General features: G+C 38.3%; 1 protein-coding gene and 1 long non-coding RNA gene across 6 annotated transcripts; one reads left to right on the top strand and one right to left on the bottom strand.

The window, feature by feature from the left end:
* Window positions 1-1,010: 1,010 nt before the first annotated feature.
* REL (REL proto-oncogene, NF-kB subunit) lies at window positions 1,011-41,716 on the bottom strand. Of its 5 annotated transcripts, none has more exons than XM_077915523.1 (10): window positions 41,439-41,716; window positions 31,590-31,732; window positions 30,947-31,095; window positions 26,055-26,146; window positions 13,620-13,760; window positions 12,209-12,313; window positions 11,427-11,639; window positions 10,798-10,866; window positions 10,609-10,680; window positions 1,011-9,252 (listed from the first exon to the last, which is right to left on the bottom strand). In XM_077915523.1, the coding sequence occupies exons 1-10, from the start codon at window positions 41,446-41,448 to the stop codon at window positions 8,462-8,464; spliced, it is 1,785 nt and encodes a 594-aa protein (XP_077771649.1). In that variant the 5' UTR covers window positions 41,449-41,716; the 3' UTR covers window positions 1,011-8,461. The 5 variants fall into 5 exon arrangements, with proteins under 5 accessions (XP_077771649.1, XP_077771651.1, XP_077771648.1 ...); XM_077915525.1 differs by lacking the exon at window positions 41,439-41,716 and adding an exon at window positions 41,193-41,322; XM_077915522.1 differs by lacking the exon at window positions 41,439-41,716 and adding an exon at window positions 40,753-41,062 and having other exon boundaries at window positions 10,609-10,677.
* Window positions 41,717-42,764: 1,048 nt separating this feature from the next.
* LOC144324217 (uncharacterized) lies at window positions 42,765-48,941 on the top strand. Its single transcript, XR_013389739.1, has 2 exons — window positions 42,765-48,100; window positions 48,699-48,941. It is a non-coding gene; the product is annotated as an uncharacterized LOC144324217 (long non-coding RNA).
* Window positions 48,942-60,948: the final 12,007 nt, after the last annotated feature.

Below are 60,948 nucleotides of genomic sequence, written 5' to 3'. Positions count from 1 at the left end.
ATGATCCTCTGCAATGTTTCTTATATTCTGGACTTTTTTTTTTTTTTTTAATGATTACTAGATTTTATCAATTAATGAAGGCAGTGTCTGCCAAGCTCCTCTATATTTATAGTTACTCTTTTTCCCCTTGAGAAGTATCTTATAAGGAGATCATCAGCCTTTCATCCAGTGGTTTTAGCATTTACTGAAGACTTGTCAAAAACTGATTTTCCAATTCCACCATTCCTTTTACATGCATTGGTTAGCATTCCACTGAAAGGTAGAACTTGCCCTTTTTGTGGATTCCTGGCTTCCTATTTTATTCAATAGGTTATAATTTGTTACTAACAAATGCAAATGCATACATGCAGGCGCACACACACACACACACACAATATGTTTCTTATTCTACAATTCTACATATATTGAAGATTGGGAGTTGTATACCAGTACTTCCAATCCCAAACTTATTCTAGTCTTCTCCCTTTTCTTACTTGTAATACTCTTCTCTGACAGATGTCTGGCTCCCATTAGCCTTAATATATTTACTTGATCGATCAGTCCCCCTCATAAATAACCCGTCTCCTACTGCTGCATCCTTAGTTCAGATCCTGAGAGTCCCCTCCCTACTACCCTCAAATGTCCTCCTCAGGCTTCACCCTGTAGTCCCACCCTGGGCCACCCCCTTATGCCCCTGTGGCAGTACCTACCTGTACCTTGCTCAGAATAAGTGAATGACTTTTGTCCTGAATTATACAGGAAGGGAGAGAGAGGCAGGAAATAAGTCAGGAAGGCAGGAAATGAAAATCTTTTAAAAATGCATTTTAGTACTCTACAAAAGTTATCACTTCAAAAGACAGTTACATATGCAGGTATATTCATTCAGCTATAGCTTTCCATAAAAATACCTAATGTTTCTAAGAAACCAAACTGTCTTTCCAAAGGAGGATGCTATAAATAACAAAATCTCACTGATACTTTAAAAGTCAAAAAAATAAAAAATAAAAAATAAAAGTCAAATCACAACAAAATTTTAAGAATTTTAGAGGTTTTTTCCATTTATTATATTATCACAAAAAAAATCACTGTATACAAAGATATTACAAAGGTAATAAAATATTATGTACAACAAACAGGATTTTAACACTTTACAAATGATTGCATCTTTTAAACTCATTTGGCATTAAATAACTGAGAACTTTAAAAAAAACTTTTTTCAATGCCTCTAAATTTATTATAGTCACTAAGAAGCATATAAAAATACACAGCACAGTAAAAAATAGGATAGTGCCATTCTGTAAGGTTCTGAATTCAGGTAACAGTCATTTTTCAGTACATTCTTTAAGAACATAAGTCATCTCTAAAGAGTTCATCTGGTCTGAACCATGACCCCAATGAAATCTCTTGAGAGACTTTCATACATAGAGCCACAAAATCTCCATCTTACCTATTTCTTACTATATTTTAGACAAAGCTATACTGTTTTGATTAGATAACAAAGAAGAAAAATAGGCAAGATGTTTACTTTTATCAAAAACTTATATTTACTAGGCTGATATCACTGAAAACTCAATTTATTGAAGCACCAACATTATTTACTAATTATTGTGTATTACTATTCACACATAGGTGTTTAATTAAAATTTTAAAATTATTTAAATTTTTGAAAGTCCAATAGTAAACTGAAGTTGTGGGAACAAGTGATAGGTGACAAATGATAAATTTTACCCTCTTTAAATAGATAATTATTAGCAGGTGGTATTTTTTCCTAAAGCCATAGACATTTGGAAAATAGAAGAAATAATTGTTTAAAAGTTTTATCTGTATTTTGTTTAATAGTGATGGTAGTAGGGACATGATGAGGATTTTCTAATCTATACTTTTGTATGCATGGAAAAAATGACAATTATTTTTGAGATTCAGTCTTACCTATCAATTTTAAGTTTGTGCTTTAAACTCTAAGATATATTGGTTAAAATATTAATTTGAGTCTTAGCCAAAGGCATAAAATTGGATATAAACAAACCATACATATATCTCTGATTAGTTGCCCAATCCTGGGCTTATAATGTTAAATAGCATGATGTTTTTTTATTTTATGTGATACAAAAAGCATCCTAATTTTGCCCCTTTCATAGTCAATCCCTGAAAACAAAACAGATCAGAAATCTTTCAGTGGCAACTTCATTAGCTATGATGAGGTTCCCTTTTAGGAAGACAGTCCTATAACTCCCAATTCATAATCAACTTTGGCAAAGAAATTAAGGGGCCTAGGAACTTCAGAGCTAGAAGTCATTAAATGACCTTATTTTTGCTATATAATGGAAACTGGTTCTGAAAGGAGTAAAGGCCAAAAGATAGGCCTCCAGATCTGGGCAAAACAGATAGCTACTCTGAAGAGAAACCTATCCCAGAGTTCTTACTAAAGAATCTAATCCACAGTGATTTCTCTCTGCCATGTATTAGGAGTGTTTGGTTTAAGAGATTAATCAGGGCCACAGAATACACATAGATGTTTATTAATATTTGACTAGCACTATACTATTTACAGTTTCTTATGCCTTATTTAATACAACATATCTTGTGAGGTAGGTAAGCAGGGTATTATCTGCATTATGTATCAGAAGAGAGGCCCACAGAAGGCACGATTTCTTAGACACTATGTAATGAGTATGTGGCCGAGCAAACCCAGATGTTTTGACAAAAAAAAAAACAACTTCTTTCCATTTCTCCATGCTATTTAACATCACATGACAATTTCTTTAATCCTCCTACATATTAATGTATGATATAACAAATTATTTGGTGCTACTGGGCAGCCGGGATCACAATTCCAAGTCTCTCTTAACATGGACAGTCTAACTTTTTTTTCTGAAACATTAGGTTAAAAACTGACAATCTAGCTATTAGAGAAATCCAGTTACCTATTTAAAAGATCATTATGATAGTAGGTTCTAATGACAGAAATCAGAATAGTGGTTTTTGACGTGTAGGTAGATTGGTAAGGGCATGAAGGAAACTTCTGGGGTACTGGAAATGACTGTTTGCATTTGTAAAAATTCATCAAGCTGTACACTTAAAACTGGTTCACTTTCTGTACTTTACTGTATATATTATCCCTTAAAAGAAAAAGACCAACATCAGTGAGAGCAAGGGTTTTGTTTCATTCACCTCTGTCATTCTCAGTGCCTAATATGGTCCTTTGCACACCGGACATTCAAAAAATGTGCTGTGTGACTGATTACATTAATACGGGAGTGTCTGTGCAAGGATCAGGTGATGAGGAAATGCACACAGGGAGAAGATTAAACCTGCCACATACAGCAGAGAAAAAGGAGCAAGGTCAGAGATGTGAAACAATCCTAATAACCGTAAAATTTCTACCTAATACAGTTAATATTACAGGAGGCAGCTAAATGTTCACATTTAGCTACTTACAACTATGTGGCTTGAAATGATAGAAGAGTCAAGACTGGTTTGAAAACGGAGGAAAATTTAGTAGAACTCTCCTTTAAAGGAACATTCCAGAATGCAGGAAATGCTCTAAATACAGAGATGTTCACGAAAGCAGCATTTTAACAGTGTAACAACTGGGAGCAACTTGAACACCCAACAAAAAAGTAAAATGCACACTGATGTATTTCATGCAATATGAATGGATTAAAACACTTCAGAGCAAAGGCCAAAGGGGATGTGAAGCAGAAGAGAGGGCAGGACAGCACAGTCACTACGAGTAGGGGCTCCAGGATGCTGACTGAGGTTACACTGGACTCTTGCATGGCTGGAGGACCTCAGCGAGTTCCTCTGTTTGCCTTTGGTTCCTCATCCATGAGGAGAGGATAAACTGTACCTATTCCAAAGGGCTGTGTGAGGTTTAGAAGAAACGATGCTTTTATAAAGCCTTGACCTGCTATGGGCCTTGAGCCTGGCACATGCTATGGGCCTGACAGATGTTCACCGCTATTAAATATATGGTCTCAACTGAAAAAAAAAAAACAAACACATTACATAGTTGGCATTCTTTGAAAAATCTCTCAGGTTACCAGGCATCCATGACTTCACCATGGTATCTACTCTGCCTCTGTTCCTCCGCGACTATAACACGTCTTCTTTAAGACTGGGCTTCTCCTCTGTGAAGTGCAGTTCTGCTTCCCTAGCTGAGGTACACTTTGAATGCGTCCTCAATGCAGAACTCCTCTTACTGAATTATAGTCATTTAAGGTTTGTCTTATTCATCTTTTGGACTTCATCACTTAGCACAGTCCATGGCATCATTGGTGCTAAATGGTAGCTATTGGTAGCTAAATGGTAGCTATTCACGGACATAGGAGTGATTATAAAAATGTGGACAAAGATATGACTTTTTAAAGGGAAAGGTACTTAAACTGGCAGGAAAAGCAGCGATGCCAAGATTACCAAGCTTGTTAAATATATAATGTGGTTCAAGGAGAATGTGGTATTTTTAACCAGAAGAGAAGATTCTGTTTGAGAAAAGGAATGAAGGCCTATAGTAAGGAAGCATTAGGAATAAAGGAGGGACAAATGCAAGACATTTTTATGAGGCAGAATTTAAAAGACTTATAACTAAGTATGACTATGAGGGAGAAAAGGAATAAAACAGGATTTTGAGGTTCCTATTAAATATCTTGGGTGGCAGGGTAAATGGTAATGCCATTACTGAAAGTAGAAAATGCAAAAGGGGTGGGCGAGGCAGTTTATAAAGGCATTTGGGTAGCGTGAGAGAAAGCTGAAACTGTGGGCACTGATGAGGTCACCCAGGGGAAAAATAGCACCAAATGAGGGCTGAGGTTGAGATTCTGGAAAAAAGTCAACCTCAGAGAGGAATCTTACCTACCACAGAAACCTCGGAGGAGTATCCAAGAAGGGAGTAGCCAATAGGAAAGAAGGTTATGGATGGGTCACGCAGAATGAGGACTGATAAAAGGACACCAGATTTGACAAGGAGAGCATCTCTGGTCATTTTTCCCAGAATATCATAAGAAAGCAGTACGAGGGCGTGCCTGGGTGGCTCCGTCAGTTAACTGTCTGTTGACTCTTGATTTTGGCTCAGGTCATTATTTTGGATTTGTGAGATGAACCCTGGGTTGGGCTCTGCGCTGGGCATGCAGCCTGCTTAACATTCTCTCCCCCCTCTCTGCCCTTCCCCTCCTGAGTACACGCATGCTCGCTCTCTCACTCTCAAAAAAAAGAAAGAAAAAAGAAAAAAAACAGTAGGAGGTGAAAGATTAATAAGCCAAAGAATGACTGGGACCTGAGGAAATCGAAGCTGAAAGCATTTCCCAAGTCTAGATGTGAAGGAAGGTGGACGAAGGTAGTAGTTAAGATTTTTGTTTCCTTTAAGGCTAGAGAAGATATTTACCACAGTTATACAAAGAAAACCACCACTAAATAGTGATGTGAAGATACAAAAACAAGACGGAAAGAACAGGGTCCAGGATGCAAGTAGAGTTTAGAAAGGCAGAGGGCACTTTTTCCTTGGAAACTAAGTATGAAAACATAAATACACTTAGAGATAGAAGAGAAACAGATTGCCAGGTTATTTTTATATTATAAAATAAATTCTATGATCAGTAAATAGCACCTGAAAAAAAGAAAAATCCATTGGAAATACTCTCAACACAGATGTAGTAGTACCTTCACTCAGCTTACAAGGGGGGGGGGGGGGGGCGTTGCACAAATCTATAACCTTGCAAGACAAGTGTTTAATAGTCTGTGTTAAGCTGGTCAGTGATAATGAATACAAAACTATAGAATTCTGTATTTTTTAAAAAAGCTCACTACCTATCAACTGCTATCTGGAGCTATCCTGGGTTCATATTTTGAACAGAAAAGAAATGAGGCTTCCTAAGTTTTACTTCCTCCCTGGTAAGTTCTTCTTATGCTTATGGCTTTTAAAATTATATAGTAAAGGTTTCATTTTGAAATCATAATTTCTAAGAAATATTAATGGTACTTAGGTGTCTTTAATCTTTTTCTCCTGCTTCCTAAACTATCCTAACCCCAAGTCTTATCTTATTCTCCTTCCCATTTCCTTCCCTTCCTCCTTCATTCCACTCAGAACTTTTATTTACATGACAGTCATATAATATATCTCCCATTTTAATTGTTCCAGTAAACTTACTAGTTTGTTTGGTTGGACACTGTGTAAGTGAAATGACATGTTGTTTCTAGCTCAGAACATGCCCAACATTCATGGTACGTTCTAATTGTAAAAGAGACTAAGTCTTTAATAAGTTTGTTACTTAACATCATGACAATTCCATCACAACTAAGATTACTGCCATCATTTTGCCCCTGGGATTACTTTGCTTTCTAACAGTTTGGATTACCATTATTAACCCCTGACCTGAAGATGCATGATTCTGACATAAACCCAATGTCACATTAAACAGAATTGTAAAAATAATGGACATCTAATAATTAAAGCTGTTCTTTCTTTTTCTTTCTTTCTTTCTTTCTTTCTTTCTTTCTTTCTTTCTTTCTTTCTTCTTTCTTTCTTTCTTTCTTTCTTTCTTTCTTTCTTTCTTTCTTTTCTTTCTTTCTTTCTCTCTTTCTTTCTTTCTTTCTTTCTTTCTTTCTTTCTTTCTTTCTTTCTTTCTTTCTTTCAAAAAACAAAGTTCTATTAGTAGTACTTTGAACATTCAATAAATATTTACTGAGTGCTTAATATGAGGCAGACCCCGTTCTACAAACTGGAGATTCAACAAACAAAACACAAAAACTTTTTTATCCCTGTGGAGCTTATATTACAGTATAGGGGGAAAAAAACCCAAAACAAATAAATGCTTAGTAAAAGTCAGATCCTGGTAAGTGCTATGGACCAATATATAGAAGGGGACATGGAGTGCTGTGTATAGGCTCGAGGAAGGCCTTGATCAGTAAAAGTTGAGTGAATCTGAAAGATCCTAAGAAGTGAGCTCTGCACGTATCTATCTGAGAGAAGAATAATCAAGGCAAAGAGGACAAGTACAAAGACAGTCTGAGGCATGAGCGTACTTGGTGTTTCTGAAGAGAGACTATGAGGGCAGAGTACCTGGAGATGAATGAGGAGAAGAAAATGGTAAGAGATGAAATAGGAGGAGTAAGAGCCTGCCAATTTTCAGGATTTTGTTGAGCAGGTTAATGATACAATTTGACTTGTTTTACAAATAATCATTCTGGCTACTTTGGCGAGAAGAGACGGTAGGGCACAAGAAGTGACAGCATCTCTGGAGGCTAGAGCTTCAATCCAGGCAAGAGGTGATAGGACACTGGCTTAGAACAGGAAGTTAGCAGTAGAGGTCAAAAGAGGTGGGGAGCTTTGGATATATTTTGAAGGCATGGCCTACCAGATTTGCTGATGGATTGGATTTGGGAGAGAAAGAAAAGATCAAGGATGACTCCATGGTTTTGAACCTGAGCAACTATATAAGCATAGCACTGCTATTTACTAAGTTGGGGCAGCCTGAAGGGGAACCAAATTGGGAGGGAAGATGATGAACTCAGTTTTGGATGTGTTGAGTCAGAGCTCACTAATTAGGTTCCTAAGTAGAGATGTCAAATAAGCAATTTTGCATACATGGGTAAGCTCCAAGCCTGGAGGTCAGAGGATAGGTCTAAGGTAAGGATAAAATTTAGGAACAGAGAGCATGAAATTAGATGTGATCACAGTGAGTGAGGGAACACAAGAAAGATGAGAGGTCTAAGGAAACCTCTTCACCTTAAAGACATGGGTGTAAAGCTAAAAATCACAAGCAATTTTAAAGGTAAGGATTTAATTGGTCTGAAATGTAGAGAACTTTCCCTACCTTGAGTTGAGTGAGTTGAGCTCACTTCAACTCTCTTCTGTTCAAGTTAGATTTTTTGTTTAAAAGATTTTACTTATTTGAGAAACAGTGCACATTTGGGAGAGAGGGAGGGAGAAGCAGACTCTCTGCAGAGCAGGTAGCCCTACTTGGAACTCCATCCCAGGGTCCCAGGATCATGACCTGAGCCCAAGGCAGTCACTTAACCCACTAGGCACCCAGGCCTCAACCCGAGTTAGATTTTTAATTTTAAAGATTGTTGACTTACATGCAAATTTAAGAAACTCCAAGAAACCTCAGAAAACCCCTTAGGGGTCACCTTGGCCTATGAGTCTCAAAAATAATAAGAAAATCATTTTTCTAATGGCATAGCCATTATAGGTTTTACCTTAAATTTGCTTAAAAGCAAATATCAGTTAATTCATTTAACTAAGAATACATTAATACAATACAAAAGAAGTATAAAAAAAGTGTATTTGGAAGAACTGAGGTGTCTTGATATTCTCTTCATTCTGTACTGAGAAGATGGGGTAGGACTGTAAAGCAGAAGTCCCACCACACACAGTATCGGGTCACATGTTTCAAAAAGAAGAAACAGTAAAGTCCTTTTAAATTTCTATTTCAGTATTTTCCTTTCATGATACTTTCCAGCTTGGTCCCAAACTACCATTTAAGTTTTACAAGTTACCTTGAAAAAATTCAAATGCAAAGGAGTCGCTCAATTGCTCATTCTGCATAGTGCCAATACCAGAATACTGACTATGAACAAAACTGTGACTGTTGGGATTAGTACCGTTTGATGGTCCTGACTCATTTATCATACTGTTATCTGTACAGTTGAAATCAGATCCCTCAAATGCCTCTGGCTGAGGAACAAAAGCAGTAGTACTGGAACTGGCACCTGCTGGCATACTGGGAGAGGACATCTGATGGAGCTGTCTCAAGTCTCTTGGGTCTAACACTGAATTACATGAGGGGTTTTCGAGATTCATGCTCACAAGTCTCGGATTATCAGTCTCCCTCATGCTGTCATTACTAGGTGTTATCATAGTCATAGGGCAATTCGGCAGCATGTTACCATCAGAAATACCATATAAATCAGCTGATGACATGGACGGCGCTTCCATTCTGCCTATGTCATTCGCATTGTTATAAATACAAGCATTAGAGGCATTCAAATCACTCTCAAGAGGTATTTCCAGATATGGTGAGATACCTTGTGGATTAGAGGAGAGTGTCCCTGTTGAAAAACCACTCAATGGATTCGTATTGACTGCACGTGAGGTGGGGTGGGCCCCTGATGACCAGCTTGAAGAAGCCTGAGACACCATTGAAGGTATGGGTGAAGAATGATGTGACAGTGCATTTGACATGGACACAGACGAGGAATAGTAGGAATCTGCTTGACTTGAAATGCCTGAAGTCCTGGGCATTTCTGTCAAAACTGCACCATGAGAAAAGTTTGATTCTGTGGGGAGGAAAATGTTTTTTACAAAGTGAAACAAAAGTATAAAAAACACTATCTCTAAATTAAAATTGCATAACCACACTAAGAAAATTTTCAAGCAAACTGATGTAACATTTTAGAGAAAAATGTTAAATAGCACTAAAATTATTACATGAGTCCAAAGCTGAATTCTGTAACACTTAGTGTTTTACAAATACCTATAAAATAATTTTGGTAAGTTATTTTGAAATAGATAGCTTCATTCCAGTTAAGCATGAAAATTTAGCTTCTGAGGCCTTATAAAGGTATTTTTGGAAAGTGAAAAATAAATCAGAATTTCAGGGGTGCCTGGCTGGCTCAGTTGGTGGAGCACACAACTCTTGATCACAACGTTGTGAGTTTGAGCCCGCATTGGGCACAGAGATTACTTAAAAAAAAAAAAAAATCAGAATTTCAGTTAATGGAAATCTAAATAGCCAAAATCATTTCATATTCACTACTCTTAGGAGAAAATGGAGAGACGGAGGAAAGGTTCATTAGGGATGATTGAAAAATACACATAACTTGTTAAGATAAGCATCTGACTCTTCAGCTCAGGTCATGATCTCAGAGTTGAGATGGAGCCTAGTGTCGAGTTCTCCACTGGGCACGGAGCCTGTTTAAGAACCCTCTCTCCCTCTGCCTTTCCCTCTTTCCCTCTCCCACCTCTCTAAAAAGAAAAAAAAAAAGATGTAATTCTAAGGTACTACAAAATTTCCAGACAGAAAAAAAATTAAGGATTCTGTATGTATAGTATAGGACTGCTATACATACTAAACCAGGAAAAAAGCACAGATTTAAGAATGTAAGGGGAAGAAAAGACTTCCAGTTAAATAACCCTGGTTCAATTATCTAAACCAGAGGTCTGCAACTTTTTTTTTCCCTGTACAGGGCCAAATATTTTATGCTCCGTGGGCCATACAGCCTCTATTGGAACTACACAATTCTGCCATTATAATGTGAAAAAAAGCAACCAGAGACAAAACATGTAATCAAATGAGCATGGTTGTTGTGTTCCAGCAAAACTTTATTTTTAAAGATGGGCGACTGGCTAGATCCAAACCATTTATTCCATGACACATGGTAATTAGGTAAAATTACCACCATATGAACAAATGTAATTTCTCAAACAATAAATCCCCAAAACATAATCATAGTTCCCAAAAGGAACTTAAGAAGCTGAGATCAATTCATTTAATATTCAAAGCACAAAAAAATTTGTGAGCCTAGAAAATAGCAAAGAAGCAGTTTTCCTTTCCTAAGAATAGAATCCAATATACTGTGCAAAGCACTGGTCTTTTGACCGTTAAGGAATACTCTCTATGGGGGATAAAATACCTTTTTTGATGAATCTTCCTTCTCCAGTTGATACTAGGGTACCAGGTCTAGGTCTTTCAGGAAAATTAACTGCTGTGATAAAGTTTTTCCATTATTAAATGCAATTTAAAAAAACATCAGCTAAAATTTGGAAAATTGAATAAAGCAAAAAACCCAAAATCTATTTAAATACAAATCAAATACTCTTACCACAATCTTGCCACAGTTTCTGGAAAAGTAGAGTTGTTTTTTGTTTCTTTGCTTTATTGCCATAAGTATCTGGTTAAAAAGAAACGAGGAAAACATGTAGATCATCATAGGTTTATGTGGCTTCTCCTTTAAAAAACAGGTGTTTTATTCCCATAAAGTGCTTTAAACAAATGTATATGCTTTGGATTTATTAAGTGTTGCAGAATGTGTCCCAAGTAGGTAGTAAAGGGTCTAATACTCATCTTGTTTTCTCATAACACCTATAAGTTAACAATGTCAACTAACGCAATAAGGGCAGGTAAGGACGAAACCAAAATGGAGACCATTCTGAATGGCAAGCTTTCCATCTATAAAAAGGGCACAATAAGGACAAAAATAGAACCTCAAATATAAAATAAATTTTGGTAAACAGTTCAGATACTCTGAAATTATTCTAGATTCCTTTCCAAAGACAGGAATACAAAGAGCATAAATATCAATAGGTTAAAAAAAAAAAATCACCGAAAAATTTTCTGGAAATAAAACGTGAACTATAAATAAACCTAACAGTATGCAAACGTATCTTACAAGAAAATGGTATTAGGAGAACTTTAAGAAATACATAAAACCTTACCACCAAGAACTCATACCTTTTTCATCTGGCAGATATCTAAAATCCATTGATTCACTAACTTCCTGGTCAGAAGGTCTCCGCAACTGCATTTTTACTGTCACTGGTTCTGTTATAGCTCTGCAATATGGTGGAGTCTTAAAAACAATGGCTACTTGACGGTGTACATCAGCTTGCGAAAATATACCTTTTGCTTCCCAATCATTCAACACGAACCGAACTTCTATGTCATCTAATGAATATAAAAGCAAAGGAACAGCAATGGAAAACAAAATCCATCTATTAATCTAAAATACAGATGGCTCCCAGCTGATGATGGTTCAACTTGACAATTTTTTGACTTTATGATGGTGTGAAAGTGATATGCAGTCAGTAGAAACCGTACTTCAGATTTTGATCTTTTCCTGGATTAGTGATAGGCAGCATGACATTCGGAAGATGCTGGGCAGTGGCAGCAAGCCACGTCAGCTACATGATCAGGACGGTAAACCACTGATATACTCACAACTGTTCTGATTTTCACTTTCAGTACAGTTTTCAATAAATTACATGAGATAGTCAATACTTTATTATAAGTAGGCTTTGTGTTAGGTCATTTTGCCCAACTATAGGCTAATGTGTTTTCTGGGCATGTTTGAGGTACACTAAGCTGAACTACGACGTTTGGTAGGTTACGTGTATTAACTGCATTTTCAATTTAAGATTATTTTCAATTTACAGTGAATTTATCATGGTATAGCCCCACTGTAAGCCAAAGAAGATCTGCATATTCTAAATTCAATGAAACAAATAAATAAATACCTTTCTGAACTTTATCACATAGTAGAAATATTTCATCACCACCTCGGACACTTCCACAGTTCTTGTTTACACGACAAATCCTTAATTCTGCAGTATTAGGAGCACCTAAATAAAAAGGATTTTTTAATGAGTTTCTGTCTTAGTAATATTTTTTATTCTTTTTTTAAAAAAAAGATTCTATTTATTTATTCATGAGACACAGAGAGAGAGAGAGAGAGGCAGAGACATAGGCAGAGGGAGGAGCAGGCTCCATGCAGGGAGCCCGATGTGGAATTTGATCCTGGGACTCCAGGATCATGCCCTTGGCCGAAGGCAGGCGCTAAACTGCTGAGCCACCCAGGGGTCCCATTTTTATTCTTTTTTGATGGTGAGAATTCTAGGGAAACAATTTATAGGACAGATAAAAGCTTTAGTGTATAAAGAAATTAAGGACATTAAGTACATTAATCATTCACACCTGTCCTTTTCCTTTCTGACGACAAGCCCACCCTGGTCTATAGCCTTGTGACTTCATTTCTCAGCAATAATAGGTCCACTAGTTAAATTTCCTTGTTCCTAAATTCTCATCCTTTCAATCCATCCATACACTGTCACCAGATTAATCTCTTAAATCATGACTATAACCCTATAACAAGGTGATTTCACGCTCCCTTTTATTAGGAATATAATTTCAGTAACTCTCCCTGGCAATTCAAAATTCTCCGTGAGAAGGATACCCTGATCTACCATTATAGGCCTATGTGCTTCTAGATGCAAAATAGGCCATCATATACCAGGAATGGATGCATATATAAGAGCAAATATGTACACGTGTGCACAAAAACTTTCAGGGCAATTTCATAATCTTTTAAAACTATAAATATCCCTATCTTTTGATCCAGGATTTGCCAACATTCATACTACTGTAAAATTATGCTAGAGACACATATGCACAAAATATGCATATACAGGATATTTACTGAAATACAATTTATTAGAGAAAAAATCAAGAAGGAAACAAACCAAATACCTTGTTTGGTTTAATAAGATGATGATACAGGCATATAAGGAAATATGCAGCTACTGAAGGGAACAAGGTACCTCAAAGGGAAAAGGCTCAAGATCCATTGCTAAGAGAAAAAATTTTTTTCCAAAGGATCTGTGATGATTTAAGTTGCTAAAAGTATATTGTATCAATGATAGTGATAATGTGTTTTTATATATGAAGAAACTGGTGAAATATGTACCTGAGGATATAGATTATCTTTGGAGGAGGAGATCAGAGAAGATCTAGTCTTCTTGTTATTTCAGTAATGCTTGAATTGTTCTTATAATGAACAAACTTTCTCTAATTGCCAAAATACTTTAAAAAATTAAACTAAAAAACATATAAATACAATACAATACAAATACAATAAAATAAAGTACTTACGGTTGTCATAAATCGGGTTAGAGACAACAGGAGGTAGAGCCGTTGTCAAATTACCATGTTCATCAGGGAGGAAAACTTGAAAACATAATCTCACCACGTTGAGGTCGCAATCTTCAATATCCAGCAGCTGTTGTTCAGGGACTAAATAGTACATTTTTTTTTTTTTAAAGAATGTAAAATAGTCACATAGAACTAAAACCCTGCTAGGTCCTCCTCCCTGCCCAACATTTCCAATAACCCTAAGTAGCATCCAATCTGTACTAACAAAATAGAAGAGTATAAAATCGCAAGAATGCCTTTTATCAGGATCATCATGTAGTCACAGGATTCATTAAGTTATGTGCATGGTCAGGAAGTAACTATCCTAAGTCATCTGAAATTTAGAGCAGAATGCCAAAATGATATTAATAACCAACCAAATTTTTACAAAAAGGGTTGCAGGTTATACACAACAGAGAATAGGGAGAGTATAAATCTGTATGAGAATTACTATCATCCATATTTTATAGATGAGGAACTGATTTTTTTTTTAATTTTATTTATTTCACAGAAAGAGATAATACAAGCGGGGGAAGGGAGGGCAGAGAGAGAGAGGGAGAAGCCTGAGTGGAAGGCAGATGCTCAAAGCCTAAGCCCCAGCTGATAGCCAGAGGGGAACAGGGTCTGCACTTCTGCCACTATATAAAGAACTAAATTTGGCCAGCAACCAGAATGAGCTTGGAAGTTCTCTTGGAAGGTTACAGAATGTCAAAGACAAAGTGTGACTCATCCTGAAGAGGAATGAGCATCAACCAAAGACAAATATAGGACTCCGCCAATTTGGGAAGAAGGTTAGTGTGTTGCATCATGTTAGGAGGAAGTATGATTTTAGAATTCAATTGTGGTTAATAAAAATGCATATAGATTCTAAAGAACTTATCCGTACAACTAGAAGGTCAAAATAATACACCTGTGATGCAGGTATTCGTCTAATAACACAATATGACATAACAGGTGTGACTGCAAAGGGGTTATTACAAATAACAAATGACACTCCTTTGAATTTTTTTGCTGTTATCACTTAGCAAGGATTTTAGGAGCTCTTTGCCAGGAATGAGGGTGAAGACAATTATATATTTATTATAAATCACAGTGTCACAGAAACCCAGAAAGGCAAGTTCAGAATAAGAAGCCTGTTTTTTTTTTTTTTTTTTTTCCAGATAGAGCCTGCCAATTTTGTAAGAGGTAGCTAGGAAAATGAGAAGTTGAGATAAACTCTCAATAGCCTATAGTGGAAAACAAGAGTTCAGATTCTACCCAGGATGGAAGATCTGATAAATGCCCAATACTTTGGTTGGGGCCCTGAAGGAGCTATACCTTAGGAGTTAAGAATGAACTGGGAAGATACCAGGTCTCACAGAGATGAAGTCCAGTTTCAAATAATCTAAATCACTCACTGATTGGAGGCAATCTGAGACTGCTAACTAACTACCTACCACAAGAAAACCTTTAAGGTAGATAACAATATCCTGGCCTAAAATCTGTATAATTTTTCATATACGATGACTGGTATTCTATTTTAAATAACCAGGCAAATGAGGAGACAAAATAGAGGGATTTTTCTTTCTCTTTTTTTAAAGAAAAGAAAAACAACAGCCTACAGAAATAGACCAGGGGTGCCTGGGTGGGTCAGTCGTTAAGCATCTGATTCTTGATTTTCAGCCCAGGTCATGATCTCAGGGTTGTGAGATTGAGTTCTGCGTCATGTTCTGTGCTGGGCATAAAGCCTGCTTAAAATTCTCTCCCTCCCTCTCCCTTTGACCCACTTCCACCAAAAAGAGTAATAGACCACGAAGGGTTCAAATAATGAAGTCTGCAGACACATGATTAAAATACACTTAATACATTCAAGGAGTTAAAAGACAAGACTGAGTTTAGTAGAGAACTTGAAACTATTAGGAAAGGAACCAAATTCTACAACTGAAAAATACAATAAACTCAAATTAAGAATATCAAATTTATCAACGGTTTATAAAACGTTGTTTTGTGTCTTTCTATATGCCAAGGACTAAAATCTGTTTACTAATACTTTTTGCTAAGAGTCTTAACAAATGTTGATTTACACTAAAATCTTTAATCCATCTTCAGTTGATTTTTGTGTATAACAGAGGTAGAAAAATCCGACTTAAGTCTCATATTTTCTTGTCTCTTTATGGGCTCACAATTCTACTCCACTGGCCAATCTGTCTATTGTCATTCCAATACTACACTGCCTTAATAATTCTTCATAATAAACCTTAATATTGATAAGGTCAATTTCTCACTTCTGTTTCTCTTCTAATAAAGTATCCTCCTCCTCCTGCTCAAAATAATTTTATCATATTTAATAAAAAAATATCTCAAGAGTTTGGACTTGCATTGAGTCTGTGTATCAATTTAGGGGAAAAAATGCCATCTTTATAATATTGATATTAGTGAACATGACATATAGCTCCTCAGTTTAGGTGTTCTCTATCATCTCATAATAAAGTCTTACAATTTTCCCTAAAGAAATCTTGATCATCGTTTCTTAAATTTTTGCCATGTACTTCATATTTTCTGACAATATTTCCTTTAATTATTTGTTGATATACAGAAATGCAACTGACATTTGTATATTAATTTTACATCCATTCACCCTTTTAAAGTTATTATTTTAATAATCTATTTGTATGTCCTTTTGAGTCTTCACCATAAATAATAGCTTCCAATAATTACAGTTTTATTTCTGCATTTTCAATCAGGTCGCACTACATTGGCTATAATCTGCATTGAACAAAAGTAGTAATTTCCTCTTTCCTCATTCCTAATTTCAAAGTGACTGCTTCTGATGTTTCCTTCATTTAGGATAATGCCTGCTGTAGGCTTTTTAAATAAATACATATCATTCTATAATACAAAATGCAGTATTTTATTCTGCAATGTGAAAAGTGCTATTCAGCTTTTAAAATATGCAAAATCTGTGACGCCGGGGTGGTGGCTCAGCTGTTGAGCACCTGCCTTCGGCCCAAGGCCTGATCCTGGAGTCTCAGGATCGAGTCCCGCATCGGGCTCCCTGCATGGAGCCTGCTTCTCCTTCTGCCTATGTCTCTGCCTCTCTCTCTCTCTGTCTCTCCTGAATAAATAAGTATAGTTTAAAAAAAAAAAAAGAAGCAAAATCTAAAGTATGAGAATAATCAAATTCTCTTAAATTCCTCTTAAACTAGTTTAAAATTTCTTTATACTTGATCAAAAGGAAACAAGGTAATGATTGCTCTTTATCTTTAGAAATAAATATTGTTCCCTAGTTCTAAGAGCAATATGTACAAAAATTTCATTTTTATCAAAAATATATTACCACGATGTATCTCTCTTGGTAGCAGGGATTCAAATTTTTAACGTCAATTATAACATCTATTAGGTCGAGAGGTGTGACATTTCCAAAATTCTAATACAGTTAAATATTACTGAAACACAAGTAAACAACAGGACAAAAATATACAATATAAGGACTAATAATTTTATTTTTTTGAAAGATTTTATTTATTTATTCATGAGACACACAGGGAGAAGGGCAGAGACACAATGAGAAATAGGTAAACTAAAATTATGTAATATAAAATCTGTTATAATGGGAGTATGTTCAGGAGTATAGAAGGTGTAAGAGAAGTGCCTCAAGTTCTGCCTAGGATAATTGAATACGGCTTGAACAACCAAAGTGAGTGAAGTGAAGAAAGGATAATAAAGTACTTAAGAGCCTTTTTTTCCTTCTTACTAATAAAAAAAAATATATTGTAGTAATCTCTACACTCAATGTGGGGCTCAAACTCACAACCCCAAGTTGAAGAATCACATGCTCCACCAACTGAGCCAGCCAGGCACCCTTCTTCTTGCTTTTTAAGATTTAAGTTGTGAGGAAAGATTCTTATTTTCTTGTATATATTTTTTAAAGATTTTATCCATTTATTCATGAGAGACACGGAGAGGAAGAGGCAGAGGCATAGGCTGAGGAAGAAGCAGGCTCTATGCAGGGAGCCTGATGTGGGTATCGATTCCAGGATCCTGGGATCACACCCTCAGCCAAAGGCAGATGCTCAACCGCTGAGCCACCCAGGTGTCCCCTTATTTTCTTGTATTAAACCAGATTTTTTATTTTTTGAAGGACAGGGGCCTAGGGTGAGGGAAAGAGAGAATCTTAAGCAGGCTTCACACCGAGCGAGAAGCACGACACAGAGCTTGATCTCGCAATCATGAAATCATGAGCTGAGCCAAAATCAAGAGTCCAATGCTTAACCCACTGGAGAGTCACCCAGGCATTCCAAGATCACTTGTCTTTTTAAAATGTATTCTTGGGATCCCTGGGTGGCGCAGCAGTTTGGTGCCTGCCTTTGGCCCAGGGCACGATCCTGAAGACCCGGGATCAAATCCCACGTCGGGCTCCCGGTGCATGGAGCCTGCTTCTCCCTCTGCCTATGTCTCTGCCTCTCTCTCTCTCTCTAGGACTATCATAAATAAATTTAAAAATTTATTAAAAAAATATAAATAAAACGTATTCTTTAAAAAGCTTAAAAAAAATAAAACAGTGTTCATTTTCAGACTACCAATATAAAATAATTCCCCAAACTCAACTGTAAAATAGTGTATGTAACAACTCAATGTCCTCTGTATATTGAAAAATAATAAAATACCTAATAAAACTGAAGTACAAATTCTTTGTCAAAATCCGATAGATCTTAATCAGTGAATATTAGAATTCCTGAAATGTTATTAAATACATAGCTAGAAAATGATAAATAACTGAAAATTTTTTCAGCTTTTGTAGTAAAAGTCCTCTAATAAAGTCTGTTATTCTTTTATTCCAGGTAAGTAGACACTATTAAAACTTGATACTGAAGCCCTTCTTTAAATTCCTTACTCCTTTAGATTTTACCACATCTTAAGATAATTTGAAAAATATTTTTACATGAAGCCTCAAGTTTAATACTACTTGATTGCTATATATCCCTATTTGCAAGAGGTAGTTCCTGTTTTAAAGCACTAATAGCAAGAAAGATAAGAAATGGCCTTATAATAACATACTGGTTGACATACTACACAAATAATCCCACACAAAGTAAAAATAGTTTTGTTTTTTTTTAAGATTTTATTTATTTATTTATGAGAGACACAGAGAGAGAGGCAGAGACACAGGCAGAGGGAGAAGCAGGCTCCATGCAGAAAGCCTAATGTGGGACTTGATCCCGGGACTCCAAGATCATGCCCTGGGCCAGAGGCAGGCGCTAAACCGCTGAGCCACCCAGGGATCCCCGTAAAAATAGTTTTTAGTAGTCTTTGTATTTTACATGATACACCTGATTTCTAGAAAAGACTCACAATGAAATAGCATCAGTCCATGGACCAGAATTTGTAGATACTATTCTGCTAAACCTTTCCTTTTTTTTTTATTTTTATTTTTATTTTTTTATGATAGTCACACACAGAGAGAGAGAGAGAGAGAGAGAGAGAGAGAGGGAGGCAGAGACATAGGCAGAGGGAGAAGCAGGCTCCATGCACCGGGAGCCCGACATGGGATTCGATCCCAGGTCTCCAGGATCGCGCCCTGGGCCAAAGGCAGGCGCTAAACTGCTGCGCCACCCAGGGATCCCTCTGCTAAACCTTTCCAATTCTGTTGTTGTTGTTATTGTTGTTTTTAGACCCAGGAGAACTTAGAAACTCTGTTTCTATATACTATAAATATATATCACAAAAACAAAGTCAGCTGGCCTCTTACAGACAGAATTTTCCAATGTGAAGGGATACAGCTATGAAAAAAGATCAATGCAGCTCTGACAAATTTCTAAGTGGTAGAATTTTAACTTGTAGATCTCAAAAATAAAATAAACAACCAAAGAATGAATAATTCTACCTCTGAATTCAGGTTATTTAAATTAGTTTTTAGTGTTTTGAGTTTTTTCAGGGGGGTTAGATTTTGCTTTGCTTAGTATTAGAAATATACTTTTTAAGTTTCATTTCAATATTCGAGGAAAATAAAAGTATATAATCATCATTATTTCTACTATGAAAACTACATCAGAATACAGAATGAGGCCTACTCTAACTATCTATTTACATTTATAACCTGTTCTCCCTAACAACTAACTACAAATTCCTGACTCTTTACACTGTGGATTTTTCCTCCTCTGCACTTTTCATTGTCTAATAAATTACATAATACACTTATCTAATAATTTTGTTAACTGTTGGTCTTTCTTCACAGAAATATAAGTTTCTTGAAGGCAGACGTTTCTGTTTTGTTCACTAACCTATCCCAAGCACCTAGAACAACATAGGACTATAAAGATTGAATGAGGTAAAAACCTGTTGAAGAAATGAATGTATAAGTAGCTAAGATGTGTAACCTACGACACAGAAGGTATGCAGGTTTTACCTTAAGGTACTTGGTTGTGAAGATATTTATTTTAACAGTAATATAAATATACTGTTTAGGTACCAAAGTTAAATATAACCCAGTTCCATCATAGATCCTGTCCACAATGAGCATGAAATTCATCTCAGGAGACAACCACTAAGAATTAAATGATCCAACAGATGTCATAAAGCTTTTCATGACTAATTGCTGAGTGAATGGATAATTAGGAGGATATCACCTTGGGCTCAAGAGAGCTGAAAAGGCTTTCAGGGTACTTCAGGTAAGGAAAACAACTTGAACATTTTTGATAGACAAGTATAAACAAAGCATGTTCACTTATTCCTTTGTTCATTTACCCTTTCTAGATTTTAATTAAGCCTCTACCATGTGCTAGACACTAGGCAGGCTATGTGTTAGAGATACAACGAAGCCAGTTCTTCAGAGCCTCAGGACTCAGTGCAGGAGTAACATGCAAACAAACTATAGCAAATCGTATTAGAAATATGTACAACACGGACGCCTGGGTGGCTCAGCAGGTGAGCCTCTGTCTTTGGCTCAGGGTGGGATTCTGGAGTTCAAGGATCAGGTCCCCCATCAGGCTCCCTGCGGGGAGCCTGCTTCTCCCTCTATGTCTCTGCCTCTCTCTCTCTCTCTCTCTCTCTCTCTCTATCATGAATAAATAAAATCTTTAAAAAAATGTACAACATTTTGGGAAAACAGGATACTTTACTCTATCTGGAAAGGTCACAGAAAGCTTCAAAGATGTGACCCTTGGGATCCCTGGGTGGCGCAGCGGTTTGGCGCCTGCCTTTGGCCCAGGGCGCGATCCTGGAGCCCCGGGATCGAATCCCACGTCGGGCTCCCGGTGCATGGAGCCTGCTTCTCCCTCTGCCTGTGTCTCTGCCTCTCTCTCTGTGTGTGACTATCGTAGATTAAAATAAATAAAGATTAAAGAAAAAAAAAACATTAAAAAAAAAAGATGTGACCCTTAAATTTGAAGGCTGAGCAGGAAAAATTCACCAGGTAGATCATACTACTCCATGATAGAGAGTTGCGTATATAAAGGCAAAGTAGCAAGAAAGAAAAGAATGTGGCTCTTCTAACACGGCAAAACAGTTCAGATGGCAAAAACAAAGCACGTATGTGTGCACTCAGTATTAGGGGAAGGAGGGACAGGAAGTTGAGGCAGAGCATACAAGCTAGAGGTGAAGCTGGGATGGAAAGCAAGGACTGGATCATGAAGGGCTTTGAGTACCATGATTGAGAAGTTGAATCTACCAAGTAGATCAGAGTTGCTCAAAGCTGCATCAGAATCATCTGGGGTAGAGATTTTCAAGTTGTAGTTTGGGACCCACACTGGTCATAAAATTAATTTGGTGGTTGGATAAGCATTTTTAAAAAAAATTTTATTCTAGTTAGTTACTATACAGTGCTATATTAGTTCCAGGTGTACAATATAGTGATTCAACACTTTTATATACCACCCCAGTGCTCATCACAAGTGCACACCTTATTCCCTATCATCTATTTCACCCATCCCCCTACCCACATCCCTTCTGGTAACCATCTTGGTTCTCTAGAGTTAGGAGTCTGTTTCTTAGTTTGTCTTTCTTTCCCTTTGCTCATTTGTTTTCTACATTCCACATCTGAGTAAAATCGTGTTGTGTTTCTCTGACTGACTTATTTCACTTACTAATACTCTCTGGCTACATCCATGTCATTGCAAATGGCAAGATTTCATTCATTTTATGGCTGAATAATATTTTATTATATATATATATACCACATCTTTCTTATCTACTCATCAGCTGATGGACACTTGGGCTGCCTCCATATCTTGGCTATTGTAAATAATGCTGCTATAAACAGAGGTGCATGTGGATAAACATTTTCCTTAAAAAGAGAAAGAAACAAATGGAATGGAAAGGAATGGAATAGCATAGAGAACATATTTCATGTGGTAAGAGTCTGGGACTTACTGGTCAGCCATAAAACTAATTTCATGGGTTCAATAAGCAAGTTCTTAAAAAAAAAAAAAAAAGAAGACAGAGAAAGGAAGGAAGAAATGGAGTGCAAGGTATGGAATATAATATATTATTGCATGTAGTAAGATTAATGTTTATACGTATGTATGTATGCTTATGTATGTATTGAGTAGAAGAATAAGATCTGTTTCTTCTGTGAGTCACAGTGAAATAAGTCAAGAAACACAGAGCTAGAGGTTTCTTAAATCACAATCCCAGGGGCGCCTAGGTGGCTCAGTCGATTAAGAGTCTGTTGGTATTAGGTCATGGCCCCGGGGTGCTGAGATGGGAGTCCAGTGTTGAGCTCCCTGCTCAGTGGGGAGCCTGCTTCTCCCTCTCCCTCTGCTGTTCCCCCTCTGGCTCATGAGTGCATGCATGCATGTGCTCTCTCTCCCTCAAATAAATAAATCTTTAGGGCAGCCCCGGTGGCACAGCGGTTTAGCACCGCCTACAGCCTGGGGTGTGATTCTGGAGACCTGGGATTGAGTCCCACGGTCAGGCTTCCTGTATGGAGCCTGCTTCTCCCTCTACCTGTGTCTCTGCCTCTCTCTCTCTCTGTCTCTATGAATAAAAAAACAAAATCTTTAAAAAAACCAATCAATCAATCTTTAAAAAAACAAAAAACCAACACAGTCCCAGATCCCTTGCCAGACCCAGCAAACTGGTTGGAATGTGAACTGAAATGTACCTTTTTTAAGTAAGAAGGATTTCTTATGTATATTCAAATTGAGAACCACTGCTGAAAATTATTTAGAGCCACTGAAGGATGATAAGCAGCATTCTGAAGTAATTCCTACTGGTTTTAGCAGGCTATTTTTGCATGCAGCATATAAAGTGCTTAAAAGATGATAAAGAATAGAGGCAGGACCCCAAGTTTAGGTGCTAACAACAGTAGTCCAGGCTACAAGCTACGAATGATGTAAGCTTACATTCCTATGGAAAATGGAAGACAATGGACTGAGACAGTGAGGGTAGGGTGAACAAGAGTGAAGGGTGAAGAGGACCAGTGGAAGAGAAGGCAGGAAAAATACGTTGGGAGTTACATGTGAAAGACTTTTAATTTAGGACCATTTAGTTTTTAAACTTTTAAAGGAGTCATTCCAACTTCTTAATCTGAATGATATGCTAAAAGTGCTATTCTAAAAAGATTACTCTAACAGGAGTGGGGGTGGGTGGATTCCTACAACTCAAATTGTGAGATAAATCCTTATATTAGTGAGAGCAAAAAGGGCTGTGGGGAAGAAAAGGATGTTACAAAAAAACTAAACCACCATCAAACCACAAATACTGTGAAGGCTCAACTGCCAGGATTGCTCCCTTCCCCAAATCTAAATCCACCTAGGCACCTCAGGACAGATAAAATCATGAGCCTGGTAGCCAGGCTACCTGTGTTTAAATCCCAGCACCCCCACTTAACAGCTCTCTGACCTTGAGAAAATTACTTAACTTTTCCATGCCTTAATTTATTTTCAAAATGGACATAATAATAGTCCCTACCTCATAGGTTATTATAAAAATTAAATGAGATAAGGGGCACCTGACTGGCTCAGTCAGAAGAGCGTGCAACTCTTCATCTCAGGATTGTGAGTTCAAGCTCCATATTGAGGGGCAAGAATGATTACTTAAAACTTTTTTAAAAATATATTTTATTTGGGATCCCTGGGTGGTGCAGCAGTTTAGCACCTGCCTTTAGCCCAGGGCACGATCCTAGAGACCCGGGATCGAATCCCACGTCGGGCTCCCGGCATGGAGCCTGCTTCTCCCTCTGCCTATGTCTCTGCCTCTCTCTCTCTCTCTCTGTGTGTGTGTGACTATCATAAATAAATAAATAAATAAAATATATATTTTTTTTAAATTTTTAAAATTTATTTGAGAGAGAGAACAATAGTGGGAGAGAGCAAGAGCAGGGGTAGAGGGAGAAGCAGGCTCCTCGCTGAGCAGGGAGCCCAACATAGCACTCGATCCCAGGACCTGAGCCGAAGGCAGATGTCTGGACGACTGGACTACCCACTCCCCACCAGGTTAAATTTTTTTAAAAATTTTGAGGTTTAAATAGCATACATAAAGCACTTAACATTTACTCCTTGACATACAAAAATTTCTTAATAAACAGTAACCTATATGATCTACTTTTTTATACTACATTATCCCTGTTTTATACTGCATCTAGACTTAGATGGACTCTATAAGATTGAGTTTTTACTTCAGCAATGAAAATGAGCATATTCTTGACCCAGAAATTTTCCACTTTTAAATTTATCCTAGGGGCATCTGACTGGCTCAGAAGAGCATGTGACTTGATCTCAGTGTTGTGAGTTCGAGCCCCATGCTGGGTATAGAAAGTACTTAAAAAAAAAAAAAAAAAACTCAAAAAAAAAAAAAAAAAAGAAAAATATATCCTAAGGAAATAATCACACAAGAACTCAGTGTATATATGTTCAATGGAGGTTTTTTTTTAACAAAATGAAAATAACCTAAATGTTCATTAACAGATGGCTAGATAAATAAATTATGGTCTATCCAAAAATACAGTACTCTGTTAAAAAGTAAAATAGACTATTTATAAGTACTAACATAGCAAGATGTTTAAGATCTTTTCCTAAGTGGAGAGAAAGATGCAGCAGTAATATACCCATGATTCTTTTTATCAAAATAATATATGCATATGTGTATAAGCTGTGTATTTACTGTGTAGTGGATTTTGCTGGGGATGGCAACTGTAAGCACTCTGTATTGTTTGAATAGATGAGTGACTACACCAAGCTAAATGCTGGCATCCTATACTACAGTAATCTGCACCATAAAAACTATGAGATAAATTCCTAAACCAGGGAGACAGCTATACATGTATAAAGAAAATTCTGGAGAAACATACACCAAAAAACAGTCATCTGCTCTGATAAGGAAGACTGAAGGGGAAGGGGACGTTTGTTTAGAGCATTACACTAAATATTATAAAAAAATAAAGACCTAGGGAGAAGAGATGCAGACCTTACAGTTCATAAAAACACAGCATTTGGCTATGAACATATTCCTCAAATTATCTTCCTATCCCTTATTAAAAAAAAAAAAAGATTTATTTGACAGAAAGAGAGAGAGAGGGAGAGGGTGCACAAACAGGGGAAGCAGCAGAGGGAGAGGGAGGAGGAGAACCAAGCTCCCTGATGAGCAGGGAGCTGACATGGGGCTCAATCCCAGGACCCCAGGATAATGACCTGAGCCGAAGGCAAGATGCTTCCCTGACTGAGCCACCCAGGCACCCCTCCCTTAAATTATTTTTATACATCCAGGAAAAACACAAACCAACAATATAAGGATGTCTTAAATATGACAGAGAAATCTATTCTTCGAAAATGTTAGTCATTTAGTTCCTAATTATGCCTATTTAAGTAGCTGCAGAAGACTTTACAGTGGAGACTACTGTAGTGTAGGATGCCTGCATTCAGCTTGGTGCAGTCATCCATCTATTCAAACAACAGAGGTGTTTACAGTTGCTAGGCGCAACACCAGATTGCACAATCCCTGACAAAACCCACTAACTAGTAAATAGCTAGCCTTATACACAAATACACTATGAAAATATTCTGTATCACTTCTACTATTTCTATACATCTTCTTCCACACTGGGATTAATTTTAATTTCACTGTTGAGTATGCCCTTGATTTAAATAACCACAGTGCCAGTTCAACGTTCAGAAAAGGTAATGTATACTGTCTGCTGGAGTGGCAAATGGAAGGCTACATTCTAAAAGAAATCAGAACATTTGTGACAAGGTTTTCTTATAGAAAACAACAGCACTCTCCACAGATACCAGAAAGCCTTGTCTGTCAGATAATTTTTTCCCCAACGCTATGAAAGATTTTAAATCTTCATTCCTCAGATACAGGTATCCATCAACAAAACTTAATATAGCTTTTAAAGCACAGGTTCAAGACACAAACAATTCACTTGCACAGATAGGTCAATATTCAAGTAATAGAAATAATTCTATCAAACATACTTACCATTGAAAGGATTGATTCCTGCTCTTATTCTTGAAATAATAGCTTCTTTTACTTCTTTTTTCTTTACACAACGAATACCCAAATTTTGAAAACTAGAAGGAAAAAACAGAACTTTCAAATTGCATTACAGTTAAACACAAAGACATATAAATGAAGTTTTAGCAAAGAATACTGCCAAAGTCAAATGTACATCCTATACCTATGTCAAATACACCAAAATAGATGAAAAGTAACAGGAAGGTGATACCAAAAGCTAAAACTGACTTCCCAAACAAAAAAGAGTAAAAAGACGACCACAGGTATATTTTTCTGAGCCCATAAATGTTGCCTGTATTAAAAAACAAACAAACAAACATGCACACACTACTAACATTTAAGAATCCAGTAACTGGACATAAACATCTAGAATTCCGGTTTCTCCTGAACGTTCTAACAGGCTGGCAACAATAGCCTTCCACAGGAACACCTCGTTGGAGCCGAGCACCCATAATCGCATTTATGCTGGGATCTCCAATTCGCTACGGGGCCTGCTAGTCCTCCCATACCTGATTCATTCCACAGACATTTGATTTCTGAGCCCTGACTTCATTACCAGTAGCAAAGGAGTGTTTTAGTGATAGTACATGAAGTTATAATAATCATTCATAAGAAAGCACTGAAATGTTTTCTTTCAAATTAGAAAAATATTTAATATGAACAATAATATTAAACAAAAGTTTCAAAATGTCATTTATGGAAAACTTCTCAATAGCTACAAATATCACTAATTTGCATATTAGTAGCACAGATGATGGTGGGGGGAACTCCCCTACCACCACCAGTCATACTTGTTCCCACATGGAAAAACCATGACATCATTAAAGTTAGGTGGGTGTGAATAAGGAAGCAAAACTTGGTTATAATAACATTACTATCTGTTCAAGCTTCACATGGCCCTTTGCTCCAGGAGGCTGCCTGCCTTGTTTGCTCCTCTCCATGCTCATGGTGCCTTCTGTCTACGCTCTTCACCTTCACCACATTTGTGATTTTGTTATCACTTAAAACATCTTTGACATTTCCTTCCTCTGTCTCCAATAATTAAAAAATAGATCTTGAATTCATAATCCTTTCTCAAAACCCTGAAACCATAATCCTCTTCCTCAAAAGTACTCTGCTTCTTTGAAGGGTTCATAGCTTGGCTCTCACCTTTTCTTTGACAAAAAATTTTAAAGAATTGTTTAATATATTTATATACTACTTAATTTTGTTTCATCTGAAAAATGGTATTTGACTGCTATTCACAGAATATGAGAAGTGGTAAGGATTTTTGAAACTCTGCCATGAGGAAACCAAGGATCATAAAGATTCTCTGATTCAATCATTCATTCATTCATTCATTCATTCATTCATTCATTCATTCATTCACAGTTATTGAACAAGTTTTGGAATTCCTACTCTGTACCAAAAACTCTAGAAAGTAACAGAGACATACGATCCCTCCCCTTGTGGAGCTTACACAGGGGTTCACAAACTATCACCCACGGACCATACCCGGCCCACCACCTATTTTTTTAAATAAAAATTTTTTGGAACACAGGCTGATATGTTTATATATTGTCTGTGCATGCTTTTGTGCTACAACAGAATTAAGCAGATGCAACAGAGACCACATGGCCTGCAAAGCCTACAATATTTACTATCTGGCTCTTTACAGAGAAGGTTTACTGACCTCTGGTCTAGTGAGGCAAATTGATCACTATTAAATAATCACAGGCAAAAAATGCTAAACTGAAACCATGACAAGTTTTATAAAGGAGATATATACATTATGTCATGGGAGCCTGTGATGGGAGAGAGCTGATCCATTCGGGAAGGACAGAGAGGCTTACTGTGCGAAGTGGTACTTAATATAAACAGAAATGAACTAGGGGAAGAAGAGAGGAAAGAGATTTCGGGCAGAAGGAACAGAACAAGCAAAGGCTTTTACAAAAGAGTGCTGTGAGCACAGGGAACTAAAGGAAGGTCTCTGTGACTGCAGCAGAGTTTTCAAGGGGCGCACAGGATAGCAGAAGGCTAGAAATACAAGCAGACCCTGAGGACTTTATAGGCCAATAAGGAATACTGCCCTTATTCCAAGAGCCACATAAAGCCATTGAAATGTTTTAAATTGGAATATGACAATCAGATTTGTATTTGAAAAGATCACTCTGAATAAATGTTTAAATTTATTATTTTAATAAATAAATTAGATCTTGGATAAAGTAGAGAGCAGATCTGGAGGGAAGAGGTACAAAAAGAGTTGATGCAAGATCAGTCAGGAGGCTATCCTGGCAGCCTACATATCCACTACAGGTAGCGTGGTGATGACAGAGATCACCGAGAGAAGTGCAGAGATTCAAGAACTATTTAGGAGGGGGGATCCCTGGGTGGCGCAGCGGTTTGGCGCCTGCCTTTGGCCCAGGGCGCGATCCTGGAGACCCGGGATCGAATCCCACATCAGGCTCCCGGTGCATGGAGCCTGCTTCTCCCTCTGCCTATGTCTCTGCCTCTCTCTCTCTCTCTCTCTCTCTCTGTGACTATCATAAATAAATAAATAAAAATTTAAAAAAATTAAAAAAAAAAAAGAACTATTTAGGAGGTACCTGTTAATGCATTCAATGTGCGTGCCTGCATGGGGAGTATCAAGGATGATACCCATGTCTGGGAGCTTTTATAGCAATGACTGAGATAAGGCACAGTGGAAGACCCATTGAGAAGAAAGAAGTATGATCACGGTAAAATCAGGATTTGGGGCATATTCTATTTGAGGTGCTGTTGATGTATTTAAGAGAATATGTTAAAAAGACAATCAGACCAAATACCATTCTCCACTGAAAGGAACCAGGGCTCCTCAGAAAAAAACGGATTTCAAAGCTGGAGCAAGAAAAGTACAAGTAAGTCTTGAACATCTTGCTGTGTCAGAAAGTAAAGAAGTACTCGAAGAAAGATGGAAACATGTCAAAAAGATACAGGAAACAGGCTGAAGGAGCTTGCATTGGTCAATCTGAACATCAAAATAATAATGCCAGTAATGGACTACAGTACACTGAATATAAGATTCCATGGGTCTGCAGTGGTATTTATTTTTTAGCGGGGAAAAGGAAAAGGAAAAGTTTTTTTTTTTTTTTTTTTTTACAAGAGAATGTCAATTAATACCACCAATGGAAAACACTAATATCCCATGTCTCCTGAGGGATATCTTAAGAATAACATTATACCACCTCTGTAGCCTTCTCAACCAAAATGTTTCATGTTAACATGAAAATACTACTCATGTTACTCAGAGCAACATCAATATAAATGAGCAACCATTCAGACTAATCCACATTGAACAATAATCTTCAAGCAGGTAGCCCAGACTCTTCAAAAATGCTAATGGTCACCAAAAAAAAAAAAAAAGTTAATGGTCATGAAAGACCAAAAAAGGCTGCAAAACTCTTCTAAATTAAAGGAGACTTTATTAATCATGACAACTAAAAAAACATAACAAGTAAATACAGTGTGTGATCCTTAACAGGATCCTGGACTGGGCAGAGAATCAGGACAACCATAAAGGGCATTATTGGACATAATTAAGAACTTAATTATCTGTAACTAAGATTGAGAAAGAATAGCTAGAAAAGTAGGAAATGAAACACAAGAGTCTGTTCTCACATAAATCAAGAAATAAGAAGGTTCCAAGAAAGGAATGGTCTACGATGTAAAATGGTGTTGGGAGGTCAAATGATATGAATAGGAAATATTTCTTGCCATATGTGTATTATTAGGTATCTATGTTTTGTGTTGCTATTGCAAGAAAAATATTTTTAAAGTATATTTTCTAGATAGTTACTATTAATATATAAGAAGGCTACTAACATTTTCCTTGTTGTAATTAGGTTCAGTTTTTTCCAAAGGCAATACATGTTCATTATAAAAACTGAATCATAGAATAAACACAAGTTAAAAAAAAACATAAAACCCCACAGTCTTAACCACGAAAAGACAACTACTATTAATACCTTAGTGTATATACTACCAAGCATAGGTATACACCTATTTTTTTAAGATTTTTTTTATCACATATTGTTTTAAAACCTATTTATCAACATAGTGTGATTATCTTTTTACACAAAGCGATATTTGCAATGTTATTTTTAAGGCTACACTGCACGGATGTGCCAGTTTATCTAACTGATCCCTTGTTTATTATCCTGAACACTTCTAACTTTTTGCCATTATAAACAGAGCTGCAACGAACATGACTATAGCAGAATATCTGAACATGCTTAATTGTTTCCTGAAGATAATTTCCTAGAAGTAGAATTGCTGGTTCAACAGACATTCATACTTTTCCGGCTTTTCCTATGTAGTTTTTAAAGCGCCTACCAGAAGGATTTAATTTATACTATCACCAACATGATGAATGGACCCATCTTCTGGCACCCTCACCAACACCAAAGTGTTATATCATTTTTCTTATCTTAGAACTACCATCTTATGTAACCTTTATAACCTGTCTTTTTCTAAATAATAATTCCAGTTTTCCAGTTGGTTTTCTCATATCTGGTAATTTTTAACTATTAATGAAAGGACACAGTAAAAATATATGAAAGAAAACTTTTCAGAGATTGTTCAAACTAAGAAAAAAATCACAGCATAAAGTAAGTTTATGTTTACCTTTAGTAGCAATAAATAAGTATTCCTGCTACCACCATGGGCTGTGTCTACTAATAAAGAATAAAAGGGTAGTTCTACTGCGAATGGTAAGCAAATTTAGATGTACAAAACAGTAAATAGAAGAATGAGAAATTACTTTATCAGATGTACATGAAAGGAAATGGAGCATCCTCTGCTTATCTTATTCCTCAAGATGCCTGTGACTATGTACTTACAACAAGGGTCTGCGTTCTTGTCCAAATTCTGCTTCATAGTAGCCATCTCTGCAGTCTTTTCCTACTAAATCATGAGGATGAGGTTTATATGGGTCGTTCTTTGTTACTAATGTAATTCTCACTTTTCCCTTTCCGTAATAGTTCATAATCTGAAAAAGGGGGAAATTAAATATATGATCCATAACTTGATCTCATTTTAAGAACTGACCTACCAAATGGGGTTCAATTTATATCACGTGGTTAGCACTAGATAAATAAAGTCCAACTGACTAGCAAATGCAGTTTGGATGAAATTTTCCAGAGAATACCAGAAGGGAAGAATTTACTTCACAGTTCTTTGGCATATTATTTTCTGCACTAATTTCAAGTGATCATATATCATTTGATTCTGCTTATTTTCCTTTTAAAATGTTATACCAAAATATTATCATGGAGCATGAGAAAATACTTGGATGTTGGGCCACTGAATGCCATGCTCTTATATTCACTGTCATACCATAAATATCCCTTGACAGTATATATTTAAGCCAGTATATATTTAAGTGGAAATGACAGCACACTGAAGAAACTGAACCTTTAGTGTAATTGCTATAGATAAAATATTAAGCAAGAGTTACATACAAACAGGAGAACGGTCTATTACCTGGATAGATGGGTATGTTCGGTTGTTGTCTGTGCTGTGCTCCCCTGGAATGCTCCCTGCTGATCGCCCTTCACACTTGTATCTAAAACGCATGCCCCTCTGCCTGGGCTGTTCAATTATCTCTATACATGGGTTATACCCACCTGAAAATTTAAGAAAGGGTGAGGAAGAGATTAGGATAGCAGTAATAATGGATGTAACCATTTTTGTTTTTTGTTTCTTTTTTTGCAAAATAGCAGACTAAAAAATTTTCCCTCCCAATATTAAGTAATAAGGTTGAAATGTAATTACCCAAGATTGAGTGGTAAAGGCACTTCTTCTCCCATTCATATTGAGCTCCTGTACAGTGTTAACACAAATCACTCAAATCATATTTATTGGTTAGCACTTTATCATTTAATATCCATAGCTAATGCCAGTGTGAAGTTCTGAGATACCCACTTCTTACATCAGACCAAGTAAAAGGATTTCCCTCAAGATTCCCCCAGAAGGAAAAAAAAAAAAAAAAAAAGATTCCCCCAGAAGGGTCAAGAAGATAGTCTTAAGAAGTACAATATCCTACTCCAAAAGTGAGTTGATCTACTTGATTTTACATTAAACTTTTAATAGTGGACTAAAAGACTGCTAATTGAAAATGAAAATGCATTTAAATCCTTGCAGAAGGATATTTTTTTTGTATCTCCACTGGAATCTTAAAGGATTGATAAATAGTACATCAAAACAAGTTTCAGAAGTCTTCATTTTAAGCTCAACAGAATTTTCAATCAGTTCCATCTAAATCTTTACTAAAGCAGAAGACACAACAGAGGAAAAGAAATTATTTACTTTCTAATGGCAAATGTAATTCCAAATATGCAACTTTAGAATGAACTGATCTATACAACATGGATGAATCCTATATGTTATACACCTGAAATTAATGTAACATTGTGTCAACTATACTCCAATTTATTTTTAATCTTTTTTAAAAAAATTTTTATTTATTTATTCATGAGAGACAGAGACAGAGAGGCAGAGACACAGGCAGAGGGAGAAGCGGGAAAAAAAAATGAAAAAATAAAAAGAGGGAGAAGTGGGCTCCATGTAGGGAGCCTGATATAGGACTTGATCCAGGCATTCCAGGATCACACCCTGAGCTGAAGGCAGATGCCCAACCGCTGAGCCACCCAGGTGTCCCTATACTCCAATTTAAAAAAAGTTATGCTGATTGAAAGAAGCTAGACCAAAAAGAGCACATCTCGTAAGGATTCCATTTATATAAAACTCTAGAATACGTAAACTAATCTATAATCAAAAAAAGCAGATCACTGATTGCCTAAGAACAGGGGTGTGGAATGGATGGGGAAACTCAGGGGATGGTGGATATGTTAATTATCTTGATTGTGATGATGATTTATTTTAAGGTTGCATTCATATGTCAAAAGTTATAAAATTGCAAACTTTAAACATGTGCAATTTATTATATATTATTTATATGTCAATGAAGTGGTCTAAAGTACATGCATCTTTACCCCTTATTATCCATACTGTTGAAATGACGAGTTCAGTGAAGACATTCAAGGGTGCTTTCAAGTAGCGTACTTGGCAACCTGTCTTTAAGGGGTGTGAAGATGTCTCCCATTAAAAAAAAAAAACAACCACCATTTCCTTCCCTCCATTGCTTTAGTGATTTCTAAATTCCCACAATTAGATAATCCATTTCTTTGACTAAAGACTTATCCTGTCTTAGAATGCAAGCAAATCTTTAGAAAGTCTAACACAATGGGTCTTATTGGTACCGTGTGAGGAAGGGGACTTTTGAGTCCTACTTAGCCATATCTTAATAATGAGGAGCCTGGAAATGTTACCTTCTAAGTCTCCTATTCGAAAAAATGGGAATAATAATAACAGCACCTACTACATAGGGGCTGTTGTGAGGATTCGAGGTAGTGTGTGTTCAGTTCTTATCAAGTATCATGCCTATTAGGAACTCAGTAAATGTTGTCTTATTATTTCAGATGCTTTCTTGAAAATTTAAAGCGATACCACGAAGGTTTAACAACAACTGGTACTTGCAAGAATGTTACAGGCACACAACATAAATTATTAGAATACAGAAGAGTCCAACAGAACAAAATTTTGTTTATGCTAACAAAATTGTGCATAAATGATAGAGCAAAAGAGTCAGGCATGCCTGTATCAAAGGAAAAAGAGTCAATGAAGCAAAAAGATGCAGAAGAGAAGAGGGAATTCTAAGGAAAGGGAACAGTGCGTCCAAAGATGTGGCAGCACAGAAGAGGAAGAGTTTAAATGACCAATGAAGCCACAGTGCGAGTGGAGTACACTTCTCCCTTAGAACCCAAAGCCAGAGTACATATCTACAAATCTGTACAGAGTACATTAGGGATCTGGATTTCATTCCATGAGTGACGAGTGACTAAGAGTCAATGAATGGTTTCACGTAGGGGAATCATACAATTAGACTGACATTTTAGAATAAGAATTCTAGTGGCAGTGGACAGATGGAAAAGAAAGGAGGAAGTATGATGATGGGTTTAGAGGCTGTTACATACAGTCCTGTGGGCAATGATGAGGGCATGTCCGACATATAGTGTGATAACAGGAATGAAGGATTATTTAAATAAAATTGGCAGTTCCTGGTGACAGACTGAACATTAGGGTTAGGAGCAAGTAAAGAATCACTGAGGCTCCACAGTTCCTACTTTGGGTTACTGAGTCAAGTTACTGCTACCTTTAATTTTATTCTGTTTGGTTCAGACTCCTTCTGTTTGATTTTACTACCTATTTGTTTATACAAAAGACAGAGAGTCAGGGAAAACTGACTTTCACCTTATGACGTTCACAATACTTAATTCAATTTTACCGAAATATGTAAGGCGCACGAGTGTTTCGATATAACATATTTATATCCTTGTATATTTTGAATAACTCAAATTCACATTTCAGTGTGAATTCGAATATTTCACATCCTTATATATCGTTGCAGGCGTATTTAAAAGAAATTTTCTTCTCAATAGTTCGAAACACTCAACAGCATTTTTAAAGTAATAAATAATTTATGTGGTTGAACTAAAGGTCAAATAAATCCCTGCCCATTACTTATTTAAAGTCTTCGTGGGAAGTTGATAGAGAATTACATCATTAAGGGTAAGTGGCTAACTTTGGGGGGAAGAGTGAATAAAAGTACAGACTCATAGTGATTTTTCAAATATTTCATTGGCTACACAATCCCTCCTTAAACTACAAAGTGTTTGTGAAAAAGGTCTATAGATAAGAGAACAGAAAAGCAGTTGCTGAAAGATAAAACAATTTTTAAAGATGTAAAGTTATAAAAATGACAAATATTAGTTACTATATAGCACCTAGTACTTAAAAACCTTTGAAATCTATTCTTCCTATTGTACAGCTCTTTACTGGTAAAAAGTCTCATTATCAACCAAGTGATATTTTCTTGTAATGTTTCACATTCCCCCAAATGGAAATACTCTCCCCCTCCTCTAAATTATCATAGTATTTTGTTTATGTCAATTATTCCAAATCACTATAATTTAGGGAAGACTCACTGTTTCATTTCTTCTTTAAAAAAGCTATTTGTTTTCTTTTCAAACTACTTTGAAGGCAGGAATTAGGATTTATCAGTGCCTTGCAGTAAATATCTGTAAATGTCTTGGGGGTAAATAACTGAAAATCTAAAAATCTTTTTGTTTATGTAAGTTATACAAGCATTAAAGTATTGTATTAATGATCAATCCTGATTTTCCTTACTAGGGCCCACTACTATAGAAAAAAAAGTGCTTTACACTTTTCCAATCTTCATCCCTACTTATAGTCTAATTTATCTGTATTTATGATTTAAAAATACTTCCCAGCTATAAATCATTTATATCCTGCATCAGTACAATGTACCAGTTACTTCCTCTCTCAGCACTGTGTTTTAAAGTGCCAATCTTCCCGAAGATAAGAGTGCTGAACACTTGTCTTGTACAGAGTGGAGGAACGTAAAATGTAAATCAGGGAAGTGTAGAGAAAGTATGTACTCTTAACTAAGATTATCTCAAATCTCTACAGTTTTGAAAAGTACTGAAATTTCTTCAAAGTGGTTCTAAGCAAGTTGATTACGGTGCTTTTTTCTTTAACCAATACCATGCAAAGCTGGGATTGACCCATATATTTTTAACAATATTGTAAAATGCTAATACAGATCATAATAACATTTCAAATACAGCCAAAATGTTTGCAAGATATATTTGTTTTTATTTGCACTTAAATAAAAAAAAAAAAGCTATTTGAGTTTTTAAGATTAAAAAATTACACTGAAATAAAATTTTAAAATGGAGCCTCAATTGTCAGAAATAAACACATTAATTAAGACCTTATGGCTAGTGCTGGGAACCAGTATTAATTGTTCAGTAAAAAGTTAATTACAGTAATTATAACATTGCTTTAAAGTACTTTTACATCCTCTCAACTTTAATCTTCAAAAAAACAGAACAGGAATTACTATACCTTTTTATAGATGATAAAGTTCAAAATTATGAAGTTATAAGAAAAAGAAATTATGAATGACATTAGCAAATATGATAGCTGGGATCCCAATGGATCAAATTTTTTTTTTTAAAAAAAGCATAAAAACGGCTGGAGGTAAAGTCACAAGAACTGATTACAGCAAATAACCGAAAATAAATACAACTTAGTTTAAGAAGATAATGAGTATTTAGATCCAATGAAATTTCTGGAACAGAGTTCATAGTGAGAGTATATACCAGAATCACTCTGGAAGCTTTTTCAAAAAACATACATGCCCTGATCCCACCTGTGATCTGCTGAATAGATACAGAAATATTTAAAGCCCCGACATATTTCTGAAAAAGCCTTCCAAGCAATTCTAACACACTCCTGACTAAGAACCATCGCCCTAAAACACAAAGAAGCAGAAACAATGCACATATCCAGAGAAACCAATCCAAAAATTCATTACAAGTATGGCCTGGGTGACAAACCAGCCAGAGAAAATCTGATTTTTTTTTTTTTTTAATTCTGATGACTTTAACTCTTCTTTCTCTCCCACTCTAAAAAGCTTAGCCAAATACAAGCAAGGGAAAAAGGCAGGAAGATAGGAATAGCCTTCAATCACACTGGTCTATTTTAAAGGTAAATTGTTTGCAAAATTACTATTTTAATTATCATTAGTAACATTTCTTACAATACGGCAAGCAAATGATAATACACTAAAGTGTCAACCACAGTTGAGAATAACTCACTGCAGAATCCATCTCTCTCTCAGAAGTACCGGAGAATACACTGAGAGCAAAAGGAGCAAACAGAGCTAACAATATACACTTTTCTAAGTATCACCTTCACTCACTTTGGGGAAAAAATAAGATCTATTTGTCGTTCCTCAAACCTAGGAACCCAACTGAATCATGGTGATAAGCTTCTTTACCTTAAACACACTTTTTCCATTTCTTCCTAATTATTAAATTTAGAGTTACCTTTTCTCACATAGAATAGCATTTAATTAAAAGGGGCGATGAAAATTTAAGCCTATTACCACATGATAGAAAAAAGACTAACACAGAAGGTGCAAAAGAAGTCAAATGAAGGAAAAGTTATATCAAATAGGCAGAAGGACATATAGCCTATCTACTAAGAAATTTTTTATTTACCTTCTTTTCAGAATGTTTACTATCATTTAAGTGGACAAAGAAGAAAAGATACAGTCTCCAAACATCACTGTCAAATTCTTTTCCACTAGTTAAAAAATACAGAAAACCATTTCAAATTGTTTAAAAGTAAATGGACATTCACATATATTCTTGAAAGACTGTTTTTTTTTTTTTTGGTCTAGCATCTGTTCTAGTCTATTATAAGTTTTTAAGGTTTCACAGAATTCTAGAATGTCTAGATACCCAAACAATAACGAGTGCCAACTATCTCTAGTAGCTCCTGTTTCCTAGGGGTCTGAGGCTCCAAACAGCTCCACTACATAAGAAAACTAACATTAACGGGCATGAATTGTCTCTGTTGTTCCTCAAAACAAGATGCTGTGGTAGCTATTCCCATTTTTAAATCACAGAGTGGCAGAACTAGAATAAAACCAGGTTTGTTATGGGCTAAAGTCCACATTTATTCCAATATCTGAGGCTGACTCTCAAGTCTTAAGAATTCAAGTTAGGGAATTTTCAGATGAATATTTGATATACACAGCGTAAGGTAAATAAAAGATGTAAGAGTTTGACAACAGAAGATTCTGCTAGGGATCCCTGGGTGGCGCAGCGGTTTGGCGCCTGCCTTTGGCCCAGGGCGCGATCCTGGAGACCCCGGATCGAATCCCACGTCGGGCTCCCAGTGCATGGAGCCTGCTTCTCCCTCTGCCTGAGTCTCTGCCTCTCTCTCTCTCTCTCTCTCTCTCTCTGTGACTATCATAAATAAATAAAAAATTAAAAAAAAAAAAAGAATTAAAATTAAAAAAAAAAGAAAAAACAGAAGATTCTGCTAGACATTCCGTTGTGGTGGGGGGAGAAGGAATCTTGAAAAAAATTTCAACTTCCAGGATGAAAAAGTAGAGAAATAATTTTAAAATCTGTCCCAGATTACTCAGGTATTTAACCAACTTAAAAATAAATGACAGTATCAACTCATCTGTTCTGATTAAGACTGCTAGATTACAGGATGCCTATTTAAAAATGAATTAAAGAAATTTTTTTAGAGTAAGTATGTCCCCCATGCAAGTATTTGGGTCACGTGCCTACAGACCCAATCATATGCAGAGAACACGGAGGAGACAAGGCCGGAACACAAGGAAATTCTTCTGAGCCTCTAATAGTGTATTTGGGAAAGACACTACACACACCCCAGATGATCCCAATAATGATTCATCACGATTCCTCCCTAGCCATTTCACTCACTCATTCCCTTCACCCCATCATATATCACTTTAATTCTTTTATACAGGTAGCTGTTGTCTCCTACATTTTCAAGTGCGGCATTTCAGAAAAAGCCCTCATGTTTATAGTGTGTCGTCTCTACTTGAAAACAGTCATTTGTTTTAGTTGTCAATTCCTGCTTCCAGTTCTATCGTTAAAGATTAAGCTCCATCACACCTACACTGATTTTTTTCCTCTTACTCAAGAGAAATACTTAAGTTCTCTTGAAATTCACACCACAGAGTTGGAAGTAGTGTGGTTTACAAAAACAATTTCTTCATGTACTTCCTATTATATGACAAAGCAGATCTATACTAAAGAAAATTGTGAATAAATATCAACTATCTAAATTTTAAAACATATTTTACCAAAGACAGTACTACTGATTAGTAAACAGAACTATGTGTGCCTAAGAACACTTTGCACTTTGTACTGGCACAAGGACGAGCTTTAATTCAGACATAAAATAGCTAATTTTACTTACATTAAACAATACAGAATTATAAATATAATAGAGTAATGACTGCCTACCCATTCCCTACATGAGACAGGGAACATTTTTGTTAACAATACCTGTTCTAATTAATTGTGTCAAAAGACAGAAATCAAAGTGTTAAAAAAAAAAAAAAAGGCAGTAAAGAGAGCTTAATAGACCCTGGTCTGTGAAACCCTAAATAATTAATTTGATAATTTACCTAAACAAAATTTAGAATCATACTTACATACATATGATATATACACACATATATATTAAATTTCCAGTTACTCATGATACTTAAATAATTTTGCTAATGAGCCTCTGATCTGTTAACTTTTACATTCTACAGATAACATATTCAGCTACACATACCTATTTACATATGACATCCGGTAAGAAAAGAAGAAATGGTCTTAAGTGCCTGGTAATCAATAAAAATATTTTTTGAGGTTTTAATACTACCTTACTACAAGTAATCTAAGCTAGGCAACGATAACTAATTAAGCAAAGTTTTTTTCCTATTACTCTTTCGGTTTAACTACTGTTTCAAAACAGGAAAAGAATTTATAATTTACTGATGAGTCTTTTTCTCTAAGGCCTTTACAAGTGATTAAAAACAATACACCCAGACTCCTTTTTTAAAATTTCTTTGGCAGTTTTCATACAACTGAATTACAATTTAAATAACTTGTCATATTAAATACTCCCATTCTAATGCAACTCCAGAAAAGGAAAGACAAAAAAAAAAAGATAATGATCCTACGACTTTTCATTCCTTTAAATTCTTTCCCCTTCAATTTAGGAAATCAGTCCTCACAATAGCACAAAATACAGTGCCATTCAACAAATTTAAATTGTATCACATCGCTGAATGATGGGGGCGGGGGCGGGTGGGGGGGGGTCTTACCTTACCCTCTATGTAAATGGTTCTTTTAAAAGAATCACAGGTATTACACTCGTGCCACATATTAACGAAGTTTGGTTAACTTGCCAGCAGTCAGACTTTTCTTTTCTTTTTTTTTTTACTTATAATGCTCACCGTTCTCTCTGACTCTCATACAAAAAAAATCTCTGTCAACCAATAAATCAGCCAAATATCTCAGATCATCTTTGCCCTCTTCACCCTCTTCATCTCAACGTGCTTTTAAATGATAAATTGACAAAATTATCTGAAAGTTTGGGGTCACTGAAGTGGGTAAAGAGAAAGTTGAAATATTTTAAACTTGTATTCTCACATAAAAACCACAGACAAACCGAAATCAAATGTCATGTGAACCACCCCAATTTCCTTTTCGGCCTGCAGCAGCAGCTAATGGCATTGTTCTGCTCAATCTTCTTTTTAAAAAAAAAAAAAAGCTTTCTACTTCCTCTTCTCCAGACACCAGCCTCCGAGGGTCACCAAGCCAGGGTCTTGGGAGGGCGCGGAGGAAGCATAAACAAGCCCCCCCCACTTCAGCCTCCTGGCCCAGCGCTGAGCTCTATTGTAAGGCCTCCCTGCCTCGAAACCGCCCCATGAACCTTGCCAGAATCCTCTCCAAGGCCACCTCGAGCAGAGCCCGCTGGATTTACTTCCCTCTAGGTTACAGGCAGATCTAAACCCCGGCTGCATATCATATAATAATAATAATAATAATAACAATAACAGGAGGCTCCCTCCTCTGCCCTCCAACTTTTTTTTTCCTGGGTAAACTCGTCGTCCACTCCCCCTGCCCCCAAAGCAAGAGATCTACGCATCTATCTATAAACGGAAAATAGTTACCTGAGTGATGCAAAGTTTTCATTGCTAACTCCTATTTGAAAGCCCGGACACTCCCCTGCCTTCCAACGAAGAAATTAAAAAAAAAAAAAAAAAAAAAGATAACGTCTCCGTAAACCAGAAAGTACCCGCTTTAAAGTGGAAATCATCCACTCGGTTGAAACAACCTTTAGGACCAGGTAGGGCACCCCCGGGGGGGGCTCCTAACCGAGCCACTCGGTGCCACTCGGTGCCACTGTCAGCACATCAGCGATCACCGGCTGGCACTTGATGAAATTGAAAAGAAAAGAAAGAAGAAGACAAAAAAAAGAAAAGAAAAGGAAAAAGAAAAGAAAAGAAGAAATAGAAGAAAAGGCAGAGCACTCCCTCCTGAGGTCTTCACTCCTGTTCTAAGACCTAAAGCCTGAGCAATTCAAATAAAAATCCATTTTGCAATACGTGACCTCTCGGTCCTCCCGGCGTGAGGTTCCCGGTAACTGCTCTGACCCTAAACCATCAGGGCGCCGGGACGCATCCTAACGGCCTCGGGTCACCGCCCGGGACTCGCATCTCGCACGCAAGCCGGGCCGCCCTCCCGAGGCCGACGACGCGCGGGCCGAGGCGACCCAAGGGCAGGGGCGCCCGCGCGCCCCGAGACCGCCGCGCCCCCCGCCGCCCCGAAAGCTCGGGCCCGCGCCGCGGACACTCACCCGAGGCCATGGCTCCGCTCGCCGCGCCGCCCGCTCCAAGCGTCCAGACCCGAGGCCGCACGAGCAGCCCGCGTCGGTCCGGCGGCCGAGGGACTCTGCCGGCGGGCCCCCCGGTGCCCCTGACCACCCCCGGGGCCTCCTCCTCCTTCCCGCCCTCCTCGGGGCTTTGCGGCTCACACCCTCCCACCCCCTGAGCGCTCGCGTCCGGGATCGCCGGCTGCGCCCGTCCGGCGTGCGGGAGCCAGGCGCAGGGGGCGGAGCGCCGCGACAGCCGAGCGCCCGCCGCGGCCCGGAGGCTGAGGCCGCCCGGCGGGAGGGGAATTTCCCGCGACTGACGTAGGCCCCCCCGGCCCCCCCGCCCGCCCGCCGCGCGCACGCCCCGCCCCCTCCGCGCGCCCCGCCACGCCCCCTGCGGCCCGGGGGGCTCCGCGACTGGGTCGGGGCCGCGGGGGGAGGCGGGAGCTTCGGGAGCGCGGGGGACGCCGGGAGCCGGGCGGTGACGGTCCCGAGCGTGCGAAAGCCGCCGGCTGCGGAGAAATCCCCCTCCTCCAGGTGGTTCGGAGGCGCGTGGCTTAAAGTTCAGGAGCGGGTGGGAGGGTGCGCTGACGTGCCGGGGGGCCGGCCGCTGGGAGCGGGGGGGCGGGCCGGGCGGCGGGGGGGGCGGCTCTCCCGGGGCGGCGGCGCGGGGGGGCGCGGGGAGGGAGGGGGGCGGGCGCGAGGCGGGGGGGGGGGCGGCGGGCCGGGGTTTTCAATGGGTGGTTCCCCCTCTTCCCAATTTCGTACATGCAAATCTCCGCCCCCGCGCCGGCGCGGACGTCCCGGTGAGCCCTGGCGGGGAAGTGCGGAAGCCGCGGCGTCGCCTCTGTTCTTCTGTGATGCGCAGATTTGCATTTGGGGACCCCCGCCGCCGGATCGCCCCCCGCCCCCATTCTGCCTCCGCCGGCGGAGGTTCTGTCTGCTTCACCTGCGGCAGCTCTTGAGGCTCTGGAAGAGCCGCCCTGCGAGTTGGGTGCCTCGTACGCGCTGTGCTTGGTGAAGGAGACGCCGTCCGGGATCTGACGGATAGACTCCCACGGGGAAGGGGGTGGGGAGGGGATAGACTCCCACGGGGAAGGGGGTGGGGAGGGGATAGACTCCCACGGGGAAGGGGGGAGGGGGATAGACTCCCACGGGGAAGGGGGTGGGGAGGGGATAGACTCCCACGGGGAAGGGGGTAGGGAGGGGATAGACTCCCACGGGGAAGGGGGGAGGGGGATAGACTCCCACGGGGAAAGGGGAGGGGGAGGGCGATAGATTCCCACGGGGAAGGGGGTGGGGACGGGGATAGACTCCCACGGGGAAAGGGGTCGGCAGGGGGACGAAAGTCGAGTGTGCTGAGTTATCCGTGATAACTTCGTTACACCTCCTGTGTGTCCAGCTACCTCATGTTTAGATGTGTTATTCCGATTTTGTAGATGATGTAATAGGGGTTCAGAGAAGTTAAGTAATCCGTCAGAGGAAAAAAAAAAAGTAATATTTCAGAGAAGTGAAATTCTAGCAAAAAAAAAAAAAAAAAAAAGAAAAGGCACAGTTTAAATCCATGTTCTCTCCACTCTGCCTTGCTGCCCAGAACAAGTGTGGAGAGGGAATGCGGATCGCCAGCCGGCTGTACAAATGCAGAAACTGGAGGACCCAGTTCGGGGAAATTATAAAAAAAAAACAAACAAAAACCTCCTAATATAAAAACCCTCCACGAAACGTGGAAAACACTGAGACCGTGTTATCGAATGAGCATGGAAACATGCCAGTGATGCACTGACGAGATTATAAAAAACCAAAACGAAACAAGTCTCATTTGTTTAGGGAGCCAGGCAGATAAAATCCACGACGGCACCTGCTGTCTTTATCCAAAAGAAAAAATAATACGAAGTTACATCTGGAAGCCAAAAGCTGAGGTTTAAATTCCTATGAAGACTGGGTGGTGTGGTGCCCTCCTCCTTGATACTTGCATTTCAAAGAAGGGAACTTCAAGACCCTCTATGAAAGACCATGGTTGTGGGTGGGGGGGTGCGGATTCAAAATTGTTAAGAGACTTATTTAGCTTCCCCTCCCCTAAGATTTTATTTATTTGAGAGTGAGGGAGCGAGAGCGCGAGCAGGGGCAAAGGGAGAGGGAGGGGCAAGCTCCCCTCTGAGCAGGACCCTGAAATCAGGAAGGAAGGCAAGTCACTCAACCAATCGAGCCACCCAGGCACCCCTTATGTAACTTTTTAAAAGGTGTGCACACATCCCAAAGAAAGAAGTCGTTTACAATTTCGATTTTTCTAAGAAAGAAAAGAAGATGAAGTTTCTTGTCTTTTTCGGTGCCAGGGAAAATTTTTGATTTACCTTTTTAATTTAATGTTTTAGACCCATTCAACCCCCAATATCAAAGCCGTAAGGGAGAACCGAGCAGAGATACTTAAGAATCCACGAGGAAGGGAAGCATGGGTGGCTCAGTGGTTGAGCATCTGCCTTTGGCTCAGGGCTTGGGCCCTTGGTCCCGGGATTGAGTCCTGCGTCGGGCTCCCTGCACTGAGCCTGCTTCTCCCTCTGCCTGTGTCTCTGCCTCTCTCTCTGTGTCTCTCATGAATAAATAAATAGAATCTTAAAAAAAAAAAAAAATCCACGAGGAAGGTGAACGACAAATAGGAACAGAAAATATTTCGTGTGCATTTGTTTATATTTCACCTCCAGAAACTGATTGGTCTTAGGTAGCTCTTGAACTTAATAGGGGATAACGTTTGTTCAGAGTGCTGGAGCAAACCATCCATCCTAGCTGCAGACTGCAGACCTGTTCTAAAACCACTCCAATCTATAAAATCACAAGTTGCATCTAAAAAGATTTAGTGAAACTACAGAATTTTGAACCAATTAAGTTTTATCTTCTGTTTGTCAAAGACTCGGACTTATTTAAATCTCACTCATAGAACAGCATATTTGTATTTACTTCCAGGGCTATTTTTGCCACATAACTAAGCTATTGGCATTATTATTTCACCTTATTTTATTTATAAAATAGAGAAGGAGAGAGTGGCCAAGAGAGCATGAACACGGGGAGGGGCAGAGGGAGAGGGAGAAGCAGCCTCCCCACTGAGCTGGGAGCCCAATGCTGGGCTCCATCCCAGGACCGGGGGATCATGACCTGAGCCAAAGGCAGATGCTTAACCCACTGAACCACTCAGGTGCCCCTATCTCACCTCTTTAAGGTTTTTTTTTTTTTAAACCCTTTCACTATTTATTTTTAAGATTTTATTTATTTATTGAGGGAGAGTATACATACATGAGTGCCAGCGAGGCCAGGGGCAGGGCAAGCAGAGGGGAAGTAGAGAGAGAACCCCAAGCAGACTCCACGCTCGATCCCATGACCCGGAGATCACGACCTTAGCCAAAACTACGAGTCAGAAGCCCAACCGGCTGAGCCACCCAGGCGCCCCTTTATTTTATTTTCTTTTTTAAAGATTTATTTATTTATGTATGTATTTATTTTAGAAAGAGAGGAAGCACAAGCCAGGGGCGAGGGAGAGAGAGTAAGAGAAGCAGACTCTGCTGAGCTCTGAACCTGACTTGGAGCTCAGTCTCACCAACCTGGGACCATGACTTGAGCCAAAACCAAGAGTCAGATGCGTAACCAACTGAGCCACTCAAGCAACTCCCTCACTGTTGTGTTTTGTTTGTCTTTTTAAGATTTTATTTATTCATGAGAGACCCAGAGAGAGAGAGAGAGAGAGAGGCAGAGGGAGGGAGAAGCAGGCTCCATGCAGGGAGCCCGACGTGGGACTTGATCCTGGGTCTCCAGGATCACGCCCTGGGCTGTAGGTGACACTAAACCGCTGAGCCACCTGGGCTGTCCCTCTCACTGTTTTTTAAAGTAAGCTGAACCTCCTTTTGAAAGATTTGAGTCCACATCTGAAAAATGTGAAAATATTTTAGTTGTACGGGATACGTTTAATTTTTAAAAAAAGAAAGGTTAGATGAGGTGATGGATGGACTAAAACCCACAAAGGTAAGTAGTGATTTTTGACCAGGGGGGACTTAAAGAGTTTATCGCTGTAGAGATGATAAGCCGCTAGTTGTTGAGGTTTATAGAAAAGAATAGCACATGTTTTTCCTTAAGGGCCCCAGTTGTTGTTAGTGTTTAGTTTGACAAATAGCTACTCTGTGCCAGATGCTCCTCTATTGGGAGCCCCATATTCCTTGTACCATTCCTGTCTAACCAACAGGTTAGGAAGTTGGGAGCTATCTGACTTTCAGCTTCTCCCACTTAACCCATAACATCCAGTCACCAAGTCCTGCAGATTTTACCAATAAAAAAATATGAATCCATTTCTTCTTCATTGCCATTGTCCATTTTGATATCTTCATCATATCTCACCTAAACTCCTGGAATGGTCTCCTATTTTGCCCACTTACACTTTCGTTCCTTTTGAAAGCCGTTCAAACCTATTCAAATCCATTGTTGCTTGAGTCTTCTGTGAATGCACATCAGACCTCTTTCTTCAGCCTAACCTTCAGTATTCCATGCCTTGCACTTTAACACCACATTGAACTTCTTTCTCCGTAGCTTCTCGTGCTCCGTAAGCCACGCTGTTTTCTTACCCATCTGCCTTTACTCTTACTTTCCCTTCTAGGCAGAACATGGAGTGAAACATGAACATGGATTGAAAGACTTAATATTGTTTAAGTGACAGTTTTCCCCAAATTAATCTATTGGCTCAATGAAACCCAGTTGAAACCCCAGCATACTGTTGTTGGAATTGACAAGGTGGTTCTCAAATTTATATAAAATTTCCAAGGTCCTGGACTAGCCAAGCCAATAGTGAAGAATAAAACTGAAGAGTGTACATTACCAGATGTCAAAATTTATTATAAAACTACGGAAATTGGGGATCCCTGGGTGGCTCAGCAGTTCAGCACCTGCCTTTGGCCCAGGGTGTGATCCTGGAGTCCCGGGATCAAGTGCCGTGTCGGGCTCCGGGCATGGAGCCTGCTTCTGCTTCTCCCTCTGCCTGTCTCTGTCTCTCTCTCTCTCTCTCTTTCTCTCTCTCTTTCTCTGTCTATCATGAATAAATAAATAAAATCTCTAAAAAAAACTACAGAAATTAAGACAGTATGATACTGGTACAAGTTTAGACAAATAGAATAATGGTCTGGATTAGAAAATCTAGAAACTAGAGCCATACATGTACAGTCTGTTGTTTATAACAGTCTCCACTGTGGTATGTGGGGGGAAAGGAGGCCTTTTCATTTACTCGTGCTGGGACAAATCTGTCATCTGGAAAATAATAAAAGCTGATGCCAACCTTACACCATACCCAAAATATTACTTAAAATGGATCATAGACCTAAATGTGAACAGCAAAATAATAAAACTTTGAGAAGAAAACATAGAATACCTTCATGACCTTAAGGTAAGGACTTTGAACATCATACAATAAGCAATAACTGGCAAAAAGATAGATAAATTGGACTTAATTAAAATTAACTAACAGACACCACTAAGAATAAAAAGGCAGGCCATGTACTGGGAGAAGATACTTGGCAACAATACATGTGGTAAAGAATTCTGTGGCATCTGTGAAGTTACTTTGCTCAGAGCTCCCTTCTAGAGAGGCTCTACCTCAGCTTGCAAGTGAAGGCCACGTTTCCTTGGAAGCATCTATCCAATTATGAACACAGTTGTGGGACAAAGGCTCGCTATTTCTAGCCAGTACAGGACTTCTCTATGGGGAGTCATGTCAGAACTCCTTATTGGGCTGGCTGAGAATTTCTTAGACATGCATGCCAGTCTGATTCTATTCCTACCCAGTTCTCTTTCCATTTCCCTTTTCACAGGTGTCAGAACTGTATCTGAAGACTCTTCCTGCCTATTCCTTCTCTCTCTCCCCATTATATTTCATAGGTATTACCCTGAATATATCCCTTGCATTGATCATTTCATATTGGTATCTGCCTCCCCCAGGACCCAGCTGATCTACTCATTCACTCTAAAAATCAGTAAGAAAAAGATAACTCAACTTTTTAAGTAAGGAAAAAACTCCGAAAGGCACTTTACAAAAGAGGATCACCAAATGACTAATAAGCGTATAAAACGGTGCTCAGTCAAAAGGGAAATGTGTACAGAAATCATAATAAAATATTGCTACACCTTCATCAGAATGGCTAAAATTAAAAGGACGATACCAAGTGTTTGTGAGAATGTGAAACAAATGGAATTCCCTTAAATTTTTTGTGGGAATATAAATTGGTACAATAACTTCGGAAAATTGGTAGTATCTACTAATCCTAAAATAATAAGTATCGTATGTTCCAAGAGTACCACTCTTAGATATATACCTAACAGAAATAAGTACTTTATTTATGAAAACGTGGGTGAGAATATTGAAGGCATCTTTATTCTACACGGCAATATGAAAACAAATGTTCATCAACAACAGAATACATAAACTGTTATATTCATACCATGGATTTCTCTCCAGTTATAAAAAGGAATGTATTATTGCCACAGAACAACACGGATGAATCTTATAAATGAAAAACTACACACAAAAGAGTACATACCATATGACTCCATTCATAAGTGTGCCTTGGAGATACTATGGATTTGGTTCCAGACAACCACAATAAAGCAAATACTGCAATAAAGTGAGTCAAATTTTTCAGTTTCCCAGTGCACATCAAAGTTATGTTTGTGTTATTCTGTAGTTTATTAAATATGCAATACCATTATATCTTTAAAAAAAACAATGTAAGGTGGGTGGGGGTTGGGGTGACTGGGTGACAGGCACTGAGGGGGGCACTTGACAGGATGAGCACTGGGTGTTAGGCTATATGTTGGCAAATTGAACTCCAATAATTTTTTTTTTTAAAACCCAGTGTATATACCTTACTTTAAAAATGCTTTGTTGCTAAGAATACTACCATCAGAACTTTCAGTAAGTTGAAATCTTTTTGCTGGTGGAGGATCGTACTTTGTTTGATGTTACGAGCTGCTGATTAATCAGAGGGGTGGTTGTTGAAGGTTGGGGTGGCTCTGGTAATTTCTAAAAATAAGACAATAATGAAGTTTGCCACATTGATGGGCTCTTCCTTTCATGAATGATTTCTCTGTAACGTGCAGTGGTGTTTGAGAGCATTTTACCCACAGTAGAACTTTGAAAATTGGGAGTCCGTCTTCTCAAACCCTGACACCGATTTATCAACTAAGTTTATTTTATATTCTTAATCTTTTGTTGTTCTTCAGCAGTCTTCATGGCATCTTCATCAGGAGTAGAATCCATCTCGAGAAACTACTTTCTTTGCTCATCCTTAAAAAGCAACTCCTCATCCGTTAGAGTTCTACCATGAGACTGCAGCATTTAGTTACATCTTCAGGCTTCACATCCAGTTCTGCTATTTTCACCACATCTGCAGTTCCTTCCTACGTTGATGTCTTGAACCTCTCAAACTCTTCCATGAGGATTGGAATAAACTTCTTCCAAACTCATGTTAATGTTGATATTTTGAACTCTCCCCATGTATCATGAATATTCTTAATGGCATCTAGAGATTCATCCTTTCTAGAAGCTTTTCAATTTACTTTGCCCATATCCATCAAGGGAATCACTATCTGTGGCAGCAGTTGCCTTACAAAATGTATTTTTTAAATCTTTTTATTTAAAAAAATGTAAATTGAAGTATAATTGACACACAATGTCATAGTAGTTTCAGGTGTACGACATAGTGATTCAACAATTATATATGTTACAAAATGCTCGCTGTAAGTATAATTACCATCTGCCACCATACCAAGTTATCACAGTATTTCTAACTGTATTCCCTATGCTGTACTTTTCATCCTCATGGCTTATTTATTTTATAACTGGAAGTTTGTAACTCTTAATCCCCATTCCCTATTTGGCCCATCCCCACAGTCCCCTCCCCTCGGGCAACCATAAGTTTGGTCTCTGTATTTACAATATGTCTCTGCTTTTGTTTGTTCATTTGCCTTGCTTTTTAGACACGTATAAGTGAAATCATGGGGTTTGTCTTTTTCTGACTTATTTTGCTTAGCATAATACTCTTTCTATGCATCCATGTTGCAAATGGCAAGATTTAATTTTTTTTTTTAATGACTCAGTAATACACCATTGTCTATACTACATCTTGTGTCCATTCCTCTACTGTTGGGCACTTAAGTTGCTTCCATATCTTGGCTATTGTACATAGTGCTGCAGGAAATGTAGAGATGCATGTATCTTTTCAAATTAGTGTTTTGTTATCTTCAGATAAATACCCAGAAGAGGAATTACTAGATCATATGATATTTCTAAATTTTTTGAGAAACTTTCATACTGTTTTCCATAGTGGATGTACCAGTTTACATTTCCACTAATAGTGCCTGAGCATTCCTTTCCCTCTGCATCCTTGCCAACACTTATTTCTTGGTTAGTTGTTTTTTGGGGGTTTTTTTTGGGGGGGAGGGTGGACTAGCTATTCTGACATGTGTGAGGTAATATTGTGGTTTTGATTTGCATTTCCCTGATGATTAGTGATGTTGAGCATCTTTTCATGTGTCTACTGGCCGTCTGCATGTCTGCTTTGGAAAAATACCTGTTCAGATCCTGCGCTCATTATTTAATCAGATTTTTTTTTTTTTTTGGTTGTATGAGTTCCTTTTATGTTTTGGCTATTAACCCCTTATCAGATATATCATTTGCAAATATTTTCTTCCATTCTATAGATTGCCTTTTCATTTTGTTGATGGTTTCCTTTGCTGTGCAAAGGCATTTTAGTTTGATGTGGCCCCAATTGTTTATTTTTGCTTGTTTCTTTTACCTGAGGAGACATCCTGAAAAATATTGCTGAGGCCAGTGTCCCAAGAGACGTTTTCTTTTAGAAGATTTATGATTCATTTTAAGTCTTACCTTTAGGTCTTTAATCCACTTTGAGTTTGTATGGTATAAGAATGTGGTTCAGTTTCATTTTTTTTCAAGTAGCTGTCCAGTTTTATCAAACCATTTATTGAAGAGACTGTCTTTCCTTCATTGTATATTCTTGCCTTCATTGTCATAGATTAATTGACCCTATAATTGCACCTGACCCTATAAATTCATTGTATATTTTTCCCTCCTTTGTCATAGATCAATTGACCCTATAAATATAGAGGGTTTTTTTTTCACCCCTAGGATCTCCTTTGACCCTATAAATAAAGAGGGTTTTTTTTTTCACCCCTAGGATCTCCTTTGAGATCAGAAAACAGTTCCATTGATCTGTTTTTGTGCCAGTACCATCTATCTTGCTTACTATGGCTTTGTAATGTAGTTTGAAATCTGGGATTGTGATATTTCCAGCTTTATTCTTATTTCTCAATATTGCTTTGGCTATTTCGGGTCTTCTGCAGATCCATACAAGTTTTAGAATTATTTATTCTAATTCTGTGAAAAATACTACTGGTATTTTGATAGGGATTATATTGAATCTATAGATTGCTTTGAGTAGTTACAGACATTTAAACAATATTACTTCTTCTGATTAATGAACATGGTCTATGTTTCTATTTATGTCATCTTTAATTTCTTTAACAATGTCTTATTTTCAGAATACAGATCTTTCACCTCCTTGGTTAAATGTATTCCTAGGTATTTTATTTCTTTTGATGCAGTAGTAAATGGGATTAATTTCTTTTTCTCCTAGTTATTAGTATATACAAACACAATAAATTTCTGTATGTTAATTTGGCATCTGCAACTTTACATTTATAAGATATACTTAACGATTTTACCAAAGTGCAATGATTTTTTAATCTCCTTAAATAAATAACTGAAAAAAAGGATTCAAGAAATAACAGAAATGGGAAATTTAACCATTAGATTTTTTTTTGCTTCATACCAACCCTGTATTTGGTCTAGAAAACAAGTGTTGAGTGAAATATTACAAAAACACTAACCAAATCATGAAGTGTGTTTCTTAAATAATAAGACTTTAAAGTCAAAATGACTCCTTGATCTGTTGGCTGTAGAATGGATGTCGTATTAGCGGACATGAAAACTACATGAATGTCATTGTGCACTCCATCAGCATGCTTGAGTAACCAGGTGCATTGTCGATGAACAGTAATATTTTTGGAAGAAACCTTTTTCCTGAGGAGTAAGTCTTAATAGTGGGCCAAATAGTCAATAAATTGTATTTGAAACAGATATGCTGTCATTTGGGCCTTGTTCCTTTTATAGAGCCAGAGTATATTTAGCATAATTCTTAAAGGCCCTAGGATTTTTTGGAGTGGTAAATGAGGGTTGGCTTCAACCTAAAGTCACCAGCTGCATTAACCCCTAAGAGAGTCAGCCTGTCCTTTGAAGCCAGACATTGACTTCTTTCTGGCTTTTCAACTCTTACCTCCTTCCAGTAAAAGGTTGTTTTGTCTACTTTGACAATCCATTCTTTAGTGTTGCAACTGTCATTAATGATCTTATATAGATAGATCTTCTGGAAAACTTGCTGCAGCTTCTACATCAGCACTTGCTGCTTCACTTTGCATTTTTATATTGTGGAGATTGGTTCTTTCCTTCAACTTCATGAACTAACCTTTACTAGCTTCAAACTTTTCTTCTGTAACTTCCTCACCTCTCTCATCCTTCAAAGAATTGAAAAGACTTCCCTAATCTCTTGCTCTGAATTAGGTTTGGCTTAAGGGAATGTTGTGGTTGATTTGATCTTCCATCCAGACCACTAAAACTTGGCTTTTGACATGCTTTCTTCATAAGCTTAATGATTTCTACCTTTTGATTTGAAGTGAGAGGCATGCAAGCAGTGTGCCTGGCTGGCTCAGTTGATAGAGTGTGAGACTCTTGATCTTGAGGTCATGAATTCAAGCCCCACACTGGTCATAGAGCTTACTTTCAAAAATCACAGATTACCATAACGTGATAATAATAAAAAGTTTGAAATATTGTGAGAATTACCAAAATGTGACACACAGACATGAAGTGAGCAAATACTGTTAGAAAAATAGTGCCAATAGACTTGTTGATGCCGGGTTGCCACAAACCTTTGATTTGAAAAACAAAAAACAAAAAACAAAAAACAATATCTGAAAAGTACAATAAAGTGAAGAAAAACAAGGTATGTCTGTGTATCAAGTCCAAAAAAGATAAAACTAATTTTTGTGATGGAGGGCAGAATGTTGGGTATCTTTGGAATGTACAGGGGCCAGTTTTGAATTTTCACTCGGGGAACTACTGAAGTTGCTAACCAAGGACAAAGAAGGAACGCCCTTCTTCCCTATCTGGCTGAGGGAATCTATAAACCCCTCCTATACATTGAATCTTAAAAGGATTAGTAGGAAGTGACCCAAGGGAGCCTTCCGAGTTGCTAGAAATGTTTTATATCTTGATATGAGTGAAGGGTGCTAAAAACTCTTTCCTTGACCAAACTCTTGTCAGGCTTTTCTGAGTCCTCTTTTTGACAAATCCTCAGTCTTGGCCTATAACAACTTCAATCTCTTAGCACAAATTATTTTTCCCACCCTTTTTTTTTTTAATTTTTTTTTATTTATTTATGATAGTCACAGAGAGAGAGAGAGAGAGAGGCAGAGACACAGGCAGAGGGAGAAGCAGGCTCCATGCACCGGGAGCCCGATGTGGGACTCGATTCCGGGTCTCCAGGATCGCGCCCTGGGCCAAAGGCAGGCGCCAAAACACTGTGCCACCCAGGGATCCCTTTTCCCACCCTTATACTAAGAGGCTTGATCAAACTCTAGGAGAATTTCTAACCACTCAAGTCCAGGATGATGACTTCTTCAGCCTTCCTTAGGTTGCTGCTTGGGAAAGCACAACACTGTGGAAAGAATTCACTGTTTGTTCCAGCCAACACTTGAAGACAGAAGACAGGTGCCTGGGGGCACCTGGGTGGCTCAGTCGGTTGAGCATCTGCCTTTGGCCCAGGTCGTGATCTCGGAGTCCTGGGATAGAGCCCTATGTCAGGCTCCCTGCTCAGCAGAGAGTAGGTTTCTCCCTCTCCTGTGCTCCCAACCCATTCGTGCTCTCTCTCTCTTTCAAATAAATAAATAATAAATAAAAGTCTTTAAAGACAGGCTACCTGTCTCCTAGTCTTTATGGGAGGGTAGGAGCCTAACTTCAATAAATACTGGATAACAAACGCAGGTGTTTGCCCCTTTCCATTTTTTATAAATTTCCACATCCCTGACTGCTCATTTCCCCCTTCTCCATTGAAAATGCCCAGTCGCCTCTTTATAAATCAAAGTTGAGTTCAGTTTACACTGGGCTTTCTTCGTTTTTCAATACCACTCTAGAATCTGGTTTTGTATAGCTTTTCAAAAAATATATTTACTTATTTTAGAGAGCACCCACCCATACATTCATGCCCACACAAAGGGAGGGAGAGGAACAAGCTGACTCCATGCAGAGTGCGGAGCCCAAGTCAGAGCTCCACCCCAACCCTGAGATTATGACCTGAGCTGAAACCAGGAGTCTGATGCTCCATCAACGGAACCACCCAGGATCCCCTGGCTTTGTATATGTATACATGGGTTACATATATTAAAAACTGAGCTACACTGGTGTGTATAAACACTTGCACACTTTATGTATGTTATACATCAGGTTTTAAGAGTATCTGAATAGATTTGTGATTATTGACCCACAAGGGCCATACAACCTGCATAGCCTTTCCTTGAGACCCTGCTCACCATCTATCTCCCTTCTCTCCACCTCCTAACACTTCTTCACCAGTTTCATTCCTACTAATCCTTTTAAGATTCAATATACAGGAGGGGTTTATAGATTCCCTCAGCCAGATAGGGAAGAAGGGCATTCCTTCTTTGTCTTTGGTTAGCAACTTCAGTAGTTCCCTGAGCGAAAATTCAAAACTGGCCCCTGTACACAGAGGGCAAGGAGAGATGGAAGAAAGGCAGACCACTCCAGCTTGGTAAGTTGCAGGTTTAAGAAGCAAGAGAACTTATATACAAGGTTTGTCTTGGGCAGCTGCAAGACAGGTAGATCCCCATGCCACTTGCCAGATTCTTAAAAGTTTGTACTGAGACCTTAATGGGGTTCAGTCACATACAGAGTCCAGATGATCTCAACAGCACATTACTCTCTTAAGGCTGAATCCTTGAAATGGCTCCTACTGTGGAAATGGTGAGTAGAACTTATATTCCAAGACAGGGAAGAGGGAAGGAGTCTGATTGCCCAGCTTGAAGGTCAACTGGTGGTCATATCCTTTCAGCCTTTTGTCACATCTGTGCAACATAAAAACCAGCATATTATCTATCATACCTGCTTATACTGAAGTACAGTTATCTGGTCATGTGCCTGGTTCCCTTACTAAAATACAAAGTCCTTGAAAGCAGGGACTCTCCTGGTGGCTGGCATATATAGCAGATGTTCAATGTTTGCTGAATGAAGTATCCTGATTAGAGCTCAATACCTTTGTTCCTTGAGCCTGAGCCTGGCTGGGTTATTAAGCATCCCATCATGTCTGTCTTTATGTGTTGTATATCATCCACCTTGCATTTAGATAGCTCTTCTGAGTCTTTTGGGAAACACAGTAGTTGATTTTATTATGAAACTTTGCTATAGGGACACCTGGGTTGCTCAGTCAGTTGAGCATCTGCCTGCAGCTCAGGTCATAATCCCTACAAAGGGATCTCTGTCTGTTTCTCTCTCAAATAAATAAAATCTTAAAAAAAAAAAAAAACTTTGCTATAAACACATCTTTTCAGTTTGATAACAGACATCTTTTTTCTTATAAAGCAATTTCATTTTTTTATCTCTCACTCTTCTTATTCTTCTGGGATCATAGACTTAGAACACATCCATTTACTACTCAGATTCATTTTTTTCTTGAGAGATGTAACTTCTTGATTGCTGCATCATTAAAAAAATCAAAAACTTCCTGATTTTATGTGTTGACATGTTCTTTAGTATCAAGGACAATGATTCTTCACCTTATCAGATTGGTGTCCACTATTTTATAAGTTAAATCTGTAACATCCCCTTTACTATCCTGAAGTGAAATACATAGATATAATCTACCTCACATGAGTATCTTCAAACAAATAAAAACAATGCTCTAACAGCAATATCGAGGAGAAATAAAAAGCCATTTATATATAAAAAAGATACTTCAATATGTATATGTTTGATGTAAATGATGGGAAATATGTATATATAACTCTGCCCCTAGTTCCTGGCACAGAGCTCCTAAATCCCTTGGAATTTCCTGGGTAATAGTAATGTCTTTTGTTCTAATGAGGCAACTCCTTGTGGGCTCCTGGTTGGCTCCTGGATGGTCACCAAACAGAACTAGCTGCAATTAGAAGCTTGGAATATTCAGCCCCACCCTCCAAAGAAGGAAAAGGGACTGGAAATGGAGTTGATAATTGATCATGCCTATGTAATGAGGCCTCCATAAAATCCCAATATCATGGAGTTCAGAGAGCTTCCAGGCTGGGAAACACATGGAGGTTCTGGGACAATAGCTTGCCTGGAGAGGGCATGGAAGTTCTATCCCTGTGTATCTATTCATCTGGCTATTCATCTGTATCCTTTATCACATCCTTTATTATATAATCAACTGGTAAATGTAACTAAATGTTTCCTTGGTTCTGTGAGCTGTTCTAGCAGACAATTGAATCCAAGGAGGAGGTCATGGGAACTTCTGATATGTAGCCAAGTCAGACAGAGGTTATGGGTAACTGGGGGACCTACCACTTATCACCTGAAGTCAGAACAGTCTTATGGGACTGAGCCCTTAAATCTGTGGAATCTGATGCTCTCTCAGTGTCAGAATTGAGTTACATTGTGAGACACGTAGCTGACGTAACACAGAATTATTTGGCTTGTGAAAAAAATCCCACATCTCATATCAGAAGTTGTGGGTTTAATAGCAGTATCAAAGTAAAGAAAGAAAACTGAGTTTTTTTCTTTTCAAAGATTTTATTTCTTTATTTGAGAGAGTGAGCAAGAAGAGGAACAAAGGGAGAGGGACAAGCAGACTCCATGCTGAGTGTGGAGTCCAATGCAAGGCTCCATCCAACAACGCTGAGATCATGACCTGAACTGAAATCAAGAGCTAGTTGTTCAGGATCTCTGGGTGGCGCAGCGGTTTGGCGCCTGCCTTCGGCCCAGGGCGTGATCCTGGAGACCTGGGATCAAATCCCACATCGGGCTTCCGGTGCATGGAGCCTGCTTCTCCTTCTGCCTGTGTCTTTGCCTCTCTCTCTGTGTGACTATCGTAAATAAATAAAGATTTAAAAAAAAAATTCCAGGTGTTTACTCTGTGACAGGTAGTTTTCTAGATTCTTTATTTAAAAAAAAAAAAAAAAAAAAAAAGAGCCAGTTGTTGGAATGCCTGAGTGGCTAGTGGTTGAGCGTATGCCTTTGGCTCAGGGCATACTCCTGGTCTAGGGATCAAGTCCCATATCGGGCTCCCTGCGAGGAGCCTGCTTCTCCTGCTTCTCTTCTTCTCTGCCTATGTCTCTGCCTCTCTCTGTGTCTCATGGATAAATAAATAAAACCTTTAAAAAAGAGAGAGAGAGCTAATTGTTTAACCAACTGAGCCACCTAGGCACCCTGAAAATTGAGTTTTTCTTTACACTCCTTGGTTTGACTACATTTAAAGACTTAATGAGGTTTTCAAATGTTTCTGCCTATACATAGCAAATGCAAGCACCACACATGCAGCCTGATGCTGATGTTTTATATTGATGAGCTGTCAAAATTGTGATTTTACAACTTTCAAAAAGGTTTTCAATTAAACAATCTTTGGATTAACATAGTAATTGCATTCCTAGGAGAATTCACTGTATCTGAAAACCATGTGAGAAATATATTGTGCTTATATGTAAAATGAAATTGTGTTCCAGACTTATATTATAATAGATTTTTCACCTACATGCATGTGAATATCTGTGAGACATTGGGAAATCATAAGGATGGGGGCCAAATCTTGGCTGTGCCAGACTTCCCTAGAAGGGCACGTAGCCTCTAACCACCTCCACAGTAAATGGTCACAGTGCCCCTAAATCATTTTGACAACCAACAATTTGGTTATAGATTTCCAAAATATCCCAAGTGGTTTGAAATAGTGGTTCTTAAATTTTGATGGTCATAAGAATCACTTGAGGAATTATTTGGAATGCAAATTCCTTAGCCCCATCTTAGAAATTCTGATTCAGTAGGTAGGGGAAGGGCTCTGGAGTCCATGTTTTTTTATTGACTACCTTAAGAATTCTGTCCCTCAAAACTCACTCTGACAAGCTTTGCTCTTCACTAGAGCCATGATACTCAACTACAGTGGTCTAATGAAGAAGCCAACATATGGCAAGGGACCAATTTACCCCATATGAACCTTTATATTTAGTATTTTTAAAAATATTTTATTTATTTATTTGAGAGAGAGAGAGCCAGAGAGCACAAGCAGGAAGAACAGCAGAGGGAGAGGGAGAAGCAGGCTCCCCCTGAGCAGGGAGCCCAATGTAGGACTGGATCCCAGGACCCTGAGAGAATGACCTGAGCTGAAGGCAGACACCCAACTGACTGAGCCACCCAGGTGCCCCAAGAACCTTATATTTAGAGCTGTTCATTTGGTACATTTATGTTTTAAGGCCATACAAATTGTGATCATATTGTTGGCAGTATACTTTATTGCTATCACTTTATGACACCAACAAAAGTAAAAATGCCATTAATAGTTGAAAATTGTAATAATTCTGCTGAGTATATTCTTGCTACTATAATAACTATTTAACACAGAAGTAAATCTTAAAACTCAAGTGATAATAGAAGGCCAGAAAAGCAATAGATAGTGTTAGGTGAGGTTAGGGAAAGTATTTAGAGGAGACAGAGGAGCCCCAGGTTAATGGTAGCCTACCAAGAAGTTCAAACAGACAACAGGGCCAAAATAAAATGGCATCCTACACTTCCAAGTGAACATCACAACTGAGAGAGGCTTGATTTAACGATTAATATGGAAACACAATACCCCACCTGGATGACATCTGTTTTCCAGTTGAAAACCAAGCACAGCTCCAGAATTTGATCAGAGGCTTTTCTTGTGAGCAGACATGTAGTTCATCAACATAGGCCTATGGCCTATGGCAGGTACAAGTTGTTTGAGAGGAAGTAGGAAGACTGCTTTATGGGAAAGGAGTCAGGCAAAGTGAGTGAGAGAATCTTGAATAATATTTTATGGAGGCTATGAAAAAAGTCCGTTGACTTATCCCTGGAACATAACTAAGGGGCCTGGCTTAACAAACAACACAGACCCAGATTTAAATCTTAGCTTGGCCAAGTTGTAAAGGTGGGATATTGGACAAGTCACTTAACCTCTCTGTGCCTGTTTGCTCATCTATAAAATGAAGATAATAACAATACAGTGCCTGTCTCACAGACTTGTCCTGAGGATGAAATGGCATCATCACTATAAAGTATCTGACGCAGGGAAAGTGTTTTTAAAATGTTAGCAGGGTTTTTTCCTCTTTTATAAAAATTTTCAACATGCAGCAGGGTTGAAAGAATTTTGCAAGGACCATCTCATCACTCACGCACTAGATTCTACCGTTAATATTTCACTACACTTGCTGTCTAGCAATTTTTCTATCCCTCTTTCCACCACTTATCTATCTTATTTTTTTAATGAAATTGATTGCCAACACCAGTAGACTTCTCCCTAAATACTTCAGCATATAGAAGCAATTATTTTTACCCTCCTCTCATAACCAGAATGAGCCTGTTTATCAGATTCAATGTCTCCGTCAAATAATTCTGATGAACATTGCCAAATTGCTTCTCTTTGATACCCCTTTTGTCTGTGTTACTTTCTCTCTGTTGCACAGTTTATGTAGATATTTTACATCAATTTAGGCAACAAGGTTATTTTACAAGAAATAAAGCCTTATCAAGATTCCACTCAGGGCATCTGGCTGGTTCAGTTGGTGGAGCACATGACTCTTGATCTCAGAGTTGTGAGTTTGAGCCCCACACTGGATGTAGAGATTACTTAAAAATAAATTTTTTTTTTTTTTTTTTTTTTTTTTTTTTTAAGACTACACTCTAGTCCCAGTTAGAGTACTCTCAAGTCAGGGCAGATAGTTGCAGTAGTTGGACTCAGCCATTAGGAGTGGTTTTACCTGTGCTGTTGGCAACTCCCCCCTTCCCATCTCTACTCCTCCCCTGTTTACTTAGCACTCAGTGAACATTATTTAAGATCTCTGAAATCCACTTCCATGAATTTAAGAAGTGTAAAAGACTAAAGTCAGGGGGAAAACACCTCATAAAGGTCAAGGATTAGGATGTACAAATCAGTTTTGAAGAGCCCTAGAATCATTTCCACTTTTTTCTGCTAATGGAACATTCTTTTATATGACTGCAGTACTCAGCAGGAGATAATACTTAAATAGGGTAGATGTTATTTGGATAAGTGGAGAGAAGAGAAGGAGAGAAAGGGAGAAAAACTGAGTGTTGGAGAGACCGGGACAATGGAAGCAAGAGGATGTGTGCCATACAGTGCTGGCTGACTTCTCTTCTTTTTCTGTATTAACTGTAGCTTGGTACGTGATTGCTCAACTGTGCTGTATCTCCCAACTTCCCTTGAGTAGAGGTGCTGTGTGCTTGCCCATTCCTAGTCAGAGACTTTCAGATAGTGAGCCTGCTTTTTACGCCTTTTCATGGGTTAAAAAGATGTCCTGAGTCTGTGTTCATATTTATTATTGAGGACAATGTCCTCCATAGAGGTTATGATTGAGAAATAAGACGGAAGGAATCTGTGTGACTGCATGGAGCAGACTTGTTTAGTCTGCTCTTTATTTATTTATTTATTTATTTATTTATTTTTATTTATTTATTCATGATAGTCACACAGAGAGAGACAGAGAGGCAGAGACACAGGCAGAGGGAGAAGCAGGCTCCATGCACCGGGAGCCCGATGTGGGATTCGATCCCGGGTCTCCAGGATCACGCCCCGGGCCAAAGGCAGGCGCCAAACCGCTGCGCCACCCAGGGATCCCTGCTCTTTAAATTAAGACATGAATTTGTCTTTTCTGAACCATTTGAGTCTCTGTTATAGCAGCTAACATAACATTAACTAATATGAATATATGTTGAGAAACAGAGAAATAAGAGTAAATTTGGTAACAGAACAATTAGAAATGCTGGGAGGAGTGGTTTAGGTTTATCTTGTAGACAGTGGAGAGAATAGCAGTTCTTTTTTTTTTTCTTTTTTTAAGTAAACTACACCAAGCAGGGGCTTGAACTTACAACCCCAAGATGAAGAGTCACATGTTCCACCAACTGAGCCAGTCAGGTGCCCAGAAAATTGTTAGTTCTTAAACCAAACAGTGCCGTGATAAAGCAAGTATTTCAGGAAATTAGACTGGTAGCATGAAAGCCTTCAGGAAGAGGTATTTGCTGTGAAACAAGTGTGAGCCTGAACAGACCACATATTGACTGTGGAAAAGAAGGAAAGATAAAGAGGAAGGAAAACAATCAAGAGAC

The sequence above is a fragment of the Canis aureus genome, chromosome 11 (assembly GCF_053574225.1).
Source record: "Canis aureus isolate CA01 chromosome 11, VMU_Caureus_v.1.0, whole genome shotgun sequence".
Taxonomy (NCBI): domain Eukaryota; kingdom Metazoa; phylum Chordata; class Mammalia; order Carnivora; family Canidae; genus Canis; species Canis aureus.
The sequence above is the reverse complement of the archived record's forward strand: the minus strand, read 5'-3'. Positions and strand labels throughout refer to the sequence as shown.

Coding starts and splice junctions, on each gene's coding strand:
- REL (XM_077915521.1), bottom strand. CDS start 40,774: ATGAAAACTTTGCATCACTCAG. Junction 31,733..40,752: donor GAAAACTTTGCATCACTCAG/GTAACTATTTTC, acceptor TTAAATTTTCAG/GTGGGTATAACCCATGTATA. Junction 10,867..11,426: donor ATATCTGCCAGATGAAAAAG/GTATGAGTTCTT, acceptor CTTTTTAACCAG/ATACTTATGGCAATAAAGCA.